This window comes from Neophocaena asiaeorientalis, unplaced genomic scaffold (assembly GCF_003031525.2).
Source record: "Neophocaena asiaeorientalis asiaeorientalis breed wild unplaced genomic scaffold, Neophocaena_asiaeorientalis_V1.1 scaffold376, whole genome shotgun sequence".
Classification (NCBI taxonomy): domain Eukaryota; kingdom Metazoa; phylum Chordata; class Mammalia; order Artiodactyla; family Phocoenidae; genus Neophocaena; species Neophocaena asiaeorientalis.
In genome coordinates this window covers 1,532,501-1,604,589 of record NW_020174368.1, presented here as the reverse complement: position 1 = coordinate 1,604,589, position 72,089 = coordinate 1,532,501, and the positions used below count along the sequence as shown (strand labels likewise).

General features: G+C 39.1%; 2 protein-coding genes across 2 annotated transcripts; both read left to right on the top strand.

The window, feature by feature from the left end:
• The first annotated feature begins 15,272 nt into the window (after window positions 1-15,272).
• On the top strand, window positions 15,273-46,202 carry SLC30A5 (solute carrier family 30 member 5). Its single transcript, XM_024756193.1, has 16 exons — window positions 15,273-15,782; window positions 25,931-26,053; window positions 27,784-27,850; window positions 29,041-29,126; window positions 31,870-31,957; window positions 34,522-34,609; window positions 35,812-35,888; window positions 36,131-36,301; window positions 36,750-37,038; window positions 37,223-37,431; window positions 38,149-38,306; window positions 39,180-39,309; window positions 41,645-41,846; window positions 42,630-42,856; window positions 44,611-44,739; window positions 45,350-46,202. The coding sequence occupies exons 1-16, from the start codon at window positions 15,697-15,699 to the stop codon at window positions 45,518-45,520; spliced, it is 2,301 nt and encodes a 766-aa protein (XP_024611961.1). The 5' UTR covers window positions 15,273-15,696; the 3' UTR covers window positions 45,521-46,202.
• A 13,726-nt stretch (window positions 46,203-59,928) lies between these two features.
• On the top strand, window positions 59,929-67,815 carry CCNB1 (cyclin B1). The gene is made up of 9 exons (XM_024756178.1): window positions 59,929-60,174; window positions 60,783-60,953; window positions 61,047-61,217; window positions 63,741-63,923; window positions 65,316-65,474; window positions 65,691-65,927; window positions 66,202-66,342; window positions 67,031-67,141; window positions 67,590-67,815. The coding sequence occupies exons 1-9, from the start codon at window positions 60,154-60,156 to the stop codon at window positions 67,695-67,697; spliced, it is 1,302 nt and encodes a 433-aa protein (XP_024611946.1). The 5' UTR covers window positions 59,929-60,153; the 3' UTR covers window positions 67,698-67,815.
• The last annotated feature ends 4,274 nt before the right edge of the window (window positions 67,816-72,089 follow it).

The following is a 72,089-nucleotide window of genomic DNA, read 5'->3' as shown; positions in this document are numbered from 1 at the left end:
CTTACATTACTCATGGCTTCTGCTAGTTCATGGTTCTACGTCCTCTTGGCATCTACGTACTGCCCTCCATGGTTGGGGGAACCCAGATCTGCTTCTGTTACCAATTGCTTGTCTCTTTCCCTTTATTGCCAGCACAAATTCTTGAGAGAGAAAACTTGCTTGATTTAGTTAGCAACTATAGGCCACCTTATAGGCCTCTAGCCCAGTGGTTCTCAAATGTGGGTATGAAATTACCAAGAAGGTTTATTAAAACACAGATTGCTCAACACCACCCCCAGAGTTTTCTGATTCGGTAGATCTCTAAATCTCTAGTGGGATCCAATAATTTGCATTTCTAACAGATCCCCAGGTGATTCTGATGCTTCTGATCTAGAGATAACACTTCGAAAGTCCCTGCTGTAGCTATAGATTGATGGTCCTGGAAAAAGATGCCCTTCAGCTGTAGGTAGGGGGATAAGTGATATGATTTAGAACATGGCCACCTATAAATAAGGACCTTACCACTGCCAGTTTCCTCAGCAATAGACTTTGGACAGAAGACTTTTAATATGGCCTGTGGATAGGCAGGCATACTCTGACATTTTCCCTGTCCACTACTTTTTCTTTTTTTCTTTTTTTCTGACAAAGCAAGAGACGTTATTGGGAAAGGGCACACGGGCGGAGGGTCCACTCTTTTTCTAAGTGAGGTTCTACCGCATTCATTGAATGCCTCCTATGTGCCACACCTTCAATGTATTACCCTGAAGATACAAAACCAGGTCATTTTAACTTATAATAACCAAGGACTCAGCTAAATCATTTTAATAACGTAAAAATCAAGATAAATGTTTGGGTTCCCTTTTGAATATAAAGACACATCAAAAGAAAACTACAATAGCACAAGGAACTCTACCGGGTACTCTGTAATGGCCTATATCGGAAAAGAATCTAAAAAAGAGTGGAGATGTGTAAGTGTATAAGTGATTCACTTTGCTGTACACCTGAAACTAACACAACATTGTAAATCGACTATACTCCAATAAAAATTAATAATAAAAAAGAAAACTACAGAAATTCTAGCGTTTCCATTCCAATCATACTATTGATAGAGACAAAAGACTAAAAGGTGCAAAAGCAAGAAAAGCACATTCAAAAAAATAATTAAGTTGAAAGAATTAGTTACAAATGACTCACAGTAAAACCAAAGTATATTATGATAAAAACAAACTAGGCTCTGTGCTCTCAAAACCCAGCTGCACGCGGAGTCAGGTGAGCACATCTGAAGAGGAGGAGGTGTCCAGCAGATCTGCTAGAGGCAGGAAAAAGCCAGATATATACAAGTTTTAGAAAAGGTCACATTTAACCAACCTGTAAAGCGGGTACTGTGAAGAATAGTTTGTACTGTTTTTCCTTGACAGGAGAACCCCAGAAAATCAGGCCACAAACCTACCTCTTTCCCTAGTCATTCCAGGTTGCAGGGACCTCCCTTCCCTTTTCTAGCTATTTTTGCAGCACTCACTGCCTAAATCCACCGTGGATTGTGTTGTGTTATATCGCCCTCTAGCGGTTTCAAAAATTTCTCATCACCCTTTTTTAAGGGTAGTATTTATCACAGGGCCACACAAACACATGGTGCTTAACAAATGTCTATTAAATGGACTAAAATGAGTGACAGAGAGCCTACAAAACAATTGCAACCAGATAAGATGACCTACCTCAGCTCCCCTGGGAGAATGAGTACTCTCCCAGGCAGAAGTATTTCAGGCTCAGGTTACTTATGCCATCACTGACTTTCCTTTAAAATAGATGATACAGGACTTTTCTGGTGGTGCAGTGGTTAAGGCGCGGCTCTCCCAATGCAGGGGGCTGGGGTTTAATCCCTGGTCAGGGAACTAGATCTCACACGCATGCCGCAACTAAGAGTTCACGTGCCACAGCTAAGGAGACTGCCTGCTGCAACTAAGACCCAGCACAACCAAAATAAATAAAACTATGTTTTTAAAAAATAAATAAATAATAAAGGAGATAATGCAGTACAGTTTGCCACTGCCTCTTGTACAGTTTCAAGAAAATCCAATGTAACTTTGGGAAGTACGATAGCCTGAGAGCGCAAAAATTCCAAAAATGATAACTACAAGTTTTCTATTGATAAGAACAAATACAGTGTCTTCCCTGGTGGCGCAGTGGTTAAGCATCTGCCTGCCAATGCAGGGGACACGGGTTTGAGCCCTGGTCAGGGAAGATCCCACATGCCGCGGAGCAACTAGGCCCGTGCGCCACAACTACTGAGCCCGCGTGCCACAGCTACTGAAGCCTGTGCGCCTAGAGTCCATGCTCTGCAACAAGAGAAGCCACCGCAATGAGAAGCCCGCGCACCTCAAAGAGAAGCCCGCGCACCTCAAAGAAGAGTAGCCCCCACTCGCCACAACTGGAGAAAGCCTGCGCACAGCAGAGAAGACCCAACACAGCCATAAATAAAAAATAAAGTTTAAAATAAAAAGAACAACTACAAGTGGTTGAAGCTGGTCTCTATTGCAGAATATTGTGACCAAAAGGCACTTCGGAGTGAGCCTTCACCTCCCAGTCGTGTTCGAATAACACCTCACTGAATAAGGAAACTATGTAAGTTTATAGCTCATTAATATTTTTTTTTTTTACCCGGCAAAATGAATTTGTTTGGAAATAGCAGAGGAATTGCAATTTGTGACGTGCAAACCATAGGCAAGTCCCTCCTTAATCTTTCTTTTGTGTCAGCTTGATATATTGTGTGTTTGGGTTTTGATTTTTCTATTTATTTATTTATTTATTTATTTATGGCTGTGTTGGGTCTTTGTTGCTGAGCGGGGGCTACTCTTCATTGTAGTGCTCGGGCTACTCGTTGCCGTGGCTTCTCTTGCTGTGGAGCACTGGCTCTAGGTGTGTGGGCTCAGTAGTTGTGGCATGCTGCTCTAGAGCACAGGCTCAGTAGTTGTGGCTCGTGGGCTTAGTTGCTCTGTGGCATGTGGGATCTTCCCAGACCAGGGCTCAAACCCATGTCCCCTGAATTGGCAGGTGGATTCTTAACCACTGCATCACCAGGGAAGTCTGGTTTTGATTTTTCTTTTTTCTTTATGTATCTATTCACCATTCAGTAGGTGTTTATTGTTCTGCTATGTGCAAGGCACCCTGATGTCAGTTTGGGGAGGAGCTGGAGATGCAAATGAGATACACCCTTGCTTTCAAACTGCTTACCCTGTAGAGAGAAAGCAAAATACACATAGAAAGTGAGAGAAAGGGAGTTCAAGGAGTTCAAGAAAGGACAAGTCTCCTCTGAAATAATTCTTTTTAAATGTATGGCACCTGTCTTTCACTCCTGATTGAAGACCGCTCAACAGCAAACAAACCACAGCAAATTGATAATGACCAAGAGCTGATATCATCGTCTATATTGAAACTGTGACTAAGGACAAAAGATCCCATTCCTGTTCTTCAGATAACAAAAACACCACTGGATTTCAACCCACGAAAAAATATTCACTCAGAAATTTCTGGCTTTAAATTACCTTACCAGGTACCAATGGAAAAAAATTTTTTTAAATAGCTAAGATATTGACTCTGCCCTGAGAGAATTTATCACATAGTGGGGAAACCTGCTTAGGATTAGCAATCACGCGAGGTATCAGAGCTGAGATCCTCTGAATAACTCTCCACTTAAAGCTCAGCTATTTTTTTGTTTTTCTATCAAAATAATTTATAAACATCCAGGTGTTAGTATTGGGATTGGGTTTTTTTCTTTTTTTTTAGGTCTTATCTTTTTCCCTGGAAGAAAATACTGCAAAACATTTGTTGTCAAAGGAATGGTATGTACAGAATAAAACAAATCCTACAACTCAGTTTAAAAATACAAATCGCCCAATCAAAAATTGGGTGAGGTCTTCCCTGGTGGCGCAGTGGTTTAGAGTCCGCCTGCCGATGCAGGGGACACGGGTTCGTGCCCCGGTCCGGGAGGATCCCACATGCCACGGAGCGGCTGGGCCCGTGAGCCATGGCCGCTGAGCCTGTGCGTCCGGAACCTGTGCTCCGCAATGGGAGAGGCCGCAACAGTGAGACACCCTCGTACCGCCAAAAAAAAAATTTTTTAATTTAAAAATTGGGTGAAATACTCAAATAGACACTTCTCAAAAGAAGACAGAGAAATGGCCAATAAGCATATGAAAAAGTGCTCAACTTCTTATTAGTCTTCAGGGAAATGTAAATTAAATGAGATATCACTATACACCTATGAGAAAGGCTTAAAATTGAATGATTAATACCACCAAACACGGTGAGGATGTGGAGCAACCAGAACTCATACATTGCTGGTAGGCCTGTAAAACGATACAGCTACTTTGGAATAAAGTGTGGAATGTTCTTAATAAACCGGAACATACACCTACTCTGTGACTCTGCAATTCTTCTCCCGAGAAAAAAGACACCTGTCTACACAAAGACTTGTACAAGAATGTTCCAAGCAGTTTTATTCATAATGTCCCAATACTGGAACAACTCAGATATCCATCAATAAGAGAATGAATAAACTTTGTTAATTAATACTCTGAAAAGTACCAAAACACACAACAAGAAAAAATAATAAGCTACTGATATATGCAGCAACCATGATGAATCTTAAAAACATGCTGAGTGAAGAAGCCTTACTCAAAAGAGAACACGTTGCAGGATTCCATTTATGTGAAGTTCTAGAATAGAACTACTAATCTACTCTATGGTGGAAGAAAAAAGAAAGTAGTTGTTTCCTCTGTCAGGTGGTGGTGCAGACTGTTTGAGAAGGGACATGAAGGAACTTTGTGGGGTGATGGTAATAGGCCGTATCTTGATAGTGGTTTGGGTTACAAATACATACATATTTGTCAAAACTCAGCAAATGTACAGTTAATATGTGTGCATTTCATTGTTCATAACTTTTACATCAAAAGACAAATTTCGTAAGCAAATACTGAACTTTAGTTAATAATATACATGCTGAAGTATTTAGGAGAAGTGTGTTGGTGTCTGCAATTGACCTTGAAATGCAGCTAAAAATATAATAGAGCAAATGGGTAGGTGAACAAACACGTGACAAAACAAGCATAGTGTAAGTTAATAGCAGAACCTAGGTCCAGGCATATGGGTATTCGTTGTAAAATTCTTTCAACTTTGCTGTCTGTATGTAAATTTTTATAATAAAAAGTTGGAAAGGACAAAAATAATTTTAAATACTTTTTAGAAGTAGAACACTATGGTATAAACATTGATTATAATAAACACATGAAATAAGTATATCTATGTAAATATTTTTTAAATAAATTTATTTATTTATTTTTGGCTGCATTGGGTTTTTGTTGTTGGGTCTTAGTTGCTGCACGCGGGCTTTCTCTAGTTGCAGCAAGCAGGGGCTACTCTTCGTTGCAGTGTGCAGGCTTCTCATTGCGGTGGCTTCTCTTGTCACAGAGCTTGGGCTCTAGGTGCGCGGGTTTCAGAAGTTGTGGCACATGGGCTCAGTAGTTGTGGCTCGCGGGCTCTAGAGCGCAGGCTCAATAGTTGTGGCACACAGGCTTAGTTGCTCTGCGGTATGTGGGATCTTCCCGGACCAGGGCTCAAACCTGTGTCCCCTGCATTGGCAAGCAGATTCTCAACCACTGTGTCACCAGGGAAGTCCCTATGTAAATATTTTTTAAAGATAATTGTAGTCAGGATTGGTATCATCATAGTCTACCTTTAAAAAACCTGTCATTATTTCATACTAGTCCATATTTCTTCACTGTCTGCATATTTCTCTTTTTAAATGACTGTGTAATAATGCACCAAAATTACTACACCAAGATCAACTTAACTGTTCTCTTATGATAGGCATTCACAATAGAAGAGGCCATAGGAAAAGATCCTAGAATGAAGGCCAGTCATGCCAATCCTTCTCTTCCCATCTCTGCTGGTTACTTTTTTGTGTGTGTGTATAGAATTTTTTTTTTAATTCATTTATTTATTTATTTATGGCTGTGTTGGGTCTTCATTTCTGTGCGAGGGCTTTCTCTAGTTGTGGCAAGCGGGGTCCACTCTTCATCGTGGTGCACGGACCTCTCACTATCGTGGCCTCTCTTGCTGTGGAGCACAGGCTCCAGATGCGCAGGCTCAGTAATTGTGGCTCACGGGCCCAGTTGCTCCGTGGCACGTGGGATCTTCCCAGACCAGGGCTCGAACCCGTGTCCCCTGCATTGGCAGGCAGATTCTCAACCACTGCGCCACCAGAGAAGCCTTAGAATTTTATTTTTTTATTGAAATATAGTTGATTTACGATGTTGTGTTAGTTTCAGGTGTACAGCAAAGTGATTCAGTTATATACATATACATACATATACATACATACACATACATACATATATATATATATTCTTTTTCAGATTCTTTTCCCTTATAGGTTATTACAAAATATTGAGTATAGTTCCCTGTGCTATACAGTAGGTCCTGTTGGTTATCTATTTTATATATAGTAGTGTATATATGTTAATCCCAAACTCCTAATTTATCCCTCCCCCACTCTCCCCTTTGGTAACCATAACTTTGTTTTCTGCGTCTGTGGGTCTATTTCTGTTTTGTATATAAGTTCATTGGTATCTTTTTTTTTAATTCCACATATAAGCGATATCATGATTTTTGTCTTTGTCTGGCTTACTTCACTTAGTATGATAATCTCTAGGTCCATCCATGTTGCTGCAAATAGCGTTATTTTTATTCTGCCGGTTACTCTTTATATGACCCTGTCTGGGCAGGTTACCTATCTCACGTGTCCTCAATCTTCTCATGTGTTAACTGAGGTACTGAGACTAAAAGAACTCAACAGCCCCTGCCTGCTGTGCACTTTGTGCTTTGATAAGAGTGGTATCTAGTTTTTCATTTACTATGAATTAATACCATTATGAATATAATTTTAGAGTACTACTTTTCAAGTTATAAAAGTAATTAATACTGAACAAATGAAATGCAATTCATTATGAAAAATTAAGAAAATGTTTAAAAGTTCAAACAAAAAAATTAAAATCAAATTCCTTCTGCCCAAACATTATTGTCAACATTCCAGTGTGTCTCCTTCTAAATGAGATTTGTCCATTTTTTTAATGTTTAATGATTTGAACATTTTAAAAAGGATCTGATGCAGGTTGGGTTCTCCAGGCGCAGACACTGATTTGGAATTTGCATGCAAGATACTGATGAGGAATCAACACCTACGGGAGGGGGAGGGAAGCAGAACTAGGCAGAGAGAAAAGTGGAACTTCAATCCAGGCTCCACGGAGCCTCAACCCCAGGATGTGCTCTGGGTTATATATGATCTATCAGAGTTGCAGAGCATTGAGACAAAATAGCCAGGCCCTGTAACCCCGCCTCGATCAGCCATCCGTTGCAGGCCACCCTAGGAAGCTGAGGCACGTCCAGAAGGACTTGAGAGCTGAGGACTGTGAGCTGACAGCTGGACAACAAGTCCCACCTTGAAGTGGGATCTGGGACACACACATCTGTGCCCACCACAGCATATTTTCTGTTTTAATTTGCATTTCTTTCACTATTAGTGAAGTTCTAAAAATGTATTAAAGTACAAATCTAACTGTGCTTTAACACATTTCCAATCTAATGTGCAACCCTGACTCCAAATAAGGAGCCACTGAAGGATTTGGCATCTTGAAGTGCCTTTAAGCCCAGATGCAGTGGTACAGAACAGACAGTGATGAGGCTGGATAGGAAAGGAAGGATAGAACCAAATTAAGGAGAGAGGAGAGAGGTCGAAACTTTACATAGTCTGGGAACACGGGAGTCACTGAAGGTCCCTGAATAGGGGGATGGTGTGACAAGATGGCGATCTATCACAGTGATTCTACCAGAATATGTCAGCACAACAATCCAGCCCTACCTGACAACAGATGACCCTTCTCCAGCCAATCTTGCGGGAGTTTGACCTTTCTGAATTCTTCCCTGTCTAGTTTTCACTGGCCAACCACCCAGCCATCATGAATAAGTTAAGGTGAAAGACTGATGTGGGCGGCAACAAGTGGTGGTTCAGAGAATACAGAGAACAGTATAGAAACTATACCTGAACATGATCCAGGCAAGGAACGCAAAGCTGGAATTAGAGTCAAAGGAATTTCCTTAATATCCTGTTTATAAATTTATTTTTTAATATCAGCAAAAGACAATTCCCTTAAGAGAAAAATTAGAAAGATCAAAAAACAATTTCCACACACTTGAAAATGAGGCAGAAAAGTCAAGAAATATGTCAACAGATATTCAAACTCAATGGTGAAAAAATTTTTTTGTTTTAATTAAAATAGCAGTGAGGGACTTCCCTGGTGGCACAGTGGATAAGACTCCATGCTCCCCATGCAGGGGGCCCGGGTTCCATCCCTGGTCAGGGAACTAGATCCCACATGCATGCCACAACTAAGAGCTCACATGCCACAACTAAGGAGCCCACATGCTGCAACTAAGGAGCCTGCCTACCACAACTAAGACCCAGTGCAACTAAACAAATAAATACTTTTTAAATAAATAAATTAATTAAATAGCAATGATATACAATTTTTAACTCATAAAGTTGTCTGAAATCTCTGTCCTTTTATTTTATTTTTCTTTGGGGGTATGCAAAAATGCAGGCAGCATGAACCTCAAGTTTGCACCACTTTGCCTTGCCTCTTACACCCCCAGATCCCATGGGGGTGAGGCATGGCAGCCTAGGTGGGTGCTAAGCATGCAGCTGAGGGTTTAGGAAACCCCAATCTTTTAAAGAAGTTGCTAGCAAACCTGCCCAACCTTTGTCCTAGAGGGAGGCATTATCTTTATTATCCTGCTCAGCAAACAAATCTTCCCTTGGTTCCAGAGGGAAGTATTATTTCTATCTTCCAAGGCTGTTTGCTATACAAACATCTTTGAAAACACAGTCTAGAGCAAAAGCCATCAATGCTTCTGCTCAGAAGACATGCAGAAACACAAGAGACACATAAAGAATTGTCTTCCAACAAGTTTCTTTTTTTAAGTTTGTTTTCCACAGTGTGTTGCTACCACTTAAATTTCTAATCAGTTTGAGAAAAAGGGTAACAACGTGTTTTCCTCCACTCTGGGATATAATTGGTAGTGGCACATAGTAGGCTTTCAGTGAATATTTCCTTTTTGATTACCGGGTATATGAATGGATGAATGGCAAGATAAATTCTTGAAAAACTTGGGGTGCAATTATAATGAAACTTCAAGATCCACTGCAAAATTCTGATCTGCCGGTTGAAAATGTCTATCAATTATTTCCCTCCATCTTCTCATTTGCATCCTCCTGACCGTCCTGTAGATAATTAGTGCTTTTCATTTTTAACTGCCCACATTTAATGTCTGCTAAAGAAATTACACACATTAGAGTCTCTAATGCTAAGAGCTCAAACCTTTAAAACTATTCAGCTCCCTTTATAGCTTTGCAGTTGTATTGTGAAGCCCAGTATCTCCCTGAGAATTCCAGGGTATACACACCTCCATTTTTCTTCCTACCTGGTCAGAATGGATAAGGAATTATTGAACATTGTCTCGTTTTCTTTTTCTACTTTCAAATAGAGGATAAGAATATGTTTGGCATCAAGTGAAGTCATCTGATGAGTTTGGGGTAGCTTTCTCCACTACGGTGCAACATTTTAAGAATTGATTTTCATGAGCATCATACTGCCCCTAGGTCTGAAAAAATATGCAATTACAAAATCTTTTAGCTGCTTATTACTACTGAAGGTTTGCTGCCATATCACCTGTACCATTCAGTGATTTAATTACAAACAGTAACCTCCACTCTGACTAGTTCAGGCAGGAATTTATTAAGGGGCATTGGGTACATCAGAGAATCTCTTAGAGGACCACAGAGCCAGGCTCTGGAGCTAGGCAGCCAAAAACAAGGTCCAACCACGCCATGAAGGCCACTCTGCCCAAAACACCACGGCCAGTGCCACTTATCACCAACGGCCCCCAGAAACGGACCACAGAAGCTCTGCCGCTGCTATTTCCAAAATACTAGATCCTTTTCCAGAGTAGAAAAATCAATGCCCCAACTTCCTGCTCCTCAGCTGAAGTCATGTCACACCTGGATATGTCTGACTAGTGAAACCCAGGTCACATGCCTCAGGCTGCATGCCCAGCTGCAAGGAAGTCTGGGAATGTGAGTTTTTTGGTTTCAACCTTGGGAAGGTAGAATGTATAATGTAGGAAATGATCAAAACATATGTAGTCTTGTAGTGGACATTATCATCAATAAGTCCTCTGCCCATATCCCCTTGACCCTTTTTGCATTTTTACACATGGCAGGAGCACTCCTAATAGTCAGCCAGCACTTTTATCTCTTTGTTGAAGAACTGCTCCCAAAATAGCCTTATACTATGGTCTGAATATTTGTGACTCCCTCAAAATTCACATGTTGAAATCCTAAACCCCAATGTGTTGGTATTAAGAGGCGGGCCTTAGGGAGATTATTAGGTCATGATTTTTTTGGATTAATACCCTTAAGAAAAAAGACCTCAGAGAGCTATTCACCCCTTCTACCACGTGAGGACACAGTGAAAAGGCACTGTCTAAAAACTAGGAAGTAAGCTCTCACCAGACACGAAATCTGCCAGCACTTGACCTTGGACTTCCCAGCCTCCAGAACTGTGAGAAATAAATATCTGTTGTTTATAAGCCACTGAGTTTACAGTATTTTTGTTGTAGCAGCCCAGATGAACTAAGACACCTTACCCCAGATCAGGACCCTCTGAGGTGGGACTTTCACAGAATCCAAGCTCCCCAGTGGGAGTGAACCTGATATCACATCCCTGCTCACCTGTCTTTCCTGTCCCACTTTCCCACACTCCTACCAGTTTGTCCTGGGAACACTTACTTTCACACAAATCCTCATCTCAGAGTTTGATTCTGGGAAGCCCAGCAATTACCTAGAATTGGACCTAGCTCATGGTAAGCACTCAACAAGTATTCATTAGAAGGAAGGAAGAAGGCACTAAGTTGCTACTCATGACAATTTCCACCATATTCTCTGATCCAGATTCCTGCAGGTGGCTTACAAAACAGGCCCTCCCCATCGGGTTCTCTTACATCATTGGAACAGGCATCACCCACGCAATCAGGAAGAGAGGAGCAGAACAGCTGACACTGAAGTGCACTTTGCCCAGTTAGTGGGGAGTCTTGCCTTACAAATTATATAATTTTGGACAATTTACCTAACCATTTTTGGGAGCCAGATGTTTCACCCCAGGGAAGAGAGATACAAACATAGAAAGGGCAAAGTCTAGGATAAAACATCTAAGATTGGATTGTACTTGAAGGTATAAGTATGAACTTTTGGTTTTGGATAGAAGATAAATAGAAAGATATACCTATACACACACACACACACACACACACACACACACACACACCTAGCTGAGCATATATAATTCCAAACTCTGTCCACTGAGAAGTCAAAGAAGCAATGAGTACACCAGCAGCAATGTGATACCCAACACCTAGATCTTGGTTTTTGTTTTTGTTTTATTGAGGTATAGTTGATTTACAGTGTTGTGTTAATTACTGCTGTACAGCAAAGTCACTTTGTTATACATGTATATATATATGCATTCTTTTTCATATTCTTTTCCATTATGGTTTATCACCGTAACAGTTTCCTGTGCTGTACAGTAGGACCTTGTTGTTTATCCATTCTATATATACCAGTTTGCATCTGCTAATCCTAAACTCCCAAACCATCCCTCTCCCTCCCCCCTCCCCCTTGGCAACTACCAGTCTATTCCCTATGTCTGTGATTCTGTTTCTATTTCATAGAGAAGTTCATTTGTATCATATTTTAGATTCCACATATAAGTGATATCATATGACATTGGTCATTCTCTTTCTGACTTACTTCACTTAGTATGATAATCTCTAGTTGCATCTATAGACCTTGGTTTCTAAATACCATTCTCCTCAAAAGGAACCAGAGCTCCTTGGATAAATGGCTAATTCCAGAGCTAAGGCAGGGAAAGTATATAATAAACCTGGAACATCTTATACCAGAAAGTATGGAAATTCTGAAAAAATGATAGGAATATGTCAAAATGGCACAGGAACCAGCCAAATGGTTCCCACTGGCTAAATTTGGGACAATTTTAGCATCAAAAGCGTGACAGCAGTTGATTATAATCTGTTTAATAAAATAGGAACCCATGAGCTCATACTAAGATAGATAGATAGATAGATAGATAGATAGATAGATAGATAAATGGTAGAGCTGGGGGGACAGGAAACTTTTACCTGACAGTAGAGGGTCAACTAATAAATGTAGAAGAGATGATGGAAGGGATGATTAGCATTTGGAAAACTTTATAGTAATAATTGTTTTGGTCAAGGAGCAAAAATGGATACTAATAAAAGTGAGTGAAAGTGTGATCAGAAACAGAATCTTGACATGGTCTCAAAGTATCTCCAGACAAAATACTTATTCATTAACATTACATTGAAAAATCTGGCAGATGTCTTCTTATCAAATGATAGAAGTTCACTTTACCAGTTAATGAGACCAGTCAGCATCATGTGCCTTCTGATGTGATGCACTGAGAGGAATATAGAATCACTTCTGTGTTATTCTTGCCAAAAATGCATACCTAAAATCCAATCATGAGAAAACATCAGACAAACACAAACTGACAGACATTCTGCAAAGTAATTGTCCCATTCACTTCAAAAACGTCAAGGTCATGAAAAAAGGAGAGACCAGGAACTGTTCCAGATAAAAGAAAACTAATGAGACATGACAATTAAATGCAACACATGATCTTGGATGAATCCTGGACCTATAAAAGACTGTATTAGGGGAAAAAAATGTAAGATATTTCTCAAGGACCATTTTAGCTCCCCAAGTCTCCATGAGGTTTACTGCGTCTTTTGTTGGACTGCACCATTTCTCAACTTCTCCTTCTGCCCAATTATGTTTCCTTTCCCTCCCTTTTACAGTTGTTAGTCCCAAAAGCACTCCTTGATAAATACCTTGCACATTAAACTCCATCTCAGAGTCTGCTTCCAAGAGAATTCAACCTGAAACAAAAAGAGTGAGTAGGATCTTAACAAGCAGAGGTTGAGGCGGTATGCATTCTACACATGAAAACTAGCCTGAGAAAAGTCTTGTATTGGAAGAGAAACAGCGTAATTGAAGGGGGGAAAGGATGACTGGAATCCAGAGATTAGAAGGCAGCTTGATATGAGATGAAGCTGAAAAGATAGGTTAGAGCAAGCCCATACAGGATGCTGTTGGCCATGTTAATGATTTGAGTTTGTTGTAAGAGTAATGGAAAGCTGCTGGAAGGCTGGAGAGTAGAGTGGGGGTGGGGCAGGCAGTGCATGATAAGATGGGCAACTGGAATAGATTACTGTTACTGTGGCAGAATGTGGAAAACAGATTTTAGAAAAGGGAAAGAGTGAACTTGGAAAGACTAGTAAGGAGGTTACTGTAGTTGTCTAAACAAAACACGATGGTCATCTAAACTAGACGGTAGAGATGAGGATGGAAAATTTTGGATTGATTCAAGAAATATTGAGAAGGTAAAAAATGACACAACTTGGTGATGGACTGGATATAGACCATAAGGAAGGGGAGGTGTTAAGGATGACACCTGCGTTTTGGTTTGCTAAACTGAATAAATGGTGTCATCCAATGAAGTAAGAAACATTAAAAGAGGATCAGGTTTAGCGGAAAGATCATGAGTTTTGGACATAAAGAACTTGAGCTTCCTCTGACAACCAAATGTGGGGTTCTGGAAACCAAGGAAAGAGAATGTTTCAAGAAGGAGGGAGAGATCAACTATGTTGAAAGCCATAGAGAGATAAGGTAATATGTAGCTCAAAAATATCCACGAGAGAGCTGCTTCAGAAGAATGATGAAAGTAGAAGCCAGGCTGGACTGGGTTGAGAAGTGAGTAGGAAGAAAGAAAACAGAGACACTTTTCCTTCCACTGCAAAAAATCAGGAAACATATTAGCCTAAAAGAAAAATGTCCTAATTCTAACCAAATCAAATATCAACTGAATTCAAGTTCCACTGGGGATAAAAATTAATCTCAATGTATACGTGTCATTTTACCTAGTTCTCTGAACTCCAAAGGAATGGAATTAGCTCTAGAAAAACACAATAGTTAGTTGTTACCAATGCCATTTGGGTTAGAAAATAGCAATTCTGCAAAGAAATTGCTACCAAAAAAAAATGCTACAAAAAAGTCACTTCAAGAAAGTGAAGCAAGAATGTCACTCTTTCTTAGGCTTTACCTGATCTACTCCACTCTAAGTCAATGATTATCACCTAATGCAGGCAAAAGATATGGACATTTCTGTACAAATTCAATAAGCAAACATCCTGAATTTAAAACCCCAACATACTGATGGCATATTGTATCTTTGCTCTCTTCTTTGCCTCGAACAGGATAATACGTATCTTTAGCTTTTAAAGTTCATGCCTTCCTCTGTGCTCTACACATAGGATACATCTTTCCACAATGCTTTTCTCCCATATCCAAAACCTTATCCAAGTTCCAGGTCAGCTTCTATCAGTGAGTCTTTTCTGGTTATACCCACATCACACCTTATTTGGGAAACCTTAGCATTTGTGCCTTTGCCAACTACGTCTTGCTCTCAAATTGCTAAGTATTTTCCACAATAGATTATGAAGTCCCAGCAGGCAGAGACTATGACTCCTCATTCTCTTATATGTTACCAAGAGTCTTTATGTACATTCGAATTAAGTGGAGTATTGTAAACTAATCATAATTTACACTGTCCAAAACTCCATTTTCATCTCCATATCCCAGTCCTCAAATTTACCTATAAATAATAGCTAACATTTATTACTATGTATCATTCACTGTTATAGACACTTTTCACATATTAACACATACAATCCTCCCAACAACCCTATGATATAGATATTACTATTCTTACTTTGCAGATAAGGAAACTGAGGTACAGAAAGGCCAAGTGACACAATTAGTAAGTGGCAGATTTGGGATTCAAACCAACACAGTTACAGGAACCCACCTTCTTAACTTTTTAGCAACAGAAAACTAACTCTAATAAAGCCTGGTCCTACCTGCCTAGGTTTACTGATGTGCAAGGATTAAGTAACACAGTTTAGGAGCCAGAATTTAAAAGAAATTCTATTCTATTTAATCGCAAGTTGTGCATTTTCTATGTCCCCTACCTGCGCTCCAGAAGAACCCGCTGTATTCATGACAGCCCATAGGTGGCGCTGCAGGGACAGGTATGTGCTCAGGCCTCGTCAGTGGGGGGAGCTGATACGGGGCGAGGATTCCGTCCGTAGCCCAGCGGTAGGAAGAGCCTTAGGAAGGGGAGGGGACGGCGAGTGTTGTACTGTGCGCAGGCGCAGGGCCGGGCACTCCCCCGAGAGTGAGGGCTGCTGGGCCCGATGACGTGGCTGGCCCCGTCCGATGCGGTGAGCCTCCGGGAAACCCGGCGGCGCCGGAACTGTCCGCGGCCTAGTCCCGACGCGCGTGTGCTTGTGAGTCGGAGCCGGGGACAGCGGCAGCAGCCCGGCCTACGGGGACCCGACGGGGCCGCTGGCATGGGGGAGTGACGCGTCTGCGCCCGGTGTTCCGCGGCAGCGGCGAGACATGAGGAGACCCCGCAGCGGGGGCAGCGGCGGCGGCTCCTGATCCCCAGGATGGAGGAGAAATACGGCGGGGACGTGCTAGCCGGCCCCGGCGGCGGCAGCGGCGGCCTCGGACCGGTGGACGTGCCCAGCGCTCGGTAAGGGACCGATCGGGCTCCCGCCTCCGGAGCCGCTCTCTCCCCACGCCTGCCCGACAGCTCCGGACACACGTTGCCCGGACCCTCCCGGGTGCGCGCGGGGCCCGGCGTCCCTCCAGTCCGGCTGACAGCCCGGAACGCCCTCCTCGGTTCCGTACTCCCTCCAGCGACAGCTTTCATTGGCTCCGCCATTCCCCGCTGCAGAATGAATGCTCTAAGATCCGGGAAGGTTCTGCTTGAGTTTCTGGTTTTCAGGGCAGACCGTTAACCTTAGAACTGCCAGCCAGTTCAAGTGAGAGGTTTTTCTGACCCATGAGAAGCATGTCTGTTAGCTCTTTCTACCTGAAATAGTAGTTTGGTGATACTTAACCTTTCTGATGTCTGCCTGTGTAAGTTAAAGGAAGGGTCACCATCATCTCTTCAGGCGAAGAAACCAAAAGTACAAACAGATGAACTTTGATGTTCAGGTTAACCTCGCAAAACAAGAATCCACCCCGCCATCTAGTTTTTCTTTTCCTTTCTTCGCTTATTTTGTTTTATTATTAAGACATGTGTGCTCATGGTCAAAAAATTCAAACAGTACAGAAATTCGTAGAATAAAAAGGAAACAGTCCCCATTACCCCCCTCCCCGCAGTGTTCCCACGAACCCCCAAGAGGTAAGTAATTACAGTGATCACTTTCCATTGTGTCCTTCTTGACCTGTCCTAATTTCTGAGGTAGTGTCGCAAGATGTGTAAAATATGGCCCAACAGTTTGGTTGGAACTGGTTTTCATTGCCTTTATATTTAATGGTTTTCATTGCCTTTATATTTAATAAGATTAATGAGATTAGTTCAGTGTTTTTTGTTCTTGGTCTTTTGAGACATGGTTGTTTCGGTAAATTCTTCGGAACTGTAGAAATAGCATTTCTAACATAACTATTTTTGTGTGGAATGCTGGGACAGAAATTAAATCAGCTGCGTTTTTTGTGGTTACAAGTTTAATTTTCTAGTCTATTTTGAGCAACTCATTTTGTAAAAAACAATGCCTATCAGGTATTATTTACTGAGACATGCTTGTTTCAGTAAATTCTTCGGAACTGTAGAAATAGCATTTCTAACATAACTATTTTTGTGTGAAATGCTGGAACAGAAGTTAAATCAGCTGCGTTTTTTGTAGTTACAAGTTTAATTTTCTAGTCTATTTTGAGCAACTCATTTTGTAAAAAACAATGCCTATCAGGTATTATTTACTGAGACATGACAACTAAATGCAATAGGTGATTCTGGTGTAGATTTAATAGTGAGGAAAATGCTGTAAAGGATAGTACTAGGTCAATTGACAAAACTGATATGTGGACCATAGATTAGATAAAAGTATATCCATGTTAAATTTCCTGTAGTTGATAACTCTACTGATTTCATAAAAGGATGTTCATGGGCTTAGGAATACAAGTAGTTAGGGGTAAAGGAGCATGATGTATGTAACTTACTCTTTAATAGTTCAGGAAAAAAAAAGTTTGTATTTAGAGAGAGATAATAAGGCAAATAAGGTAGTATGTAACAATCAGAGAATCTAGGTAAAGAGTGTACTATTCTTGCACCTTTTCTGTCACTTGAAATTATTTTTAAATAAGTAATATAAAATTTTTATTTACTCAAGAGCTCATTATCTTAGATGTGGTCAACAGTCCTTTAACGTCTTACTTTCATTATTTGCTTAGCAGAGCTGCCCTCCTATTGTAGTTCATTGCAGAATCAAATTCAAATCAGGACTGGTTGAATTTTGAATAGATTTCAGGTTGCAAGAGTTTTCCTTTATGTAGACTAAAACTCAAAGTATGGTTATAATCTGCAGCAAAAGCTAATTAACAGATCCTTTAATTGTGGATATTTTTATTCCTGAATTCACAAATATGAATTGTTTTAAATGTTTCTATGTTGGGCTTCCCTGGTGGTGCAGTGGTTGAGAGTCCGCCTGCTGATGCAGGGGACACGGGTTCGTGCCCCGGTCCGGGAGGATCCCACGTGCCGCGGAGCAGCTCGGCCTGTGAGCCATGGCCACTGAGCCTGCGTGTCCGGAACCTGTGCTCCGCAACGGGAGAGGCCACAGCAGTGAGAGGCCCACATACTGCAAAAAAAAAAAATGTTTCTATGTTGGCTTCAATAAGTCCTCTTTGCAGGAAAGGGCAGAGGGTGACAGCCAGCGTTTATTAAGTACCTCCTGTGTTCCAGGTACTTTGCGTGCAGCATCTCACTTAATCCTTACAACAGCACTACAGACTCATTAGTTGCATCCTTGTCTCAGATCAGGTAACTGGGACATAGAAAAGTAATTTTCCCAAGGTCACACACCTAGTAACTAATCTGGGAGTCAGTTACCTCAAACTTCATTTATAGCGCCTTCTACACAGTGGACACTTAAATATTTATTGAATGTATCAAGCTTGAATTACATACACTGAATTTGTTTTTTTAACTGGAGAACTGTGAGCTGCTACAGTGGGCAAATCCCAAGAAACAGGTTTGAACCCAAACTCAAATTTCAGTAATTTCAGATTTAAAGAACCAGAGATTTTTCTAACCCTTCACAGAAAATACCAGTGATACTTTTGATGAGACTAGTTAATGGCAGATAATGATATATAAGCCATCTCAGGTACTAAGGGGGAGTGGATTGGATCCCGCTAAGTTGCCCAAAGAGTCAGTGAGTGGCTCAGGGGCCACTGCCCCCATTTAAGAGCCTCCCTTCCTCACACCCCAGCTTTCCCCCTTAGTATGTTTTCCTCCACAACATGAACTAGGATTGTGTACTTATTAGTATATGGTTATTTGGCCTTAGCTAGTGTTTTGTCTTTAGCCCAACAGGAAGACTTCATTAATTGACACTTTAAAAATCAAAGTATTCACCTTTTAAATGTTAAAATAATTTTCCTAATTAATAATGATAAAAGATCTTCACTATATATTACATGAAAAGTCACATAACAATTTCAAAATATATGTACAATGGTGAATACGTGAGTGTATCTAAAATAAGTGCTTGTCCATACGTGCAGGTGCAAAGGAAAAGGTGTGGAAGGATGTCCCCAGTTGGTCACCTATGAGGAGGAAATTGGGAATGGTTTTCTTTAAAACTTTGATAACAACCAACTACTCAGGAATTACTTTTGTAATCTGTTTTTTAGAACTTAAAAGGGGAATAAAGTATCAGAAATTTCATAATAATAATATTGTCAAGAAATATATACTTAATGTTCCATATGACTGAATCTTGCCATTAAAGTGCCAAATTTTTAAGTTTTGTTAATACTTTTTTTTTTTTTTTTGCGGTACGCGGGCCTCTCACTGTTGTGGCTTCTCCCGTTGCGGAGCACAGGCTCCGGACGCGCAGGCTCAGCGGCCATGGCTCACGGGCCCAGCCGCTCCGCGGCATGTGGGATCTTCCCGGACCAGGGCACGAACCCGTGTCCCCTGCATCGGCAGGCGGACTCTCAACCACTGCGCCACCAGGGAAGACCAAGTTTTGTTAATACTTTAAACAAAAATTATTTAGAAATAATTTTATATATTGCCCCATCTTTTTTAAACAAGTATATTAAATATAGTTTACCTTTTTCTTGATGACTTCTGATCATTATCTGTAATCTGGTGAACCGAGCTTTTCTTCAAAGGTCCGTCCCAGTACTAGCGTTCTTCGTATGCTGCTCTCCGTACTTTGAAATTCCCCCTCCCTTTACTTGCTTCGTAATTCTATTTAGTCTTTTTCTTTTTTTTAACTTGAAGTATAGTTGGTTTACAATGTTGTGTTAGTTTCAGGTGTACAGCAAAGTGATTCAGTTATATGTATATATATTCTTTTCAGATTCTTTTCCATTATAGATTATTATAAGATATTGAATACAGTTCCCTGTGCTATACAGTAGGTCCCTGTTGATTATCTATTTTGTATATAGTAGCATGTATCTATTAATCCCAAACTCCTAATTTATCCCTCCCACCCCCCTTTCCCCTTTGGTAACCATAAGTTTGTTTTCTCTGTGAGTCTGTTTCTGCTTTGTAAATAAGTTCATTTGTATCTTTTTTTATATTCCATGTATAAGTGATATCATATGGTATTTGTCTTTGTCTGACTTACTTCACTTAGTACGATAATCTCTAGGTCCATCCATGTTGCTGCATCATCTTGCAAAGGTGATCTGTTGGGGAGAGATTTTTTATGGCTCAGTAATATTCCATTTTGTGTGTGTGTGTGTGTGTGTGTGTGTGTGTGTGTGTGTACCACATCGTCTTTATCCATTCATCTGTCAATGGACACAGCTTGCTTCCTTGTCTTGGCTATTGTAAATAGTGCTGCTGTGGACATTGGGGTGCACATATCTTTTCAATTAGAGTTTTCATCTTTTCTGGATATATACCCAGGAGTGGGATTGCTGGATCATATGGCAACTTTGTTTGATTTTTACATTTTAATTTATTTATTTACTTGGCCACACCATGTGGCCTGCAGGATCTTAGTTCCCTGACTAGGGATCGAACCTGGTCCCCCAGCAGTGAAAGCCTGGAATCTTAACCAATGGACCACCAGGGAATTCCCCAGCAACTCTAGTTTTTTAAGGAACCTCCCTACTGTTCTCTGTAGTGGCTGCACCAATTTACATCCCCACCATACCCTCTCTAGCATTTATTATTTGTAGACTTTTTATTTTTTTTTTGTGGTACGCGGGCCTCTCACTGTTGTGGCCTCTCCCACTGCGGAGTGCAGGCTCCGGACGCGCAGGCTCAGCGGCCACGGCTCATGGGCCTAGCCGCTCTGCGGCATGTGAGAACTTCCCAGACCAGGGCACAAACCCGTGTCCCCTGCATTAGCAGGCGGACTCTCAACCACTGCACCACCAGGGAAGCCCTATTTGTAGACATTTTGATGATGGCCATTCTGACTGGTGCTTCGTAATTCTATTTAGTCTTTTTCTTTTTTTTAACTTGAAGTATAGTTGGTTTACAATGTTGTGTTAGTTTCAGGTGTACAGCAAAGTGATTCAGTTATATGTATATATATTCTTTTCAGATTCTTTTCCATTATAGATTATTATAAGATATTGAATACAGTTCCCTGTGCTATACAGTAGGTCCCTGTTGATTATCTATTTTGTATATAGTAGCATGTATCTATTAATCCCAAACTCCTAATTTATCCCTCCCACCCCCCTTTCCCCTTTGGTAACCATAAGTTTGTTTTCTCTGTGAGTCTGTTTCTGCTTTGTAAATAAGTTCATTTGTATCTTTTTTTATATTCCATGTATAAGTGATATCATATGGTATTTGTCTTTGTCTGACTTACTTCACTTAGTACGATAATCTCTAGGTCCATCCATGTTGCTGCATCATCTTGCAAAGGTGATCTGTTGGGGAGAGATTTTTTATGGCTCAGTAATATTCCATTTTGTGTGTGTGTGTGTGTGTGTGTGTGTGTGTGTGTGTGTGTGTACCACATCGTCTTTATCCATTCATCTGTCAATGGACACAGCTTGCTTCCTTGTCTTGGCTATTGTAAATAGTGCTGCTGTGGACATTGGGGTGCACATATCTTTTCAATTAGAGTTTTCATCTTTTCTGGATATATACCCAGGAGTGGGATTGCTGGATCATATGGCAACTTTGTTTGATTTTTACATTTTAATTTATTTATTTACTTGGCCACACCATGTGGCCTGCAGGATCTTAGTTCCCTGACTAGGGATCGAACCTGGTCCCCCAGCAGTGAAAGCCTGGAATCTTAACCAATGGACCACCAGGGAATTCCCCAGCAACTCTAGTTTTTTAAGGAACCTCCCTACTGTTCTCTGTAGTGGCTGCACCAATTTACATCCCCACCATACCCTCTCTAGCATTTATTATTTGTAGACTTTTTATTTTTTTTTTGTGGTACGCGGGCCTCTCACTGTTGTGGCCTCTCCCACTGCGGAGTGCAGGCTCCGGACGCGCAGGCTCAGCGGCCACGGCTCATGGGCCTAGCCGCTCTGCGGCATGTGAGAACTTCCCAGACCAGGGCACAAACCCGTGTCCCCTGCATTAGCAGGCGGACTCTCAACCACTGCACCACCAGGGAAGCCCTATTTGTAGACATTTTGATGATGGCCATTCTGACTGGTGTGAGGTGATACCTCATGTAGTTTTGATTTGCATTTCTCTGATAATTAGCAATAACACGTGCCTCTTGGCCATCTGTATGTCTTCTTTGGAGAAATGTCTATTTAGGTCTTCTGCCCGTTTTTTGATTGGGTTGTTTGTTTTTTCTACTTAGTCTTTAATACACACTTAGACATCTCAGACTCTGAAGATGACTTTTACTTCCCTAGTTACAGTTAGTTACTTCCACATCTATTCCTTTAGATCTCTGCTACTAACTTGGGTCACATAAATACTTGTTTCTTGCCTGTCTTCCTTAGGCCTCAAACTCCTTGAGGGCAGGGCCTCTGTTACACATTTAGTTTCTTGGATAACACCTAGAAATGCATTTCGTTGTGAGCAACCAAACTAAGAGAGCTTTAATCACATACGGATATATTCTTCTCACATAAAAGAAACCAGAGGTTGCTGGTATTTGTTCAGCCCCTCAGCAGTACCATCTGGGACCAGATTCTTGGTCTTTGCTCTCTGCCATCCCAAGTGTGGCTCTCATATTCAGGCTTATTATAAAATGGATGACATTTTCTAGAGAATGTTAACATGTTGATAATATTTTTAAGATAAATTTTAGATAAAAGTCCTCCTTTGAAGTCAGAAAGAATGCAGAACTAGTTCCACCTGCCTCAGGCCCTTTTATCAGGAAGAGGGAAGGCCGTAGTACCTGAAACCACCCTGACAGACAGGTCTCATTAGCCCCAGATGACATCTGGCACTTAGTAAGTGAGCAGGGAATATTTGAAGAATGGCTTAGTAGCCCCATGAGGGTATACAAGGCTCTTTGCTGACCTCAAGAATCCCCAGATTGCTGTGATTTTTAATGTACCTTTGTCAGTTTTTCCTGGTCTTTGTTTTCTCCCTCCCTGTCTTGTTGACAGTGTTGTTTTTTGTGTCCTTGCTTCTATCCTGCTGCTTAATTTTATACCTAGTTAAGAACTTAAGGAGTGAAGCACTTGAGGTTTTGAGCTTTCCTCTCTCTACTTGATGTGTGTTTTTCATTCTGAATCCATAACTGGGTTGATGACAGTTTAAATTGCCAGGAGCTTGACTGCCAGCTCTGTACTGTACTACTGCACTATCTACATTATTGTGCTAGATAGTACTGTATCACACAAGTGTAATTGTAGAACTCGCATTCTTTCATTTAGTAAACATTTGCTGAGCACTTATTATATGCAAGTCCCTGGGTTAAGAACTGAATAAACAAAAGATTTCTAGCTCAAGAGTAGTGTTTTTATTTGCTAATTATAAATTGCTACCATGACTGGAGTATTTAATTAACATTAATGTAGTTAATTTACTTAAGTTTATCTGACTTTTTTCTCTAGCTTAAATGGGCCAAAATCGACATTAATCTTAGGTTTTAATATGCATTTTGTTTTTCATATTTAAAGATTATTTTACCCTATATGTGGGCCACTGTGAATGTATAATTGGGAACAGTTTAGAAGATGGGAATCCTCAAAGCCTTTTGGATGAACTTTGGTTTTCTGTGTGACATAATTAAAAGAGCATACTTAAGAGACATGGACTTGACCCTAGCTAACTCTGTGGACTTCAACTTCCCAATCTGTGACATGAGAGGAATTGGACTAGAGAATCTCTAAGGTGTTTTGCAGCTTTTAAATATTAGTGTTCTGTTTCTTCTAGCATATATACATTTACTTTCTAGTAAATACCTAGACAATTACTAGAAATTTGGTAGATTTTTCATGTTGTACTGTGTGTTTTCAGCCAGTCTGCAAGCAATCCAGAAACAAAATATACTCGATTTTTATCATAGCCATAATTTTAATTTTATTTATTTTTTCCAATACTCCTTTTTTCATTGAGATAAAATTACCTACCATAAAATGCATAGATTTTAAAGGTACCAGTTTTCATTTTTCACAAATGCATACCCATGTAACTTTCAACATAATCAAGCTATAGGACGTTTTTATCACCCCAGAAAATCTGCTTGATCTTTTAAACAGAAATTTCAGTGTCTATACTATTCTCCAGGTAAATTAAGTAGGAACTTATGTGCTTTAGGATTTGACTTACTTTATTCCACAATAACATTTTTATTAACTTCTTGGTGATTAATTTTCACATTGTTAAAACTCCCAGATTGCACTATTAAAAAGCCCCCCAGATTATGTTCATGAAAAGAAAAACCACTTTGTTCCAAATCTGAGTTTCTTTAATATACTATGATATTATTTGGACTAAAACAGAAAATGAGCCATCAGACAGTGAAGATGTTGGAATTGCTGAGATTCATTCTTTCAAGGACTGAAATTTATTTTCGTAGTTGCATCAAAATCTTCCAAAAATATATATATTTTCATGCCTTCTTAAGCAGATTGCTGTTTGTTGATTCAGTGCCATGGGACTTAATGATTCACACTCATTGATTTTTATACCATCCTACATACATTGATATCATTGCATATCAAATTGTTTTAACTGCTATTTGAATGACTTAGGTTTCCCTTAAACTCCTGTGTTTGCTTTTTTGTACTTTTCTCCCATTGGTAGAGACTTCTCATTCCTGCTGGTGTGCTGGCTTTGGACATCCCTTTTATCTCCTTTTTAAGGTATTAACACCTGTTAGATATAAACTTAGAAAGTAGTCTCCTGAATGACTTGCAAAGATGATCTGTTGGGGGGAGATATTAGAAGTTCTCACCTTTTTATCTCATTCTTTTTCATTTCTAATTTGTGTATGTTTTATAACATATCAGGAGAGTAGTACATGTTTGTAATGTACAAATAATCGGTTTCAGGTGCAAAATTTTTTTTTACTACTAGAGGTATATGACCAAAGAAGACTACTAAGCTAGAAAACTGAGATAATTTCTTCACTGTTTTCTGATTGCTCTTTCAGGAGCTTCTTTTTCGTTTCTTTTTATGGCAGCCTAATTTTTTCATGGATGAACTTTTCTTTCTTATCCAAGAATATTATTTCTAGTTCTTCGTTGTTTTCTGCTATTCCCTGTGATCTCTGTATCTTTTAAATTTCTTTGCTGTTTTAGTTTGTTTGGTGTCTCATTATAGGCTTATCGTAAAGGATTGATTATCCATATTTGGCCATTCTTATTTGAGTGAGGCCCAAAAAGCTAGTTAGAAGACCTGTATGGGGCTTGTCCCCTGGTGGGCTTCTCCAGAGAAGGGTTGTCCTGCTGGGAGATTGAAGCCTGGCAGTTAGGATGTTAGAGTTAAATGAGGGAAGGCAGGTTGGGTGGGGTTAAGAAGGGAAACTTCCTTTTAATCTCCATGATTTTAGTCCAACACTTCATCCCTCTTTTCCCCTTTGCCTTATGTCTAGACTTCTCCAAAGGCGAAGCTCTTGTCCTGTCATGATTTAGGAGGGATGGTTGCCTGGCTGTGCTGGGTGGGATTCTGGGAACCTAACTACCTGGCAGACTTCCTAATGATCCTCCTCTTTGCAGCTCTCCACACCCTTTCTGAGGTGCTTCAGATTCCTGAGCTTTCTCAGGACTCTGTAGGTCAGGTCACTTCAACTGTGACTCACTGCAGTCAGTTAGCGAAGCAGAGGAAAGGTAAACCTAAGGCATTCACCATTCCCCCCTCCCTTCCTATATTATAGTCTCGTTTCATGACAGATGGTTTGGTTTCTGGTTTTATTTCCTTTATTTGTTTGGAGTAATTGTTTAAAAAGCACATTAGAAAATAGTTGAGGCAACTCAATCAAGAACATTTTTATTTTTAGTTTGGTCTTTTTTTCTTTAATAGACTGTATCTATGCATACATTATACGTCCATGTATATTGCAAAATATCTGAAATTATATATACCAAAGTGTTAATAGTAGTTATCACGTGGAGGGGTGAGTTGAGTTTTTGTTTGTTTCATTTTTTGTTTATATTTATGGTTTTCATAAAGACCCCTATTACTTGTATAATAAGAAAAAAAGGATTACAGAGTTCTTTGTGATTTCAATGATACTGAAACTTGTTTCTGTTTTTATTTTTCAGGTTAACGAAATATATTGTATTACTGTGTGTCACTAAAGTTTTGAAGGCTGTGGGGCTTTTTGAATCATATGACCTCCTGAAAGTAGTTCACATTGTTCAGTTTATTTTTATATTAAAACTTGGGTGAGTGTGTATGGTTCTTTTTTTCCTTAGTGTTTTTTAATTTGTTTGAAAATCCTGTTTTAACTGAGTATCTTTAGGATGTTTTACATAGAATATTTTGTGCATTTTATTCCTCCTGACAAGTACTTGATAATTTTCTTTTAAAGACAGAATACCTAAGGTTAGAGGTACCAAGAGACTGGATTTTAAAAAAAAAAAAAAAAAGGATTGTCATATTCTGTTAGCTTGCCAAAACATCAGCTTTTGCTTTAGTTTGTGTTAATGAGGTTTTTGCAAATTTAATGTCTGGCTTAATAGAATACAGCTGGATCCCCATATCTGAGTCAGTATTCAGTCTGTTGCAGTATCTCACATGAACTAGCCTCTGAAAAGCTCTAATATACACCCCTGAGAGAATAAGAGTGAAAAGGGCAAATAATATCCTAATACTTCTGTAAAAATAGTTTGATCTCAGGACTTCCTTGGTGGTACAGTGGTTAAGACTCCGAGCTCCCGATGCAGGGCGCCCGGGTTCAATCCCTGGTCAGGGAACTAGATCCCACATGCATGCCACAACTAAGAGTATGCATGCCACAACTAAGGAGCCCATGAGCCACAACTAAGATACAGTGCAACCAAATAAAAAATAAATATTTTTAAAATAATTTTTTTTAATGTTTAAGAAAAAAATAGTTTGATCTCACAGCTCCCTAAAAGGGCCTCAGGGACCCTAGGGATTCCCAGACCATCCTACTGGCATAGTCTAACCTTCCAGCAGGCATAGAATGTCACCTGAGACTTGTCTTGGCACAGATGTCCCTTATTTTCCAAGTTAAACCATGCTGGGCTGTGTTCACTACATGTCCCTTCATGGTATAGGGTCCCCTTACAGTATAAATTTTACACTATTCTGCATCTAGTAAGAAATTCTCTCTAAGTAAAGATTCTCTGGACCTTGAGATTGATAGTGACCAACCTCTGTATTAATAGGTATCTGTTAGGGATTTCCCTGGTGGCACAGTGGTTAAGAATCCGCCTGCCAATGCAGGGGACACAGGTTCAATCCCTGGTCCATGGAAGATCCCACATGCTGTGAGCAACTAAGCCCATGCGCCACAACTACTTAGCCTGCACTCTAGAGCCTGCACACCACAACTGCTGAAGCGCACTTGCTGCAACAAGAGAAGCCACCGCAATGAGAACCTGCGCACCTCAATGAAGAGTAGCCCCCGCTCGCTGCAGCTAGAGAAAGCCCGTGCGCAGCAACAAAGACCCAACTCAGACAAAAAAAAAAAAAGAAAAGAATCTGTTAGACTTCTGGCAATTTTAGTAATTATGGAAAGTGATTCTTGACTAGAAAATTTTTAGCACCACTTGAATATATTTTTATATAACTATTTTGGGGCTATGAAAAGTAGGGATATATGATTAGTACTTTCTTCATTTCTATTTCAAGATTTGTTATTACTGTTTTAGAGAAGATAGGAATTATTTTCTTTAGTAAAGTATAAAAAATATTGAGACTTCTTTTATGGCTTGTAAACTGGTTCTGAAGGCAGATACAAAAGAAAGAAGAGTTCCCAAAATATTGTAGTGGAAGCCTTATTAAAATAAATATTGTTCTCTAGTATATTTTCTTTAGAGGTTAACATACCCTTCAAATTCTAGTATATTTGTTTAAGTGTCTTTACTTAAAACCACACCTTGTATATAAGATTAATATTAATATATTAATGTTTCAATATTCACAGGACTGCATTTTTTATGGTTTTGTTTCAAAAGCCTTTTTCTTCTGGGAAAAGTATTACCAAACGCCAGGTAAGTCTTTTGCAGAATCCTTTTGTCCTAGCAGTGGACCAGGAGGCAGTGTTCTTTCCTTGATCAGGGTACTTACTGAATGATTTTAAGTGCTCAGCAGAACATTTCCAGAGTTAACTTGCCCTTGACTTAGCATTTCAGAACTGAGGCTTTAAGAGTAAATGCTAAAGTGCTAAGATAATGAAGTGTTTAAAAATGTAGACGAGGGTAGAAAATGTTTCAAGCGTGCATATAATTATTTTTTTAATACAGGATCCATATGCTGAAAAGATTTACAAATCAGACATGTAGACATGCCCACAAGCCTAGGATAAATGTCACTGGGAAGCAGATAAAGCATAAGGGTTACGAACAAGGCCTCTGGAGTCAGACAAATTCATGGCTGTTCTAATTACAAACCTTACTTTAAGCAAGTTACTTAATTTCTCTACCTTCATTTTCTGACCTGTAAAATGGAGATAATAATGCCTTCCTAATGGAGCTATAAGGAATAAATGAATTAATACATGTAAAGTTCTTAAAATAGTGCGTGGCATACGGTGTGTATGCAGTACATATCAGCTGTCACCCTCTTCATCGCTATTATTCCCTTTAAGCATCTGAGGTTCAGGATGCATACCAGAAATGTCCTTCATTCTGCATCATCTCATATTATCACCTCTTTGGACAGTAGTTACACCCTACTACATATTTGCTTTATGCCACAACTTAGAAACCTGTGCCATGATTTCTTATTAGACGAATTTAAGTACCTCTGTTTTAGAGACCAAGAACATTTTTTAAAACAGGATTAATATTTTAAACCCCATCTTAACTTTTTTCCCTCTCTTTTCAAATAATTTAAGGACTGAATATCCCTGCTGGAGAAGAATTTAAAAACTAAAACATTAAGTGTTCCTAGCAAACTAGTGAGAACTACTGTAAAAAACAGAAGATTGTACGCTATAGAAAAAGATTTCAGGATCTAGCAACAGACAAGAATATGGAAAATGAAAAACAGAATACTATCTTGCAAATCTAGATTTAGTCAAGGGATCTTAATAATTTCTATTTAATTTTAAAATATGTAACTATTTGGCCATTAAAGTATTTGTGTTACCATTATCTTTCCCTATGTATTTTATTTAAGATTTTGAGATATTTGGCAAAACATATGACTGAAATTTTTAATTTTTTGTTTCCATTTTTAGTGGATCAAAATATTTAAACATGCAGTTGCTGGGTGTATCATTTCACTTTTGTGGTTTTTTGGCCTCACTCTTTGTGGACCACTAAGGTAAATAGAAATGCATATTTTGAATGTTTATGTTTCTTCATTTTGAATATTAGTTTTATGCCATTATGTTTTATGTCAAATGTTTGTCAGTTATGTACAAATGCTTCTTTCACTTCTATAGCATTGGGTACAACTCATTGAGTATATATATATATTGAGGACCTGTTTAGCTTGTGGACTAGTTCTTTGGTGAATACCATTAATGTATTGTTCATGATCTGTCATAGATATTTTACTAGTTAGAGTCCAAACAGTTTCAGAAAAATTTAGGATACGTGACTTTTTATTCATTGGTGATCCCTTTTAGCAGCTGATTTTAGAAATGAAAAGTCTGAAATGGTAAATAAAATCAACCAATAAGGAGGAAAGGAAAATCTTTTAAAAATGCTTCCCCTTCCCCCCCAACTCTGAAAGTCCTCTACTGCCCACAGAAGATGCTTGAAAGATATGGTTATAAACAGATGTCTTGGGAATAGTGAGCCAATCATCAAAGATAAGTTTAACTCTCATTTCATATTCCCTTAAGTCTCTATAGATCTTTTTATGTAAATTGGTCAGTTCGGGGTGGGGGGGGAAATGTTTTAGGGCCGCTTAATTTAATAGGAATTATAACAGGTGCAGCTGTGCATAAGTCTTCTTTTAATATTTCTCTATCTCAAAATTATAAGCAAAAGTGCCTTGCCATTGATGGGGGGGCGGAGTATGGGACAAGAAGTAAGGAATAAGATGAAGGGTGTTCTGAAGAATCTCACTGAGGATGATGGAGTGGACAGTAGAAAGTGATCAGTGGGAAATGCTTTGTGAAAAGTCTTTTCTCCTCTCCCAGGCAATAGAATAGCTCTGGGTTTGGCTCCCTTTGGCTTGTTTACTCTGTGCTTTGTCAAAGGAAGGGTGTATATAATTCCAATGTCATATCCCTGTCCATGACAGCAGCAGCTTCCTGGTGTGGTGGGAAAGCTGGCTGGGATTTCTCAGCTTGGGGAAAACCTTTTCAGTTTATGCTTGAATATGATTGAGCGGTAATTTCTTATTCATGAAGTGATCTTTTGGTCTGTTTGTTACTAAATCACTGTCCCTGTGTGTTAGGCTAGGGAAGGAAGGGGGAAAGTTGTTAAATTCTTCCTTGGCTCCTTATTTAGTCATCTACTTCTGCCCTTACAACACTCACTACCACCAGCTCCTCTGCCAGCACTGCCCCTCTCATTCTTTTACTAAAATTGTCATTCAGTTTCTTGATTAGAAAGACTCCTTTGGTGTTTCATAGCCTGTCTTATTTTAAGTTAGTATCATTCTGCTGATATATTTTTTTTATTGTAATCTCCCAAATATTAACAGAACTAAAATAATCACTACTGTGTTCTCATTACAGATTTTTGAATAAGGAGGAAAAATGAAAATTTTTCTAATGAGCAGCTGAAAATCTGTTCCCATGTAGATCCTATAAGCTCCCTTTAGCTGGCAATAATGTTTTTATTTTTTTAATATTCATACATATAAAAGAATAAATATAAATAAATATGAACATTCATGTATCCCCCCAAATAAAACCTTACCAGTTCCTTTGTTGCCCTGTGTATCCCCCTCTCCCCCTACCATTGGATGTAACCAGCATCTTAAATTTTGCTTTTCATTCCCTTGGTTTTCTTTACAGTTTTACCATATATGAACACATTTCTTTTTTGTAAGTTTTCTACTTCATATGAATAGAATTACATTGCATGTATTTTTGTGCAGCATACATTTTCCATTCAGTGTTGTGTTTGAGATTTGCCCATTTTGATGCATGTAGAGTATGTGTGTGTGAGTGTGTGTAAGTGTGTGTGTGTGTGTATATGTATATATACACACACACATATATATAGTTCATTCACTTTTGTGTTAGTTTTTTGAAATGTAATTCACATACCATAAAATTCACTCTTTTTGTCTTAGTACATTGGGACTGCTATAATAAAAATACCATGGGCTGGGTGACTCTTAAAAAATACAGATTTGTTTCTCATGGTTCTGGAGGCTCGGAAGGCCAAGATTAAGGCAAAGCAAATTCAATGTGTGGTGAGAGACTGCTTCCTGGTTCATAGACAGCCGTCTTGTCTCTTCACTGTAACCTCACATAGCAGAAGGGCGAGGGAGCTCTCTGTGGTCTCTTTTATAAAGGCAATAATCCCATTCATGAGGGTTTCACCCTCATAACCTAAGCACCTCTCAAAGGTGTTCATTACCTCCTAATACCGTCACGTTGGTGATTGAGTTTAACGTATGAATGGGGGAGAGAAGGAGACACATACATTCAGTTTGTAGCATTTTTAAAGTATACAATTCTGTATTTCTTAATATATTCATAGAATTTCATTCATTTTTACCACTGTATAATAGTCCTTTGAATGAATATCCTCTAAATTATATTATCCATTCTCTCATCAGTGGGTATTTAGGTTGTTTCTAGTTTTGGGCTATTGCAGACAATGCTGGTATCTTATAAGTGTTTCCTGGTACATATATACAAGAAACCTGTATGATACAATCCTACAAGTGGTATTATTAGATATTTGTAGCTTCAACCTTCCTAAGACAGATAATGCCATAATATTTTCCAAAACAGCTGTACATGTTTATTTTTCCCATAATGTTTTATGAAAATCAAGGGGAAAGATTTATTTTCTTCTCCCTTACTCTAGTTGAATTCATGCTTCCTGATAAATATCGGATATATTTCATGAATGATAATGTTTTATTTTTGTAGGACTTTGCTGCTATTCGAGCACAGTGATATTGTTGTCATCTCGCTGCTCAGTGTTTTGTTCACTAGTTCTGGAGGAGGACCAGCAAAGGTAGAATTTTACATTATTCGTTACTTGCAAATTGAAAGTGTACATGTAAAATACTATCTAGGGCAGTAAAATAGGATCCTTTACCATTTAACAGAATGCAGAGGCTTTTTCTGCTAATTATAAATTTTTCTCACAAACATTTTGTGTTTTACTTTTTATTTTGAAATCATTATATATTCCTAGGAAGCTGCAAATATAGTACAGAGATCCTTGTGCCCTTCACTCAGTTTCAATAGTAACTTCTTACCCAGCTCTTATACTATCAAGACCAGGAAATTGACATTGGTACAATCCATGGACCTTATTCAGATTTCACCAGTTTTACATACACTTGTGTGTATATGTGTGTGTGTGTAGATTTGTGTAACCATCACCACAGTCAAGGTGCAGGACTGATTGATCACCACAGACATCTCCTTCGTGCTATACCTGATCCCTCCCCTCTCTCATTCTTAACTCCTATACATCATTTTTGGAAAATACATCCCTAAGAACTTGTTATATTTAAAGTCTGATGAATGTTTTGCCAACTAGGTGACCCTATTCATCTTCCATAATTTAAGTATTAATCTCTTTTCAGTAAATGCATCACCAATGTGCAATTATAACTTACACCTACAATACTTTTATTTACCAAATTAAATGCTTCCTACGCATGACGCATTGTGCTCGTTACAGAGGAAAGGAGAAATAAAGGCAAATAAGGTTTAATAGTTTCTGTTCTGAAAGGGGCTTTCAGGCTAAATAATGGAGGCAGATGAATAAAATAAAGTGAACAAAGTAACATGCCAAGTAGAGCAGAGTCTACCCAGCCTGTAGATTTCAAATTGGATCCTTGGGTATTAAAGCATGTGCCACTATTTAATCTTTTCCCCTCACTCACAGAGTACTCCAAAATAAATGTCAAGTGGATTGAAGATTTTTGTGGTTAAAAAAAAAGATATTTGTAAAAGCATAGAATAAAATATAGATGGATAATTAATCTGTGGACAGAGAAGAACTTTCTGAGCATAAAACCAGTAGAAAAAAATCACAAAGGGGAAACCACGTATGTTTGACTGCATAATGATTACAAGCATCTGTGTAACAGAAATCATTGTGCAGACAACCAACTAACAACAATAACAAATTGCCACAGATAAAAGTTTTCTGTTTTTTTTTTTGCGGTACGCGGGCCTCTCACTGCCGCGGCCTCTCCCATTGCGGAGCACAGGCTCCGGACGCGCAGGCTCAGTGGCCATGGCTCACGGGCCCAGCTGCTCCGTGGCATGTGGGATCCTCCCGGACCGGGGCACGAACCCATGTCCCCTGCATCGGCAGGCGGACTCTCAGCCACTGCGCCACCAGGGAAGCCCCTACTTTTTTTTTTTTAAATATAATCACTCAAATAGTTTAAAAAAATGCTGAAGATCCTCAATAGAAATGAGCAAAGGCAAGAAAAGACAACTCACAAAAGAAATACAAATGACTTTAAAACATTAAACAAACATTTTACTGCACTAATCAGAAATGAGAGTATGGATCTTAATATCCTGTCATTAGTGTCAATAATGAATCTGGGCATCTTGCCAGGACTGTGACTTTTTTTTCCTTAGTCTGACTCTGAAGCATCACAAAATTCTCAGTTGCCCTCTTTGCTAAGAAAAGATTAAGTTATATTCTCCATATTTGGGTATTGTTAATGTTACCGTGTCCTGATTCAATGAAAATTATGAAATTTTAAATTATGTGGTTTATGTATACTAACTTTTGTCAAAATACCTACCACACTAAGAGAGAATTTATCAAATGTAGTGGTAGTCATATAATGAATAAAATAGGATCCTCATTTTTACTTAAAATTTTAATTTTATCCAAGTATCTGGTATTACACCTATAAATTTGTAAATAGAGAGTGTATAATAATGCTATTTAGATTGCTTCTGTACCAAAAATTCTGAAGTATTTGCATAAACGTGGATAGTATGCCCTTTCTATAATTTTCTCTTGTCAAAATCCTCTCCCTGGAATGAGAACATAAGAAGTGTATTCAGCTTTTAATACCTTTACTAGCTATTAGAGATGACTTTGCTAATTTTCTTAACATGCCCTCTTAGTTCTTTTTCCCTAGAAGAGTGGTAACTAGGTTACTGACATTATTGTAAATCAGCTGTCTTCTCTATTACTTGCATGTTGTAGAATAAATTAGGTCACTACTAATTATTCCTTAGTTACTTGGGCTTTTCAAACAGAAGCAAAGTAACATTTAGGAAGATTAGTTCTGTGAACATTTAATGGTTTGTTCATGGTAACATGCTGATCAGTACTAGCAAAGAGACAACTGAAGTTGTCAGATTGTCAAGTGCCCTAAAAATACCCTACAGAATTTGTTGGAGCTCTTTACTTTTGTATCTTACTGTTAATACTGTAAATTTATATTGTACAGTATAAGGACTTTAATGTCAGATGTTATATTTTACTTAAATATTTGTCTGAAAAAATTTTTCTTTAGCATTTGTATAGTCATGGTCTTAAAAATTGACACTTGAAAAAGCTATTCTTGCTGTTATTCTCTTCATTTTCAGACAAGAGGGGCTGCTTTTTTCATTATTGCTGTGATCTGCCTATTGCTTTTCGACAATGATGATCTCATGGCTAAAATGGCTGAACACCGTATCCTTTTGCAAAAGATCAGAGTTTTTTAGTCTGGCACAATGGGAAATGAAGGAGTGACTGAATTATACTGATCAATCATGAATGAAACTTTATAGGTTGATGTAGGTATTCTAAATCAGTGTTCAAATAATGAATAAATTCATTCTAAATTAAATATTTTATAGCATCTCAATATCTTTTACAGCACCCTAAGTTTTCAGAAATTTAGGGACAATGAAAGAATATTTTGGAATGTCCTGATGCTATTTAAAAAAATAGGTGATTTACCACTCAACAAAATTAATCTATTTGCTCTCTTGTAATTTAACAATTTAAATGCTCCTTTTAGAAGTCAGTGGCAATTATTAAATAGAAACTTTTTTGAGATTAAATGAAAAACCTTTGGCATCTTGCCTGAAAGAAGAAGTTCAAATTCCTTAACCTGGTATTCGCCCTCTTGCTCTAAATTATTATTTCCAACTCATCCTCCACTTATCTCTTATATAAACCCAACTTTCCAATCAAATATATCTACTCATTTTCGTCTACAGTCATGCACTGTTCTTTCCTATCTACATACCCTTGCCCACTCCATTTAGCAGGACTCAGAACACCAGTTTTGATCCTTGTGGTTACTGATACTGCTGTAAAACCTATTAGTTAACTAATGTCAGTTTACTTTGTTACAGTGAAAGAGGACAGCATGACTTTGCAGAACTCCAGGTTGATTGTTAGACATTTGTTGCCCACTGTACCCTCTTTTGCTTGTTTGTTGCTTGCTTTGCTGAGGCTTATGTGGTCAATGGCTTAGAAACAGATTTAGGACTGATTTTTACATGGCATATCCAATTCCATTGGATAGGAGTGATCTAAGGAGGTTCCTTGCTCTTGTCCCTTTGTCCTCTTTAGAGTATGCATGCATATGTCTTGGAGGTTAAGTACTAAAATTTAACAACTGTGCCTTAAGCACTATTATAATTGTTTTGGAGACAACAAAAGAAATATATATAGGCCATTCTAATTTATAAATCATGTCCCAAAATTAAATTTTTAATTATTTTCTTTTGTTTTTAAGGGAAACATATTGTTGAGGATAGTCAGGTTTGCCTTCAGATTAGTGTATAGTCAACCCAAAATAATGTAGCTAAAATTCCAGGAGGACTTCAGGATTCAAAGAGTTAATATTTGGAATTTTTTTTCCTTCACTCCAACTCACTTAGCTGAAGGACATCATGACAGTGCTCTAACTCACATGCTTTACACAGCCATTGCCTTCTTAGGTGTGGCAGATCACAAGGTATGTTCTTTTCTTTGTTCCTAAGGTGATCAAGAGATTCTGAAAAGTTACAGCAACTGTAGCTTTAAAAGTACATTTAAAATAAGTTATCAGTAATTTACAGTACTGCCAGCCATTTAAGTAGTTCAGTAATTTGGGTTATGGAAAAAACATGCTAGCTCCATTTCTTTAAATATTATGTATTTAAGACTTGAGTGTTGAACTGTGTGTTTCTAATGAGACTTATCTACTTTTACTCATAGGGTGGAGTATTATTGCTAGTACTGGCTTTGTGTTGTAAAGTTGGTTTTCATACAGCTTCCAGAAAACTCTCTATAGATGTTGGTGGAACCAAACGTCTTCAAGCTTTATCCCATATTGTTTCTGTGCTTCTCTTATGCCCATGGGTCATTGTTCTTTCTGTGACAACTGAGGTAAGAGCAGGAATTTATTGGTAATAAGTAAAATAAATTGCTGTTATTTATAGATTTTAGTTCAGTACATTGTATTTTATTTCAATTTGATGTTGCAAGTGGCTTTAAATTATCAAGTACTATTACATTTATATATCCCTCCCATTCCTGTGGCCCATAGGAATCAGTTAAATAATAATATTAATAATAGTTTAATACCTACCCACAAACCCAAGGATTATATATCACCAAGTATTTATAAAATTATTAAACAATAATGCTTCTTTTTTTAATACTTTGGGGAATACTAGGAAAATGTGCCAATATCTTATAACTCTTATATTTTGGCATTTTACAAATCATATTGAATCATGGGAATATTTGTTTATACATAAAGGGATTAACTAAAATATAGGATGTGAACTTTATACCCATATGGTATTAACAAATTTTTTTTTTTAATTTCTAGAGTAAAGTCGAGTCTTGGTTTTCTCTCATTATGCCTTTTACAACGGTTATGTTTTTTGTCATGATCCTGGATTTCTATGTCGATTCCATTTGTTCAGTCAAAATGGAAGTTTCCAAATGTGCCCGATATGGATCCTTTCCCATTTTTATTAGTGCTCTACTTTTTGGAAATTTTTGGACACATCCAATAACAGACCAGCTTCGGGCCATAAACAAAGCAGCACACCAGGAGAGCACAGAACACGTCCTTTCTGGAGGAGTGGTAGTGAGCGCTATATTCTTCATTTTGTGTAAGCATTTTTCCCCTTAGCAAATTTCATCTTATGGATTCTGATGTTCAGTCATTTACTAAATTTGGGAATTTGTTCAATGCTTCATATATTTAGTGCTGAGAGATACTGTGTTGGGTTTTGGTGGCTTAAATTTTTTAAACTTTTATAATATCCCTCTTTTTTTTTTTTCTTCCGTTTTTAGCTGCCAACATCTTATCATCTCCTTCTAAGAGAGGACAGAAAGGTACCCTAATTGGATATTCTCCTGAAGGAACACCTCTTTATAACTTCATGGGTGATGCTTTTCAGCATAGCTCCCAGTCAATCCCTAGGTTTATTAAGGAATCACTAAAACAAATTCTTGAGGAGAATGACTCTAGGCAGATCTTTTACTTCTTGTGCTTGAATCTGGTAAGAGTTTTAAATATTAGTGGCATGTCTTAAAAGCTTAATCTTTTAATTTTGACAGTTCTGGTATAATTTTAGTAATTCCCAAATAATTTTAGTAATTAGAAATGGGCTAAAATTATATTTTCTCTAAGTATTAGAAAGATTACAGGATCATATTCATACTACTTAAACAGACAATTTTTTGAAGTATTTTAAAAACGTTGGTTTAGTGTGCTATTTCAAATTAGTAGATATAGTAGTTTATAAAGATTTTTATCAGGAATTCCCTGGTGGTCCAGTGGTTAGGACTCCTTGCTCTCACTGCCAGGGGCCCAGGTTCAATCCCTGGTCGGGGAACTAAGATCCCACAAGCCACACGGCACAGCCAAAAAGAAAAAAAGATTTTTATCTACTCCTTATAAGATCTCACTGCCGACCAGTTTGCTAACATTTTATAGTCTAGTTTATTTAGTTCTACAGACATATAAATAAAACTATCCCCTTTTAAATAGTTTATAAGATAGACATATCTGATTTAGCTTGATTTCTTATAGTTTATATGAATGAGGTTTCTTGTATGAGAATCAGTTAAATAACGAAAGAGACAGTTATATAATATCTTCAAGTAAGGTTTGGGTAACTAAAGGTTAAAATCCTTATGATTAAATTCTGATAAATCTCTCTTGAAACAGTATTTCCCAACATACTCCTCTCCTATTTTTTTTAAACGTGTTTTAGCTTTTTACCTTTGTGGAATTATTCTATGGCGTGTTGACCAATAGTCTGGGTCTGATCTCAGATGGATTTCACATGCTCTTTGACTGCTCTGCTTTGGTCATGGGACTTTTTGCAGCCCTGATGAGTAGATGGAAAGCAACTCGGATTTTCTCCTATGGGTAGGTACCCTGACTGTCAAGGCTTGTAGCAAATTCCATCTTATAGAATAAAATTTTACTACTTTTAATACATATTTAATTTTTCAGAGCTTCATTTTTCTTTAAAGTAGATAAGAGAAACTAAACCAAGCATTTGATAAATACTGAATGGCAGTAAGCTTAAGACTATATACTCCCTGACAAATCCCTCTCATAGGTAGATAGCAAAAAATCAGTTAAATAGTGAGCTATTTGGCCAACAGTGTTTCTTTGAGGTAATGGAATGTTCATGGTCATTCACATCTTTGCGGTTAGGAAGAGAATTCAAAATTTAAAGTGGCTCTGCATGCAGTAGCCTTTCACTAAGTCATCATTAGTGAAATGATGCAGTATCCTTTCACTAAGTCATCATTCAGTTCAGCGAATATTAGAATCCCTGATTTGTGCAAGATATTTTGATAAGAACTATTGTAAATAGGTTAATAAATTCAGCTCTTACTTTCAGCTGTTTATATTTTGAAAGATGGATGACCCCAAATTACAAAAAATTTTGATACAAAGCCCAATCTATGTGCTGTGACGGAGATACAGAGAACGCCAAAGGATTAGAGAGAGAAATAACTTCTTGCTAAGAAATTAGGACAGGCTTTGTGTAAGAAGGGACGTTGACGAAGGACTTTGATAAATATATAAGATTTCAACAAACATATATGTATGGAAAGAACCTTCCAGCATTAGTATGATATTTATAATCTTGGTAATTTTCTAGTCTTACTATTTGTGTCATTGAAAATCTGTCATTGAAAATCATTTCCTCATTTGTAACATAATAATGTTTATACTTTAAAAATATTTGTCATTTTCCTTTTCTAAAAATATGTTCTACATTTTTAGGTATGGCCGAATAGAAATTCTCTCTGGATTTATTAATGGGCTTTTTCTAGTGGTAATAGCTTTTTTCGTGTTTATGGAATCAGTGGCTAGATTAATTGATCCTCCGGAATTAGACACACACATGTTAACAGTAAGTCTTTTCATTTTCCTATTTGAATTTCTGCTCAAACTCATACAGCTTTTTCCCTGCTAAAGTTTAACTACTTGTAGTTATTGACCTAGGAAGGTTTTATTTACTTATTTTTTAATTTAAATTAACATAACTTCCTATCTTGCTATTTACATTTACACTGCTGACTCTTTGAAATTAATACACTTTTCTCTAATACACTAGTAGTCAAATATTAGATAATATCCTAAAACAGTTTCTTTTCTGCCTTATTAAACGTTTTTGTTTGAAGATGTGTTTTTGAATACCTGAGGAAATATTCAAAGGCTTTACTCTAGATTAAATTACTGCTATGGCAACTTTTAGTGTTTTCCCTGTACCTCCAAATCTTTACATGCGCTGTTCCTTATAGTTCTCATGCCCTTCCCTCACTTCTGCCCTTTTCGGCTTTGCTTCTAAAGTTGCCTTTGGTGGGATACTTTCCCTTAGTCCCTCTCTTCCCACCTTAAAGTGTGTTAGATTTCCCTTTCTGAATATTCCCATTGTATCTTGTGCAATCTTCTTTTAGCAACATTGACTTATAACTGTTGTTTAGTTTTTCATTCTTCCACAATTAAGATATGTGTCGCTCAATATCAAAAAAACAAACAACCCAATCCAAAAATGGGCAGAAGACCTAAATAGACATTTCTCCAAAGAAGACATACAGATTGCCAACAAACACATGAAAGGATGCTCAACATCACTAATCATTAGAGAAATGCAAATCAGAACTACAATGAGGTATCACCTCACACCGGTCAGAATGGCCATCATCAAAAAATCTACAAACAATAAATGCTGGAGAGGGTGTGGAGAAAAGGGAGCCCTCTTGCACTGTTGGTGGGAATGTAAATTGATATAACCACTATGGAGAGCAGTATGGAGGTTCCTTAAAAAACTACAAATAGAACTACCATACGAGCCAGCAATCCCACTACTGGGCGTATACCCTGAGAAAACCATAATTCAAAAAGACACATGCACCACAATGTTCATTGCAGCTCTATTTACAACAGCCAGGACATCGAAGCAACCTAAGTGTCCATCAACAGATGAATGGATAAAGATGTGGCACATATATACAATGGAATATTACTCAGCCATAAAAAGAAACGAAATTGAGTTATTTGTAGTGAGGTGGATGGACCTAGAGTCTGTCATACAGAGTGAAGTAAGTCAGAAAGAGAAAAACAAATACCATATGCTAACACATGTATATGGAATCTTAAAAACAAACAAACAAAATGGTTCTGATGAACCTAGGGGCAGGACAGGAATAAAGATGCAGATGTAGAGAATGGACTTGAGGACATGGGGAGGGGGAAGGGTAAGCTGGGACGAAGTGAGGGAGTGGCATGGTCATATATACACTATCAAATGTAAAAGAGATAGCTAGTGGGAAGCAGCCACAGAGCACAGGGAAATCAGCTTGGTGCTTTGTGACCACCTAGAGAGGTGGCATAGGGAGGGTGGGAGGGAGACGCAAGAGGGAGGGGATATGGGTATATATGTATATGTATAGCTGATTCACTTTGTTATACAGCAGAAACTAACACACCATTGTAAAGCAATTATACTCCAGTAAAGATGTTAAAATTTTTTTCTAATTTAAAAAATTAAAAATAAAACAAATGGATTTCTCTAAAGGAGAAATTGTAGATGTATGTAAATTAAATGGTGCCCTGAGCTAGAGCTGCTATTCAAAATCATTTTGTAAGAGGGGATAATCAAGGGTAAGTATCCTTTGGGGTGTTATTGTGGCACCATTAAATCAAGGTAATCTCATTTACTTTGCTTTTTAAAAAATGCTTTTCCATTGTACTTTTTTTACTTTGGGAAATTTTACTATAGTTAAGAAACAGTAAGACTGTGTTTATTTGTAATCCACTCATTAGTAAATTACAATCATTGCCTTTTAAAGTATTGATATTTACCTAGTAATATAAATGAGATTTCAGGTACAGTGTATACTTGCTCTAGTAAGCAGTACTTTCAAACTCTTTATTTAAATAAAATAAAACTTTAGCATCATTTATTTATTCATACACCCTGAATCAAGTACATTTTTATTCTTAATCATTTAGTTAAAGCAAATCTAAATCCTTTTACTTGTGAGCACTTTGGTATTTGAAACTTAAACGCTTCTTCTAAAATTCACACTTTTAAAATTTTCTTATTGAATTTAATGAGGTTTTACTATGAATATTTTCAAAACTATAAACCAAAAAACATATATAGCAACATAATAACTTTTAAATAACAAGTTTATTTTTTTAATTACAAATTTAAAGGTTTTCTTTTTTCTTTTTTCTAGCCAGTCTCAGTTGGAGGGCTGATAGTAAACCTTATTGGTATCTGTGCCTTTAGCCATGCCCATAACCATACCCATGGAGCTTCTCAAGGAAGCTGTCACTCATCTGATCACAGTCATTCACACCATGTGCATGGACACAGTGACCATGGGCACGGTCACAGCCACGGATCTGCAGGCAGAGGCATGAATGCTAACATGAGGGGTGAGTCCTTGCCAGATACTGTCCTACCTTTCAACTGTGTTCTGAATTGGCATTGTTTATTTGTATTAAGTATTGAGCTCTTGGTACAATTTTATTTTAAAAAACCAACCTGTAACTAAAAAGAGATCTAAAGTCATCTGTTACAGAAAATACTCACAACTGTTCATAAATGTCAATTTTTAAAAATAAATTATTGTAATTATAGAGTCCTTTTCATAGTGACATTTGAGTAAATATTAGTTGCAAGGGAAACTGTGCATTACGCACTTTCACTATAAAAGAACTAAGAAATTTTTATTGTACTGAAAAAAATATGGGGGAAGTATCATTTATGTTGAGATATTTATTCTGATGTTTTATTTATTTATTTGGCCACACCGCATGGCTTGTGGGATCTTAGTTCCCCAACAAGGGATTGAACCCTCACCCTCAGCAGTGAAAGTGCGGAGTCCTAACCTCTGGACCGCCAGAGAATTCCCTATTCTGATATTTTAGTAGAAATAATTTAGGTAATGTCAAAACTTGGCTCATGTATGATTTCTAGGAAGCTTTCCCACACACCATCATAAAACTCACCACACTGGTAATAGTTGCCCACATCCTTACTTTCACCACTGTGCCATGAATTCCTTGATGGAAGTGACCATGTTTAGTCATTTTGAAGTACCAGCCCCTAGCAGAGTGCCTGGTGAATAATAGGTACCTCGTAATATTTGTAGAATGAATAAAAGAACTAAATTAAATGTGCTTTAATTTTTAATATTTTATGTATCTTACTTGTAGGTGTATTTCTACATGTTTTGGCAGACACACTTGGCAGTATTGGTGTGATCGTATCCACCATTCTTATAGAGCAGTTTGGATGGTTCATTGCTGATCCCCTCTGTTCTCTTTTTATCGCTATATTAATATTTCTCAGTGTTGTCCCACTGATTAAAGATGCCTGTCAGGTTCTCCTTCTGAGACTGCCACCAGAATATGAAAAAGAACTACATATTGCCTTAGAAAAGGTACTGTGTATAATTTGTTTACTAGTCTTCTTCCTTTTAAAATAGTATTTGAAATTAAATAAGTTGACCTAATGAGAAATGAAAATGACAGTCTTGTAGGAAAATGGACTGATAATATAAACAGGCAATTCATAGAAAAACCAAACACAAAATAGAATGTATTTCAGCTTGTGGTTTGCCATATCTTATTATTTATTTGTTTGTTTATTTATTTGTTTATTTGTTTATTGGCTGCATTGGGTCTTCGTTGCTGTGCGCGGGCTTTCTCTAGTTGCGGTGAGTGGGGGCTACTCTTCGTTACGGTGCGCGGGCTTCTCATTACGGTGGCTTCTCTGGTTGCGGAGCACGGGCTCTAGGCACACGGGCTTCAGTAGTTGTGGCACATGGGCTCAGTAGTTGTGGCACATGGGCTTAGTTGCTCCACAGCATGTAGGATCTTCCCGGACCAGGACTCGAATCTGTGTCCCCTGCATTGGCAGGCGGATTCTTAACCACTGCGCCACCAGGGAAGTCCCTGACATATCATATTAAAGTAATTAGGATCTGCTGATGAACAGTTGGCATCTTGAATACTTAAGGTATAGCATCTTAACCCACTGGTTTCACAAATAAAATTAGTAAAGTTTTCTCACTTTCTCATAATTGGCGACTAATACATCCTACTAAAAAAGAAAGTTTTTTATTTCAAAAATAATACATATCCATTACAGAAAGCTTCAAAGTAGAAAAAAGAAAAAAATAATAATCACATATAATTTCACCACCTGGAAAGAAACACTTTTTTTTTTAATTTATCTATTTATTTATTTATTGGTTTTTTTGTTTGTTTTTTTGGCTGCATTGGGTCTTTGTTGCTGTGCATGGGCTTTCTCTAGTTGTGGTGAGCAGGGACTTCTCATTGCGGTGTGTGGGCTTCTCATTGTGGTGGCTTCTCTTGTTGCAGAGCACAGGCTCTAGGCACATGGGCCTCAGTAGTTGTGGCATGTGGGCTCAGTAGTTGTGGCTCACAGGCTCTAGAGCGCAGGCTCAGTAGTTGTGGCGCACGAGCCCAGTTGCTCCATGGCATGTGAGATCTTCCCGGACCAGGACTTGAACCCATGTCCCCTGCATTGGCAGGCGGATTCCTAACCACTGCCCCACCAGGGAAGCCCAGAAACACTTTTGGGTCGTTTTTCTGTATAAAACTATTTTTAAAATAAAAATGGCCAAAAAAATGTTTTGTACTGCTTTGTAAATTTTTCCCCACTTAATTATATCATGTTGATAAATATTCTAATACATTTTTAATGACAGGGTAGTGTTACTTTGTGTGGATAGTCTATAATTTATTTAACTAGCCCTCCGTTGTTGAACATGAAGGATATCTTTTGCATGTGTTATCTCAAATATAACAAATAATACTGGAATGTTTGTATCAATATAAAGGAAACAACATGGTTTATTGAATGTATCCAATGTTTAGACTAGGCAAAGTACATCTTACATCTGTGAAAATGGGTGTAAAGTCACCTGTGTAACCCTGTTCACTTCCTATTCCAGACTTCTTTCCCTGGCATCACTGCCAGGTCAAAATATTTTAGACACCTTTACTTGAAGTTAGTTGTCCCTCCCATTCCTTTCTCATTCTGGGCTCTCCTTATTACTTTTGTTTTTTTTAATCAGCCTAATAATGGTTTCTGGACTAGAAAGACTGCTTTGTGTTCAGTAAATTAGCCTTCAAATCCATTTATATCACCTCTCCTTTTATTTGACAGCTACAGAAAATTGAAGGATTAATATCATACCGAGACCCACATTTTTGGCGTCATTCTGCCAATATTGTGGCAGGAACAATTCATATACAGGTGACATCTGATGTGCTGGAACAAAGAATAGTACAGCAGGTAATAATCTTAAGTTTTTAAAATAATTGCAGTTGAGGTAATTGCACACATTGTAAGTTATACAGCTCAGTAGTCATTTAATTGTTTAAAAATATCATTCTTACAGCTGTCCAAGGAGAAGTTGTTTTTTTACATCTAGATTTGTTTTATATCCAAAAATGGTAAAAAATAAAGTCAAGTTTTAGTATGTGGAGGACAAGCTTAAGTTAATGTAAAAAAAAATTCATTTGTAGTCCACCTTGGTTCCCAATAGATGGTCAAGAAATAAGTTATTATAAATATAGTCCTAAGTTAATAATAATAATAAAGTTGGCAGGTATGTGTCATGGTTGGAGATAAGGATCAAAACAGTTCCTGTATCCCTATTCTAGACCTACCAAATTGGAAACAGTAGCTGTTTTCCTTTTCTACTTTGAATGTCAGGTCAGTGATTTACTGGCCTTCTAAAAGATCCTATGTAATATTTGACCAGCTAAATAATAAACATTATTTTAAGGACTTATCATTGACTGTCTGTGGCTATTTTAAAAAATGTGATATCTATTATTTAATCCAAGTGCACTAAATGCATTAATCTGAATGCTTTTAAATGTATGGATTTTTGTAACAGGTTACAGGAATACTTAAAGATGCTGGAGTAAACAATTTAACAATTCAAGTGGAAAAAGAAGCATACTTTCAACATATGTCTGGCCTAAGTACTGGATTTCATGATGTTCTGGCTATGACAAAACAAATGGAGTCCATGAAATACTACAAAGATGGTACTTACATCATGTGAGATAACTTGGGAATTACCCCTGGGGTATGAACAATGAAGATGAAATGACCGGGTATTTATAATATCGCCAGAAGGAAGAAAATTGCACATAATTGTACAGAAACATTTTGTGGTATTTGAAAAAAATTTTAAAGCTGCCTACAGTTGGATCAAGGAATCTTTCTTAAAGGAAATTTAAATACAGAATGAAGCGTTAATTGTACAAGTAAAATAATTGTTTAAATTACATGTAAAACAGGAAACTTAAAATTTAAGTGAACATGATGTATCATATCATCTTCAAAAGTGAACATATAATGATGGATTCTAGTGAAGACCAAAATAACTTCTGTGTGTTTACTTTCTGTAAGAAAGCATCTCCATTGTAAATAATGTATTTACATGTTTATTACAAAGACCCAAATGAAAAATTTTTAGTCAATTTTTTGCATAGCCCTAGGATAAAATAGGAATAAAAGTTCTATATTTATGGATTTTCTGTATATAAAACTGGTTTCTAATTATAACTTAAATCCATTAAGTAAAACCTGTATTGCCACTTTAAATGTAAACTAAATTATTTGGGAGAAACTTCAACCACTGATATGAGGCAGCAGTGAGAATAGTGAAGGATAACATGACAGTTTTTGATGTATTACAAAAGCCAACCACTCTGTAAAATAAATTTTTTTACTTTTGGTAATATTTGCAAATGAATAATTACTTTATTAGGGTAAAGAACTTAGACTAAGTTGTGTTCATGTTATTCACTCTGTCTTCTTCCTCTAAAGTAGAATATTCCATTTCTTGTTATGCATCTGGCATTCCAAGTTGCTTATTAAGCTGGTATCCAAGCAATGCTAGGCTTTTCATCTTTTCTTATGTTGTGGAACAGCCAGTGGAGAGAGTCATAAATAATTGTCAACTCAGAGTTAATTTTCTGCCTATAGATGTAACTTTTTAAAAAATTTCTGGAACATGTAGATGTAGAAGAAATATCGAAGAATTCGGTGGTTATTTTAAAGTTTAATAAGTAAATCTTGTTCATAAACCCTTGGGCACTATGAAATCAAAATACTTACTCTATAACTACTTTCTATAATAATATCTATATTTTTTTATTTCCAATTTAAACTGAATGTATAGTCTGAAAAGACTGTATGATAAATAGATACATAATAATATATGCAGTTTTATGAACACCAAAGAATGTTGACCAAGAGAAACTTTTGAATACCTATTTGTAAGCATCTGAGTATTTTCACTCTTATACTAGGAATTTTGATAAGTAGGATGAATTAATTTTAGTATGGATACTATTTTCTTATCTATACCATAATGGCAAACATGTATTTAAATCATATTTTTGTCTTACAAATTTAAAATGTGAGAGGTTTTAGAAATTTGTTATAAGTTATTTTGATATTTCTTGTCTTCTCTTTACACATTTTCTGGTCCAGAATCTTCAATACATATTAAAATTTTTGAGTGGTGGGAAAATAATTGCATATTGATGTTTTAATGTAATTTTTATACATTAAAAAATTTTAAGTAGATAGGTACAATAAATATTACATCATTTTTTAAATTGTCATTTCCCTTGGAAGGCATAAAAATAGCAAGAAAATTAAACTAATGTGATGGACGACTATCAAGATGAGAGAGAATGCAACACTGAAGGGTGAGGGAGTGCAGATGGAAAGTAGGGAAACTCCAGTATGGAGAGCACCAGGGTCCTGGTTCTGGCTCATACAAACCATATGACTTTAGGCAAATCAGCCTCTCTGGGTATCTTTTTTTTCCTCATACATAAAATGAGAATACAATCTGCTGAAATTCACGGATACGGAGCAACTGGAACCCACAAACTGCCAGTAGGAATTTGAAATGACGCAGCCACTTTGGAGAACCGTTTGGCCATTTCTTTTAACGTTAAGCATACAGCTCTCCTGTGACCCAGCAGTTCTACTCCTGGGTATTTACCCAAGAGAAATGGAAACATGTCTGCAGAAAGAGTGGTACAAGAATGTACATCTTGAGACCCCAAAACCGGAAAGAATCCAAATGTCCATCATCGAGAGAATGGATAAGTAAGTTATGGTGTATTTACAATGGACTACTTACTCAGCAGTTTTTTTAAAATTACTGTTACAAACAATATAAGTGAATCTCAAAAACATTATAAGTGAGGGGCTTCCCTGACAGTCCAGTGGTTAAGACTCTTCGCTCCCAATGCAGGGGGCACGGATTCAATCCCTGGTCGGGGAACTAAGATCCTACATGCCGCAGGGTGCGACAAAAATATATATATATATATGGGTGTGTGTGTGTGTATATATGCCAGCCACAAAAGAGGTCTACTATATGGTTCCATGTATATAAAGTACAAAAACAGAGAAGACTACTCTATAGTGTTAGAGCATAGAAATTTTCAATAGAGCATTAATTTTCAATTGTTGTCATAACAAATTACCATAAACTTAGGGCTTAACACAAACTTATTATCTTACAATTCTGTAGCTCAGAAGTCCAGTATGGGACTCACTGGGCTAAAATCAAGTTGCCACCGGGCTGCATTTCTTTCTGGAGGCTCTCATAATCCATTTCCTTGCTCATTCAAGTTGTTAGCTGAATTCAGTCCTAATGATTGTGACTGAGGTCCCTGTTCCTTTGCTGGTGTTCCCAGCTTCTAGAGACCACCTGCATTTTTTGGCTTGTGGCCCCTTTCCTCCATCCTCACTTGTGGCCCCTCTCCTCCATCCTCAAAGCCAGCAAGAGTAGGTCATGTGCTTCTTATACTTCAAATCTCTCCTGCCTCTCCTTCCACTGTAGCACCTTTCTCTGACTCACTCTTCTGTCTTCCTCTTCTACTTTTAAGGACTCTTGTGGTTACATTGGGCCCACCCAGGTACCAGATAATCCCCTATCTCAAAGTCCCTTTTGCCGTGTAACATAGTCACAGGTATGTTCATATTCACAGGTTCTGGGCATTAGGACAAGGACATCTTTCTGGGGGTCGTTATTTTGCCTGCCACGTGTTTGCCTTCCAAAGACTGGGAGTTTGTTAGAAAAAAAAGGCAGGGAGATCTTTTTGGAGTGATGGAAGTGTTCTATATCTAGAGCACAGTGGTGGTTACACAGATGTATACAATTGTCAAAATCTTAAGTATAACTTCTGCATTTTCTTTTTCAAGTGCTTTTATAATTTGCTAGTAATTATTCGAAGCTACTGTGTGGTAAGCACACAATTATCCATTTTTTCTCCTAGTACTCTGGTATTATCACATAATAAGTTAGCTATAACTGATCTAGTTCAATAACACAGTATAGTGGACTAGATTTTTTTCAGATACATTGTTCCTCTTTGTGGCTATTTTCCACTTGAATTTAGAGGCCAAGGAGGTTTCCTCTGCAACAAAGTACAATACATAGATCTGTCAATATTAATATTCACACAGTTATGGAAAGCCTATTTAAGAAAATAATACAATTCAGTAGTTTTTTTTTTTTTAAACATTGAATAAATCCATTCATACTCAACAAAATGCATTGAAGTTCTTTATAGCAAGACACTGCTCTAGGAGCTAGGGATAAAATCACCAATAAAACAGTCCTGCCCTAAAGGAGCTTACTTTCAAGTGTAGGACACAGACTAATATGTAAAAATGTCAGACTGTGATGAGCACTATGAGGAAAAGCAATAACTTATTGAACCCTTGCTGTGTACCAGGCAGACAGTGTTCTAAGCAATCAATATGTGTAATTATTATCCCCATTTTACTGATGAGGAAACTGAGGAAGAAAAAGGTTAACTTGCCCCCAGATCATACACCCAGTAAGTGGTAAAGCCAACTGTCCAAACCAGGCACTCTGGTTTCACCCTTAACAGGGGTGCTAGAGAATGGCCAAAAAGGATCTCTATGGGGGAAGACAACCTGATTTGAGTAAGGAAGCAAATGGTACCTAGTATCTTAGACCGTATTCTATTTTTTTAATAAATTTATTATTCATTCATTTATTTATTTTTGGCTCATTGGGCCTTTGTTGCTGCACACGGGCTTTCTCTAGTTGTGGCGAGTCGGGGCTACTCTTCGTTGCGGTGCGTGGGCTTCTCATGCGGTGGCTTCTCGTTGTGGGCTTCAGTAGTGGTGGCACGTGGGCTCTAGAGCTCAAGCTCAGTAGTTGTGGTGCACGAGCTTAGTTGCTCTGCGGCAAGTGGGATCTTCCCAGACCAGGGCTCGAACTTGTGTCTCCTGCGTTGGCAGGAGGATTCTTAACCACTGCGCCACCAGGGAAGTCCCGTATTCTATTAATAGCCACTATTCTATCCTGAAGGAACATCAAATGTAAGGCATTTGAGAAAGGAGGTGGTTAGCATGATAGAAGGAAAGCAAGAAGGCCAGTGTGATAGCAGCAAAATTAGTCAAGTAGCGTAGTGAGGACATGGAAAGTCTGTGAAGGACTTTGAGTAAGGAACTGACTCGAGCTGATGTGTTTCCAAAGGATCATGATAGAAGAGCCTAGTAGAATCCAAGGAAGAGTTAGAAGGCTTTTGCCCAAGCCTAAATGAGAGAGGATAGGGACTTGGGTAGACTAAGCAGCATGTTCATTGCCTCTTACCCATAAGCTCGCTGTTTAAGGTAAAAAATCAGACACAAACGCTGCCTTCACTATGCTTATTACAGTAGGGAAGATAAGATGTATGTAACTATAATTCAAGATTTAGAGAGTGCCGTAAGGGAGTGGCAAAGTTCAGAAAGTGGAGAAGTTACTTTTAGCTGAAGAGAAGAGGGTGAGGCTTCACAAAGGAGGTGGCATTTGATAGATCAAAGAGACCAGTGGGGTTGGAAATAGAAGGCAAGGGGATTAATTTCCTCTGGAATAAAGTGTGTATACCCATCAGTAGTTCAGTTTTGCACAATCATGGCTTTCGGGTGTGGGTGTGGAGTTAGTAGGCTTATGATTACGAAGGTTAGGCGCAGGGCATTGAGGATATTTGAATACCAGGTTACAGGTTAACCACATGGGGCTTCCCTGGTGGCGCAGTGCTTAAGACTCCGCGCTCCCAATGCAGGGGGCCCAGGTTCCATCCCTGGTCCGGGAACTAGATCCCACATGCGTGCCTCAACTAAGAGTTTGCATGCCACAACAAAGGAGCCCTGGAGCCTCAACTAAGGAGCCTGCCTGTCATACTAAGACCCGGCACAACCAAAATAAAGAGAGGGAGGGAAGGAGGAAGGAAGGAAGGAAGGGAGGGGGGAAGGAAGGAAGGGAGGGGGGAAGGAAGGAAAAGTTAACCACAGACCTGTTAGGTAATCATATGGGGGCTCATTGTCTAGCTCTGTAAAAATCATCAGGTAAGTTACAGTGACTTATACTCTTCAAATGCCTTATTTCAAGTAGGGTTTCCTATTGTTGGTTGCCTTCATTTTCCATAGGAGCAGGATAGGAATGCCTAACATGAAAGACTAAAATTGATATAGTGGGCTGGACACTGGCTGGCCTAGGAGTCAGACTCTCCCCCATAGCTGTGGTCTAAGGGCCAGTTGCTTATTCTCTGACTTAAAATGATAGGGTTTAGATCCAGTGAATATAAGGTGATCAAGCCCTTGCAGTCCTATGCAATCAAGGCTATAGTCCTTTTTTTTTTTTGGCCACAACGCACAGCATGTGGGATCTTAGTTCTGCGCCCCCTGCAGTGAAAGCGCAGAGTGTTAATCACCGTCCCAAGGCAACAGTCCTAAATTAATCTGTGGGAACCATTTTTGTTAAAGGCAACAGATGCATTAAATGCCTAAAGTGTACAAAGCACGGGTGGATGATACAAAGAGGTCTGATATGGTCTCTGCCCTCACAAGAAGGCAATAATTACTGAGCATATAAAAATATGTAAAAGCAGGGCTTCCCTGGTGGCGCAGTGGTTGAGAGTCCGCCTGCCGATGCAGGGGACACAGGTTCGTGCCCCGGTCCGGAGGATCCCACATGCCGCGCAGCGGCTGGGCCCGTGAGCCACAGCCGCTGAGTCTGTGTGTCCGGAGCCTGTGCTCCGCAACGGGAGAGGCCACAATGGTGAGAGGCAATCTATGTACTCTTATATGGGAAGTCCCTGGCGGTCCAGTGGTTAGGACTCCGTGCTTCCACTTCAGGGGGCACGGGTTCGGTCCCTGATCAGGGAACTAATATACCACATGCCACGTGGTATGGCCAAACAAAAAAGTATGTACTCTTATATGTGCATAGAATATTTTTGAAAGAAACCCAAGAACCTTTTAGTATATTTTCCTTTGTGGAGGTGGACTAACTCTTTATTGTATAACCTCCTTGACTATTAAATATAGCATCTAAAACCTAAAACCTAAAAAAAAATTAAAATTTTTAAAAAAGGCAAATCTCCCCCAGTGCTATCAACAATTTAAGGGACAGTAGAAAGGGGTTAAAATATACATCAGCTCTACAAATGTATAGAGTCAATGTACGCAACTGAGGAAGTTATTTTATGGTGTTTTTATGTATACTGTCATCTTTTTCAACTCCTGTTTCTATCAACATTTTAGTGTGAATGTGCCTGATTTTCAGTCAATACAATCAACCACTCTCAGTCTTTTAAACTTAATTTTTTTTTCAGTTACACACGTGTATTGTTTTAAAAAGTCAAATAGGACTTCCCTGGTAGCGCAGTGGTTGAAAGTCCGCCTGCCGATGCAGGGGAACGTGGGTTCGTGCCCCGGTCCGGGAGGATCCTGCGTGCTGCAGAGCGGCTGGGCCCGTGAGCCATGGCCGCTGGGCCTGCGCGTCCGGAGCCTGTGCTCCACAACGGGAGAGGCCACAGCAGTGAGAGGCCCGCGTACCGCAAAAAAAAAAAAAAGTCAAATAGTTCTTTTAAACTTATAACAAAATCAACACACCCCTGTCTCCCATTCCTGCTCTCTAAAAAGAATCATTTTCTATTCTTTTAACTGTGTGATTTGCTGTTTACAGTCATAATTCTCAATAAATTTCTTCTATTGCTATTTTTTTGGTAGCTGTTATACAGTTTTAAACATTACCCACTAACTTCTAACAATGGAAGATGAGGGTTTTTTGCTGTTTTATACCATCAGCACATATGCACATTCAAACACAACCCCCCCCTCCCCACCTTTCCAATATAATTGAACCCTAATTTGGGGTTAAATCACTATTCAGTGTTTTAATTATTTTATGACCATATGATTTACCAAAGTGCCCTAAGTACCGTATTATAATTAGATTTCCAATTTTTCTTTTAACAGCTAGTTTGTTCCAGATTTAATAGTGCCTTGCTTATTTTGATTTGCCTAGTTTTTCTGTACCTATCGCTCATTAATCTCCACCAGAAGTGTAAATCTCTTCTCAGTACATTCAAATACCTCAAGTAAGTTATCAATTTCATTTTTTTGCTTGGAGATGTCCCACCTAGAACCCACCTTCCTTATCATTCTATTCCAACGTGCACTGACTGCTCCTCAGGCCAACTAAAAAGTGTCAGCCTAGGATCACCTAAAGTCTTGGGAATTCCTTTTGCCTTTCTCCTGTGTTGGAATTACTGTTTTTTTGATCCCACATCTTCCTTTTTTTTTTTTTTTTTTTCGGCTGCACAGCACAGCATGCAGTATCTTAGTTCCCCAACCAAGGATCTAGGGATCGAATCTATGCCCCCTGCAGTGGAAGCACAGAGTCCTAATCACTGGACACTAGGGAATTCCCCTTCCTCTTTTTAAATTTCCGTCTTTGTTAGGAGAATACACACTCCAATAACTTCCTAAGAAAGGGTACATGGGAGATAATTTTAGAATTGCAAATCTAAAAATGCCTTTATTCTACCTCATGACTGTTTCATGGTTTGGCTGGGTACAGAACTATGGATTGAAAATCATTTTCCCACAGAATCTTGTAGCTTTCGACATTGCTGTTGAAGGTCTCGTTCCATTCTGATTCTAGATCCTTTGTATGCTATCTGATTTTGTTTCCTTTTAGGGTCTTCCCTTTATTCTAAATGTTATACACCAGCACAGTGTGCCATGAGATGAGTCTTTGGTTCACTTATTGTGCAAGGCACTCAGACATGGATTTATAAAACTCATGTTCTTTAGTCCTGGGAAGTTTTCTTGTATTATTTCTTTAATAATTTCCTCTTTGCATTTTCTCTTGTCTTTTTCTCTAGAACTCTGCTATTTGTTGTATGTCAGATCTTGTGGAATAATCCTCTAAATTTCTTATCTTTTCTATAGTTCATCTCTTTGTCTTCATGCCCTTTTTTCTGGGAAATTTTCTTGATTTTCTTTTACAAACCTGCTATTGCATATTTAATGTTTGTTATCATATTTTTAATTTCCAAGAGCTCTTTCTAAAACTTGCTTTTGGATCCATTATTACCTTTTCTTTCTCTGATGATATAAATAACTTTTATGTTTATTTCTTAGCTTTCTTCTCCTTGAATTGTCTGTTCTTCGTTGCTGCGTGAGGGCTTTCTCTACCTGCAGCGAGCAGGGGCTAATCTTCGTTGTGGTACACAGGCTTCTCATTGCGGTGTCTTCTCTTGTTGAGGAGCGTGGGCTTAGTTGCTCCGAACCATGTGGGATCTTTCCGGACCAGGGCTCAAAACCGTGTCTCCTGCATTGACAGGCAGATTCTTAACCACTGTGCCACCAAGGAAGTCCCCTGGAGTTTCTTTTTATATTTGTTTGTTAGGTCTCTTTCTTTTAAGTTGGAGGATTTCCTCAAATGTCCAGTGCTCCTTGGCTGGCTGTTAATACTTAAGAGTAAGAAATTAAAAACATTGATTAGAAGCTCTTTGTCAGTGTACAAGTATGTCAAATGGTGAGTGTCACTTTATTTTTTTTATTAGTTATCTGTCTTATACATATTAGTGTATATATGTCAATCCCAATCTCCAATTCATCCCACCCCCCCTTTCCCCCCTTGGTGTCCATACATTTGTTCTCTACATCTGTGTCTCTATTTCTGCCTTGCAAATCAGTTCATCTGTACCAAATCAGTTCAAATGTCCATACATTTGTTCTCTACATCTGTGTCTCTATTTCTGCCTTACAAATCAGTTCATCTGTACCATTTTTCTAGATTCCACATATATGTGCTTGTATACAATATTTGTTTTTCTCTTTCTGACTTACTTCAGTCTGTATGACAGTATATAGGTCCACATCTCTACAAATGACCCAATTTCGTCCCTTTTTTATGGCTGACTAATATTCCATTACTCAGATATGTACCACATCTTCTTCTTTTTTTTTATTTTATTTTTTAAAAATTTATTTTATTGAAGTAGAGTTAATTTACAATGTGTTAATTTCTGCTGTACAGCAAAGTGATTCAGGTATATATATATATATTTATGCTCACATGTATTCATATCTATCTGTAGTTTTGATTTGCATTTCTCTAATAATTAGTGATGTTGAGCAGCTTTTCATGTGCCTCTTGGCCATCTGTATGTTTTCTTTGGAGAAATATCTATTTAGGTCTTCTGCCCATTTTTTGATTGGGTTATTTGTTTTTTTAATATTGAGCTGCATGAGCTCTTTATATATTTTGGAGATTAATCCTTTGTCCGTTGCTTCCTTGCAAATATTTTCTCCCATTCTGAGGGTTGTCTTTTCATCTTGTTTATGATTTACTTTGCTGTGCAAAAGCTTTTAAATTTCATTAGGTCCTGTTTGTTTATTTTTGTTTTTATTTCCATTCCTCTAGGAGGTGGGTCAAAAAAGATCTTGTGATTTTTGTCAAAGAGTGTTCTTCCTATGTTTTCCTCTAAGAGTTTTATAGTGTCCAGTCTTACATTTAGGTCTTTAATCCATTTTGAGTTTATTTTTGTGTATGGTGTTAGGGAGTGTTCTAATTTCATTCTTTTACATGTAGCTGCCCAGTTTCCCCAGCACCACTTATTGAAGAGACAGTCTTCTCCATTGTATATCCTTGCCTCCTTTGTCATAGATTAGTTGACCATAGGTGCATCGGTTTATCTCTGTGATTTCTATCCTGTACCATTGATCTATATTTCTGTTTTTGTGCCAGTACCGTATTGTCTTGATTACTGTAGCTTTGTCGTATAGTCTGAAGTCAGCGAGTCTGATTCTTCCAGTTCCGTTTTTTTCCCTCAAGATTGTTTTGGCGGTGAGTGTCACTTTAAACATGATCCATCCATTTCATTGGTAACCCTTCCTAACCGTCTGTATTTTTAAGACTTTTCTCTTGGGCTGGTCCATTTCTCAGAGAGGCATGCTTTTATCTCACTTAGGAGGTTATAAGTCCAGCTGCCTGCATTTTAGGGGACTGAGTGGAAGAGGGAACTGGGTCTCACCATTGGGATGAAGAATTTCACTTCATCCCCGCTCAGCTTGCCTGGTGTCTGAAATCCAGAGTTCCATTAGTTCAGCCTCTCCCAAACATAAAGCTCTAATCATCTGCCAGGACCAAGAAGATGCTGCACTCTCACTGCACTCCTAAGTGCAGGAGGAAATCAAGCAATCCTGTTTTCAGCTCTACCTACACCACCAGTTTCACAGACTCCTGGTGCCTCCAGTACCCAAGACTGCTGGTGTCTACAGCATGAATCAGTTTGCTTCTTTACTTTCCATTGCCAGCTTAGCTTCCAACTTTCTTGGTCTGGTATTTCCATTAATACTCTTCAATGTGTTTCCTACTTCTAAAATGGTGTCATTATTGTCTCCTCACCCATCTTTGGGAGTTTATGCATTAAAAAAAAATCCCTTTACTGCCTTCCGGAAGAAACAAAGATAAATATGTATATTTAATCTGCCATGTTAAACCACTACTCCCTCTGAGAAACACTGCCTTCTCTTTTCTGAGACACCACTATTTGGTCTCCTACCTCTTTGGTGTTCTTGTCCAATTTTCCTAACTTCCTAACAGAGAGGGCCTCTCCCTCTCTGTTCAGTCTTTAAAGTGGAGGGCCCTGGGGCTTGCTCCTGGGCATCTACTCTTCTTTACATTCCTTCTTTAGATGACCTCATCTGCATCAGAGTTTAAATACTATCTCAGCAAAGGAGGCTTTAGCTCCCACCCTGGCCTCAGCCTAGTAGACCTCTCCCCTTGTATATCTCTAGGCATTTTCAAATGTCCTGCTACTCCCTAAAAGCTGTTCATCTGTTAGTGTTCTGTTTCATTTACTCAAGTCAAAACCTGAGTCATCCTTGACCCCTTTTCTCTCACTCCAAGCATGTAAACCATTAAGACCCAGCAAGTCTACCTCCAAAATATATCCAGAATCTATCCCATTCTGTCTACCATTACTAATACCATCAAAGCCATCATCTTTTGCCTGGCCTGCTACAGTAGCCTCTTAATGGCTCCCCTGCTTCTCTTCTCCTCCTGCTTCCCCCTCTGTCTCCTCCCCACCTATGTGTATTCTCTCCACAGTGACTACAGTAATCTTTCAGAAAAATAGATTATGCCACACCTTGACTTAAAACCCTCCAAAGCCTTCCACTGCACTTATCATAGCTTGGTTTACAAGGCCTTGTGTAATTTTACCCTTTCCAATTTCTTTAATCTCATCTCTACTCCCCTCCTCCCCCCATACTCTAGCCACACCAGCTTTTCTGAACATGACAAGCTCATTCCTATTACAAAAATTAATAAACAGAAAGCTCAATTAAAATAGAATGGGAGGTCAGAAAGGGGAGCTTTCTTGCCCTGTGACTTTGGCAGAGCCCAACAAGAAAAAGAGAGACTTCCTCCTCTTACCTGGCAAGAGCTCAGCCAATAAAAAGCCACTATATTTCAAATTCTCAATTCCTCCAAAGGACTCTGTTTACTATAGTCCTCCCAACTGCTTTTCCCCTCTCTATAAGAGTCCTCTCCTTGTGGCATGGGACTTGCATGGCTTGCCAAGGGTACAGATCCCAAATCGCAATTCTTTGTTGATCCTGAATAAACCCATTTTTGCTGGAGAAATAACTGGAAGTCTATTTATTTTAGGTCAACACTATCATTGGGTTGTCACAGACTATTTCCTTTATCTGGAATGTTTTTCTTCTTGTCATTTAAACCTCAGCTTAAATGTCAACTTCTCAGACCATCCCTGACCACCAAGTCTAAGTCAGCTACCAAATCACTCTATTTGCATCACTTTCTTTTTATTCTCTGCCTAGCACTTAGTACTATCTGATATTTTTCCTACTTTACTTACTTATTTAGTCTCTGTCCTATTGTAATATATGCTTAATGAGAGCAGGGATCTCATCTGTTTTGTTCAGGGCTGTATTCCTAGCACCTAGAACATCACCTGGTATGCAGTTGGCACTACTAACTGGGCCATGGTTGAGAACATTGAGTAGTTCACCGAGAAGAAAAGTCAAGTTTCTAAGTGTTATAAAGAAAGGAGATGATCCATGAAACTTGTGTTAATTATGCATCAAAGGTTAACATTCTGAATAGAAATCATAGGGGGAAAGTCATAGGGGGACTTCCCTGGTGGTCCAGTGGCTAAGACTCCATGCTCCCAATGCAGGGGGCGCAGGTTCAATCTCTGGTCAGGAAACTAAATCCCACACGCCACAACTAAGACCTGGAACAGCCAAATAAATAAATATTTTTAAAAAAGAAGAAGAAATGAGTTATAGGTATGTACATAGCTGAAAAGATTTCTCAAGCTTAGCACTACCAGACTACTGACATTCGGGGCTGGATAATTGTGTGTGTGTGTGTGTGTGTGTGTGTGTGTGTGTTTAGAGGGTGTAGGGGCTGTCTTGTGCACTGTAGTATGTTTAGAAACATCTCTGGTTTCTACCCACTAGATGCCAGTAGCACCTTCCCAGTCATGACAACCAGAAATGCCAAATGCCTCTCCACCCTTGGGACAAAATGTTCCCCAGTTGAGAACTACTATGTTAAAAGAAGTTCCACTGAGCAATGGTCAGGAAGTGGTCTTCACTTAGGTCTGCTAAAGGCCTGGCATCTTAGGGTCATTCAAAGTGTATGGCTTTTTATCAGCTTCAGCTAGTTCGAGAGAGCCCATGGCATTGGGACAATAGTGTCAACAGTTCCTAAGCAAGTGCTGCTGTGAGGGGAGGTGAAATCTAGGGGGAAATTTGATGAGAAGCACAGTCTTAAAGTGTCTCCCCACGGACACTTTATTCGTTGTCAGAAACAAACAACTAAATGTTCACTGGAGAAAGCAGGTAGCAGCTTGGCCAAGTGATCAAAATTAATCTCACTTATGGGGAACAGGTGAACACAATGTGTCTGCAGAGTTGATCCCCTAAGAAGAATATGATGTCACCTACGTGGCATAACAGCCAAGAGTACATAACCTTGATGTAAATCACAAGGAACAATTAGACAAACGCAAAAATAAGAAAGTTCTATTTTCTAAAAAGTGGCATGGAGTACAGTATTCTTCAAAACCATCAGTGTTATAAAAGACAAAGAAAAGCAGCAGGATCTGTTCCAGACTAAAGGAGGCTACATGCAACATTGACCCTAGCTGGATCCTGTACTGGAGAAAAGAAAATGCTAAGAAGGACATTATTAGGTCAACTGACAAAACTGGAATACAAACTAGGTTGAATACAATGTTGTGATAAAGTAAATTTATGAAGTTGATAACTGTAGTGTGATTATGTTAAAAGAACATCCCTTTTACTTAGGAAATACACACTGAAGAATTGAGGGATAAGGGGCCATGATAACATAACTTACCCTCAAATTTTTCAGGAAGAAAATGTTTATATACAGTTATACATGGATAGATCTATATATGAGAAAGAGATTAAGTAAATGATAAAGCAAAAGGGGTAAAAGGGTAAGGATATTTGAATCTGGGTAAAGGGTATACGTGTGTTCCTTGTAATATTTTTGTTTGCAACTTTTCTAAGTTTGAAATTATTTTCAAATTAAAAGTAAAACAAAAAGATTGGCTTTGGGAAAAAATTTGATTGAAGTAATCTGGCACGTTAAGAGGCTGGCAATATTCTTAAGAGACAATTACAGTTGTGGAAACGTCATGGATCTAAAGAAATCTAAGTTTAGTCCCCTGTTACTAATTTGTTATCCTGAGAAAATCACCCAAAGCCTCTCTGAGCTTCAGTTTCTCCAACCCAGAGTGCTGCCAGAATGATCAAATGAAAGAATGTATATACAAAAGCTTTCCCTGCTACATGTCACTGCAGAAGAGGAAAGTGTGTTTAACAATAAGTAGGACTAAAGCCATAACTTCCTCTCACGTCAAACCAGCGGCTCCACTCTCTTTTCCAAGGCACCGCTGCTAACCATGGCGGCGCACAGCTTCGCCTCTCCAGGTGGGCGGTGATCACCCCTCTCCAGGTGACAACAGTAGCTGCTTGAGGGCGCAGGCGCCGAGCCAGACCACGTGATGGTATGGCCCCACCCCCGCCCGAACTTTTTCGCGGGATCGCCCTGGAAACGCATTCTAGGAGGAACCGGCCGCCGCCAATGGGAAGCGAGCGAGTGCCACGAACAAGCCAATAGGGAGGGAGCGGTGCGGGGTTTAAACCTCAAGCGGGGCCAGATTCCTCCCGGCGTGCTGCGGAGGAACGGCTGTTGGCCTGCGGTGGGTTCAAGGTCCCCGGCTGGTCTGGGGCTCCCGTGCTCTGCTTCTCCCCACTGAGCTGCTGCCTGGTGCAGAGGAAGCCATGGCGCTCCGGATCACCAGGGTGAGCTGCTAGGGACGGTGAACAAACGCGGCTCTCCCGGCTCGCTGCGTCTCCTCTCCCTATCTCGCCTGCAGGAGTTCCCCTGGCAGGAGTTGACCGGGACAGATTTGGGGGGAGGATGGCGGTCGGTGGGCCCCTAAAATGGTGGGAGAGTTTGGGGTGCGGACAGACGGAGAGAGGAAGGTGAGAAAGAAGTGGATGGGGCTTGGATAAAGTGGGGGGGGAGGGGACAGATGGAGGGTAGACGCGAAACCTTTTGTAAATGGTGACGGAGGACCCCTGGGCGAGCTCCCACCAACTGCATACCCCCCTCCCCACAGGAAAGCTTCCTGCAATTAAGGCTTTTTCGATTTCCTTTCAAATGTAAATTCATGGTATTTTAGGTCAGGCGGGGACTGAGCAGGCAATCCCTCAATAGGTGAAAGAACAGGTTCGGGGAGGAATCTGGCTTGTTACAGCTTTAGCGTAGACCCTGGAACGCAGGTTTCCCCTGGGAACCCATTTACAGTCGGCATTCCTCCTGAGAGCCTCTGTTTTGCCCCCGCTTTAACCGTTGATTTACTCTAACTTGGCCGAGCCAGCTCTCAAAGTGGTCTTGCTTCTTACAGAACACGAAAATTAACGCTGAAAATAAGGCGAAGGTCAGTATGGCAGGCGCAAAGCGCGTGCCTGTGGCCACTGTTGCAGCCTCTAAGCCCGGGCTGAGGCCAAGAACAGCCCTTGGAGACATCGGTAACAAAGTCAGTGAACAGCCACAGGCCAAATTGCCCCTGAAAAAGGTAACTCTTCCTGATTCAACTACTCTGTAAGAGTCTGCCTTCCAACTGTAACCTGTGATGGAGAAAATTCCATTCTCTCCTTTTCATCCACAGGAAGCAAAAACTTTAGCTGCTGGAAAAGTTATTGCTAAAAAACTACCAAAACCTCTGGAAAAGGCTCCTGTACCTGTGCCGGAGCCCCAGCCGGAGCTGGATCTGGAGCCAGAGCCAGAGCCGGAAACCGAGCCTGTTAAAGAAGAGAAACTTCCCCCTGAGCCTATTTTGGTAAACTTAACTGTAATATTTTAGAGCCTGTTGATTGTTTCTTTTCCCTTCATTTTACTAATGCATGGCATAGCATTTGACTAAATAGGAAAAATAGTAACATGTATAGAGTGCTTAGCAGGAGGTAGGCTCTGCTAAGCACTTTACATGCATTAGCTCACGTAATCTTACACTCTCTTAGTGCACTGGTATTATTACCTCTACTTTTAGATAACGGCATAGAGAAGTATTAAGTATCTTTTCTAGAGTCGTATCTCATTAGTGGCACATAATTGGATTCAAACCCAGGCTATCTGGCTTCAGAATCTATGCTTTTAATTGCTTTGTTATACTACCCCTCCTTTGTTTACCGTACTGAGTAGTAGCTGCCTGGACTAAAGATTTTGCTGTCTTTGGGTACAAGCCATCTCTGGCCAGAATTTATTGACTGAAACACAGATTGTTCTCTTGAGTCCTTTTTTTTTACTCCATAATGTGGTCACCAAATAATTAATAATAAATCTGTAACATTGGAATTTATATAAGGATGTAAAGCAGAAAATGGAGCTATTCAGAGAAGGTAAGAAGATGAGTTAACAGCCTCAAAAACCAAGAACATTTTATTAAATATCAGGTATGTAAATGTATCTACTCCTGTGAAGAAAATATACACCATCTAGAAGAGGCTGCTTTCCTGACACTTCAATGAACTGCATTTTTTTTTCTTCAATATTTATTTATTTGGTTGTGGCTTGCTGGCTCCTTAGTTGCGGTACTTGGGCTCCTTAGTTGTGGCATGCGAACTCTTAGTTGCAGCATGCATGTGGGATCTAGTTCCCTGACCAGCAATGAACTGCATTCTTAAGTTCTAATTTTTAAAACTTCATTAAAGCTGGTTGGGAAAATGATCGGTTAAAGTTATTCAGCCTAGCTGTCTATATCCAAGGGAAAGGGATGTGAGGCTATGGCTTTAGTATTGTCCTTCTGGACATATCACAGAAACCTGTAGCATGCGCAGTCTTTAACTGGCCATACCAAAAGACCTGAGCTTTCCGTCAAAGTCCCATACTGATTCTTGCCTTCACTTTCCCACCCTCTTTCTGTTTGTTTTGTTTTGTTTTTGCAGTGCGCAGGCTCAGCGGCCATGGCTCACGGGCCCAGCTGCTCCGCAGCACGTGGGATCCTCCCAGACCGGGGCACGAACCCATGTCCCCTGCATCCCCGTGTCCCCTGCATCGGCAGGTGGACTCTGAATAACTGCGCCACCAGGAAAGTCCTCCCACCCCCTTTCTTTTAACTGATAACCTTCTCATCCTTCAAAACAGCTCAATCATCGACACCTAAAGCTTTCCCTAACTTTCCCAACCCTACCCTAACTTCCTGCACCTCTAGGATTTGTTCCGAGAATCAATCTCTTTACTTCATTTACTTATTTCTTCTAAATTCAAAGCCCCTTGAGGACACCATAAAGCTAGTGCCTAGCATAGAGCTTAAGAAAGTGCTCAATAGGGCTTACCTGGTGGCACAGTGGTTCACAGTCCGCCTGCCGATGCAGGGGACACGGGTTCGTGCCCCGGTCCGGGAAGATCCCACATGCCGCGGAGCGGCTGGGCCCGTGAGCCATGGCCGCTGAGGCTGGGCGTCCGGAACCTGTGCTCCACAACGGGAGAGGCCACAACAGTGAGAGGCCCGCGTACTGCAAAAAAAAAAAAAAGGACATGCTCAATAAATGTTTGGACAATGGGGTAACTGGAGCTTGAAGAAAATGGTTCATTATAACAAAGTCAGTTAATCCTTTGTAGTTTCGGGGCTTCCCTGGTGGCGCAGTGGTTAAGAATCCGCCTGCCAATGCAGGGGACCCGGGTTCAAGCCCTGGTCTGGGAAGATCCCACATGCCACAGAGCAACTAGCCCCGTGTGCCACAACTACTGAGCCTGCGCTCTAGAACCCGCGAGCCACAACTATTGAACATGCTTGCCACACTACTGATGCACGTGTGCCTAGAGCCGATGCTCTGCAACAAGAGAAGCCACCGCAATGAGAAGCCTGCGCAACTCAATGAAGAGGAGACCCCACTCCCGCAACTAGAGAAAGCCCGCTTGCAGCAACAAAGACCCAACACAGCCAAAAATAAATAAATAAAATCCTTAGTAGTCGGGACAGGACATGTGTTCTCCTGTGCCGTGGGAAGCAGGCCATGTTACTAAAGACTAACTTGTCATTCACTTGGATTAACTTTACATGACATTGCTAAGCAAATGCGTTACTTATCCGTTTCCTTTGGAGGAAAGTCTAGATGTGAACTTGCTTCCTCTCTGTTTTACCTGTTAGCATTCTGACTCTAAACTGATTCAGTCTTAAGTTGGCATTTCATCTTTCATATTACTCACTTCCTGAAGACAAATTGAATAAATTTGTAAAGGTAAATGAATTGTATTTCTGTTCAGCAGATAGTCTCTTGAATTGGTACCAATAATCTGACCTTCATTCCCAGATTGTATGCTCCTCTTTGCTATTATCTCAAAAAGTCCATTCTGTTTCAAGGTTGATACTCCCTCTCCAAGCCCCATGGAAACATCTGGCTGTGCCCCTGCAGAAGAGTATCTGTGCCAGGCTTTCTCTGATGTAATTCTTGCAGTGAATGATGTGGATGCAGAAGACGGAGCAGATCCAAACCTTTGTAGTGAATATGTAAAAGATATCTATGCTTATCTGAGACAACTTGAGGTCAGTAATATGAAACCTTTGTTTTTTCTAAACTGCATCTAGCTTTATTAAAGAGATTTTCCATTAACAGTTCACAACAATTTAAGCAAGATATGAGCAGCATTTCTTAACAGTAGGTTCCGCTTTGAAATTCTTCATGGAAAAATAAAAAATAAGCCAATGTAATTTTTTTTTTTTTTTGGTGGGGGCGAGGGTTGCATGCATGGCTTGTGGGATCTTAGTTCCCTGACCAGGGATTGAACCCCGGGCCTGGCAGTGAAAGTCCTAACCAGTGGACGGCCAGGAAATTCCCAATGAAGTCTCTATTTGCCATTTTGAACAGGGAAAATTCAAAGTGAGAGTGGATACTACCGTGGCTCTTCCTAAAGGAAAGTCCACAGATTGAAAGGTATTTTATATCTATCACAGTTAGGAGTGAGTGAGTCCCAAATTCTGGGTTTAAGGAGCATAACAGGCAGGAGGTACATGGTAATGGAGAAGATGCTGAAAAACTATAGCCAAAAAAAGGCATTTTGGGTCAGTGTTGCTTATGAGCATGTGATATCAGGGAAATTGTTCTTTGTGTACAAGAGGAGTATACTCAAAAGCTAAAGGTTTTGGTTTTCTTCCATTTCATCCTATTTCTGAAACTTTCTATTAGTGTTCTTTGCCCTTTTCCCCCCCAGACAAGGAAGCATTCTGTATGTTAACAGCATAAGCTGTACAGTTACCAAATTTACCCAGTTGCTTGTTTATAATGCGTTGTGTTCTAGTGGCATCATTAACATCTTCAGGTTCTTGCCTGGTTCTTTTGGGCATCTCCATTTTCTACAGGATTGTCCTGGTTCCTTGCCAGGACCGGCCTTCTGCTGTGGATTTCTTTTCTCCCTTGTCTTTAAAGTTTGTGTTCTAACTTTGGAGGAGTGGGTTTAGCAGATGTGTGTGCTGGATTTTGATGGTTGACTTTTGTTACCTATGGTGTTTGGGGGGTTTAAACCCTGGAGTAGGAGTGGTAGCATATTGGTTCCAGCTGATCTGGAAGCTGCTGCTATATTTTCTACTTCATAAAGCTCAGGCTGTGGGTTTTAGAGTCTTAAGTGAAAAGATCTGAGGTGATAGGTAGTATGGTATCCTTATTTGGGAAGAAGCGAGGAAAGGGTGTGGGCCAGTAGTAGTGATGGTGAATTGGACATAGTAAGATTTGCCAATATGAAAACCTGTCACACTGTCCTGTTTAATGTTTGCTTTCTTTGTTTCTCAGTGGTAGAGCTGTTTGCAGCGACCAAATGAATAACTGAGTTAAGAACATTTTAGAGATTCTAAATGTTCCAGAGCTATTTTGAGGTGACTATTTCTGGTCAGAAATGTCATGTGGAGTCTTGCTTCTTAGGATAATCAGCATTTCTTTTGCAGGAAGAGCAAGCAGTCAGACCAAAATACCTACTGGGTCGTGAAGTCACTGGAAACATGAGAGCCATCCTAATTGACTGGCTAGTGCAGGTTCAAATGAAATTCAGGTTACTCCAGGAGACCATGTACATGACTGTTTCCATTATTGATCGGTTCATGCAGGTGAGCATAAGTCACCACCTGAGGGTTCTCCCTTCCAGGGTCCTAGCTGAGTCATAAGAAACAGACTTTTTCAGCTAAAATCTGTTTTGAGGCATGGGGTGTCATTAATTGAGATTCCGTTGTGAGAGTGTGTCTTTCCCACCACTCCTTCACAATTCTGTGTCTCCTTTTTCAAATATGTATTACTTGTTGATCCAGCTGAAATTCCCATTGCAGGATAACTGTGTGCCCAAGAAGATGCTGCAGCTGGTTGGCGTCACTGCCATGTTTATTGCAAGCAAATACGAGGAAATGTACCCTCCAGAAATTGGTGACTTTGCCTTTGTGACTGACAACACCTACACTAAGTACCAAATCAGACAGATGGAAATGAAGATTCTAAGAGCTTTAAATTTTAGTCTGGGTCGCCCTCTACCCCTGCATTTCCTTCGGAGAGCATCTAAGATTGGAGAGGTACAGATTTCTTGAAACCTTTGGTATGGTACATTAGGGAATACTGCTGGCCAATGAGATCTAATTCAAGTGCCTTGTATTTATACCTAACTACATGAGGAAGGGATAAAGATGGTATTTATTTCCAATCAGGCTGTATGTTAATATTATTATTAAAGCGTTTCACGGGCAATTGCATTTGAGAGTTTGTAGGCACACATCTGTAGTTAGTTATGGGCATACCAGTTACTGCCAATGCAGAATTCTCTGACAGAACCTGTGGGTTTTATTCCAGGTTGATGTTGAGCTACATACTTTGGCCAAATATCTGATGGAACTAACTATGTTGGACTACGATATGGTGCACTTTCCTCCTTCTCAGATTGCAGCGGGAGCTTTTTGCTTAGCACTGAAAATTCTTGATAATGGTGGATGGGTAAGCTCTGTCTTACCAGGGTAACTGAGGTTACCCTGGTCCCCTGCATCGGCAGGCGGGCTCGCAACCACTGCGCCACCAGGGAAGCCCCACCCTGAGCTTTTAAATTGTAATATTTACAGCATACAGAACTGTTGTCATTAAAGGACAGTTCAAATGGTTCTTAAATATGGCATCTACTGAGGGAATAATTTAAAATATCTTGTTTGTGATATCTCCATAGAATGCTTCCGTTTCATTGCCTAATCTCATCTATCTATACCCCTTTGAGAAAGGCAGAGCAGCTGCTACTCCTTACAGATGGAAAAGCTCAAGCAGGTCAAATGACATACTAGAAGTTCATTCGTATTCGTTGATTCAACAAGTATTTCTCCTATATGCCATGTGATACTCTAGGCCCTAGAAATAGAATTTATGCATGAGAAAGTCAGCTCCAAAGAACTTGGAGTCTAGCTTTGGGGTGGGCAAGTCAGCAATTTAAAAAGTGTAATTAGGTTGGAGCACAGGATCCTAGAGAAGCCATGAAAGAAGGGTATTTGGGGAAGAAGGGGTCTTAAGCTTGTCTTAAATTTTGATTATAATCAGCCATACAGTATCTACTTCCCTACCCTAGTTTTAAATAACATCTAGAAATTTTATGAAAATCATTGGTGATGAGCATTTTCAACATTAACTTTTGTTGTCTTAGACACCAACTCTACAGCATTACCTGTCATACACTGAAGAATCCCTTCTTCTTGTTATGCAACACCTGGCTAAGAATATAATCATAGTGAATCGTGGGCTTACAAAGCATATGGTGAGTCAGTGGTACTGTATGGTGTTGGGAAAAGTGGAAAATCATTAAGGTTTTTTGTTTTTTGTTTTTTGTTTTTTTAGTAAATTTATTTATTTATTTATGGCTGCGTTGGGTCTTCGTTGCTGTGCTCAGGCTTTCTCTTGTTGCACTGAGCGGGGGCTACTCTTCGTTGCGGTGCGCAGGCTTCTTATCGCGGTGGCTTCTTTGGGCCTAGTTGCTCCGCGGCATGTGGGATCTTCCCAGATCAGGGCTCGAACCCATGTCCCCTGCATTGGCAGGCAGATTCTCAACCACTGCGCCACCAGGGAAGCCCCAGTCATTAAGATTTTATGCCTGTAAATTCACAGCTTGCTTTTAAGGAGTTGATTTTTAAGTGTATATGTGTATAGTTGGTTCTTAAGATGTTTTCCTCTTTTCCTTCATTAATTACTATGCTTTTCTCTTCCAGACTATCAAGAACAAGTATGCTACGTCTAAGCATGCTAAGATCAGCATTCTAGCACAGCTGAATTCTGCACTAGTTCAAGATTTAGCCAAGGCTGTGGCAAAGGTGTAACTTGTGAACTTTGGAATACTATAAAATCTGCAAATAAAATTGGCACCATGTGCCATCTGTACATACTATATGTTACATTTATTTACTTTTAATAAAGTTGTAGTCCTTTTTACTTAAACCTTAACTCATTTGAATGTGGCTGCTTCCCACAGGTTATTTTAAAGGTTCAGTGGGGGTATAGTTAAAAAAAAAACTGCTTTCAATTACCTGGGGACCCAATTAATATACACAATTAGTTCTTGGCTCTTGTTTTTATGTACCTGGCTTTACTTCAGATAAATTACTAAGCTCTTGAGGGCATTTACAATCCTTACTTACTTTATATCATACTGTATGTAAGCCCAGTCATCTTAAGAGAATTGGCTGCCTAGTTCTATGTAAGGAAAAGTACCACCTCATTCCCAATTTCCCCGATTTCTATTTCCTCTGGTGGTTGCTGCTGTAATTCTAAGTAATCTACTCGTACCACTTTCTTACATTATCAACTTAAACTAGTATCAGCTTTTTCACTTGGAAAAATAAGAATTTTAATATATATTCAAAACCTAGTTTGCCTTTTCTTTATTGGTTAAGAAAATAAAACAATCCTCAAAACAAGTATCTAAAAACGTTTATTTACCCACCCCCTCTTACTCTCCTACGTCTCAATCCCATCCACCTGAAGGGTATCAGGAGTTTGGGATGTAGCCAGTCATGCCTTCTATGAATATAGACCTGCATGTAAATTATAGCGGGGGTATTAAAAAAATGAGATCATTCTATATACTTGGCAATTCTTTCAACATGGACAAGCCTTACCTGTATTTGGGCATTATAGTCCATAGTATGGATATACTATAATGTAATTAACCATTCCCCTGTTCAGATTGCTTTTTGTCTTTGCTCCTACAGACAATGCTGTTTAAATGTCATTATATCCCATGCCTTTCTTTATGTACACTGGGTTCTCCAAAGAGTGTGTTCTAAGTTCTGGCAGGTACAGCCAGCTGACTTTCTCAGTGTCATCAGCAATAAATGTACAAAAGTTCTGGTTTTCTCTGCATCCTTGCCAGAACTGAAGGTAATCATTCTCTTTAATTTCTGTGAGTTTGGCAAAAAATACCCTATTTTGTTTGCTGTTCTAATTTATACTTCTCATGAGTAGTTGAATCAATTTTTGTTGTCTGCTTATTTATCAATTTGTAAGGCTTTCTCAGTTTGTCGTTTGCCCTAAATCTGTTTATGCTATATCTTTTGCCATGCAGACACTTTAAATTTTTATATTATCAAAACTATTTTTTCTGTAGTTGCTTTTGGATTTTTGGTGTTATGGTCAACATCACCCCCAAACCATTACCATCTCTTAAATTTCTAAATTTTTCCTGCTTAGGTCTACAAGCCCTCAGTAAACTGTTTTTTGGTGTTTTTTTTTTTTTTTGCGGTACGCGCGCCTCTCACTGTTGTGGCCTCTCCCGTTGTGGAGCACAGGCTCCGGACGCGCAGGCTCAGCGGCCGTGGCTCACGGGCCCAGCCGCTCCACAGCATGTGGGATCTTCCCGGACCAGGGCACGAACCCGTGTCCCCTGCATCGGCAGGCGGACTCCCAACCACTGCGCCACCAGGGAAGCCCAGTAAACTTTTTGTATGTTGTATGAGATAGGATTCTTAACTTCCAGATGGATGCCATTTGTGCCAGCCAGTACTGTATGTTTAAAATCCTCCTTGTACAATTGAAACATCAGTTTTTATTGTTCCCGGATCTACTTGTTTCTTCCTGTGATTAATATAGTTTTTTTTGTTTTGTTTTGTTTTGTTTTGTTTTTTTGATTAATATAGTTTTACATTAAGTTTATCTGGTATGATGAGGCTACCACTGTTTCCCAAATATGTGGGGGCAATTTCAAACACATGAACCTTAAAATTCTGTCCAGTTACTGAAAAGCTCCTTTGAGATTTTGACTGTATATTATATACGTATATATAGAGTGTTATGTACTAGCTCTGGATAGACTGATAATTGTCTTCCCATCCAGAAGCATTTTTCTCCATCAAAGACTTGTTGCATGCCCATTGCAATATTAGAATTTAATTATGTAATTGCTGTACTTTTCTTGTCAAGTTTATTTTTGGGTTTATGCTTTTTTTGTCACTATTGTAAATAGGCCATATTTCCTACCTCTTTTTTTTTTTTTTTTCTTTTTGCGGTACGCGGGCCTCTCACCGCTGTGGCCTCTCTCATCGCGGAGCACAGGCTGTGGACGCGCAGGCCCAGCGGCCATGGCCCACGGGTCCAGCTGCTCCGCGGCATGCGGGATCCTGCCGGACCGGGGCACAAACCCACGTCCTCCACATTGGCAGGCGGACCCCCAACCACTGCACCACCAGGGAAGCCCCCATTTCTATTTTTTATTGCTAGTTGTATTTTTGCTACCCAGTTGACATCGATGTTCTTACTTGATTTTAGTGCTTTTCTAGGCCTTAAATCCCCAAATTTTATTTTTTCAACTGTATGATATATATCTATATATTTTTAATGCAGAGGGACTGCCTTTAATTTATTTATTTATTTTTGCTGTGTTGGGTCTTCGTTTCTGTGCGAGGGCTTTCTCTAGTTGTGGCAAGCGGGGGCCACTCACTATCGCAGCCTCTCGTTGCGGAGCACAGGCTCCACACGCGCAGGCTCAGTAGTTGTGGCTCATGGGCCTAGTTGCTCCGTGGCATGTGGGATCTTCCCAGACCAGGGCTCGAACCCGTGTCCCCTGCATTAGCAGGCAGATTCTCAACCACTGCACCACCAGGGAAGCCCCAACTATATGATTTTTAAGTTATTGTTTTAGAGTCTCCAAAACAACATTGATAATCGGTAGATCCCCGTCTTATTCCTGGGTTAGACATCTCTTCAATATTTTTACCATCTAATATTTATCTGTTAGTCTTTTTAAAAAAAAAACAGAAAAACTCCAATGATATCATAAGCTGAAAGAGTAAATAAAATTCCCCAGCCTTGACTATTAAAAACTCACAGCAGGAAGAGAAATTTAAAATCTATTCATTTATTGAAAGCTAGCTAAATTAATCTGTAAAGTCACCTGGCCTGTTGCTGCTTATAATGGTAGCTTTCCATGGTTTTTTGGTGTTTCTTAGGAATTCACCACCACCACCACCTTAGAAAATCATCCATTCTGGATTTTCTAAATTATAGCTGTAGAGGTATATGATATTATTCAATCTCTTTTGTATTATAACTTCTCATTCCTGATGTTGAATACTTGTGTTTTCTAATCAGGTTTGGCTAGGGGGTCTTTTACTGGTGTTTTGAAACAATGATACAAAGGTATCATTTCTACTACCTTTATTTTGTAGTTTTAGCTTTTATGTTAATTCTCACCATCTGCTTTTCTTTTGGTTATTTTCTAGTTTAGGTTAAATATTTAATATAATTTTAGTAATAAAAGCCTTTGTATATACATTTTCCTCTGTGATAGCTGGTTTCTAAAGTTCTCTTTCATCAATATCTGGTTATTTTGTGATCCTTTTTGATCTGGAGATTATTTTACTGCTTATTTTCTAAGTAGTTTATTTATTTTTGCTGCATTGGGTCTTCGTTGCTGAGCGCGGGCTTTCTCTAGTTGTGGCCAGTGGGGGCTTCTCATTGCGGTGGCTTCTCGTTGCAGAGCACGGGCTCTAGGTGCACGGGCTTCAGTAGTTGCAGCACGTGGGCTCAATAGTTGTGGCACACGGGCTCAGTTTCTCCACGGCATGTGGGATCTTCCTGGACCAGGGATTGAACCCGTGTCCCCTGCATTGGCAGACAGATTCTTAACCACTGCGCCACCAGGGAAGTCCCAGTTTATTTTTTTTGTCAGACATCTATATGTTGGTAATTTTTTATTTCATTGGAAATAAGGTCTGTAAAAAGCCTTTCAAAACTTTTCTATGTAGATAAGTACTTCATTGACTTATGTAAATATTCCATGGATTTTATTTCCTAATAGGAAACAAAGTTTCAGTGATTTACGTAGGCAAATATTAAGGCTACAGAGAAAAAAAAACTGTATGGCGGTCATATACACACGTGTGTGCAATTGTGTACATAAATTCCTATTTTTAAGAGCCATTTGAAAGTAAATCTCAGGTGTCAATATAATGTCCCCTTAAATACTTCCATCATGCATCTATGTCCTAAGAATTAAGACCGTTAATTTTGATTTCGACCATTTTTTAAATCTTTATTGGATTTGTTACAATATTGCTTCTGTTTTACGTTTTGGTTTTTTTGGCCATGAGGCATGTCGTATCTAGCTCCCTGACCAGGGATCGAACCTGCACCCACTGCATTGGAAGGTGAAGTCTTAACCACTGGACCACCAGGGAAGTCCCCACAATCTTTTTATCACACTAAGAAAGTTAACA

Coding starts and splice junctions, on each gene's coding strand:
- CCNB1 (XM_024756178.1), top strand. CDS start 60,154: ATGGCGCTCCGGATCACCAGG. Junction 63,924..65,315: donor CTTATCTGAGACAACTTGAG/GTCAGTAATATG, acceptor TTTCTTTTGCAG/GAAGAGCAAGCAGTCAGACC. Junction 67,142..67,589: donor GTGGGCTTACAAAGCATATG/GTGAGTCAGTGG, acceptor TTTCTCTTCCAG/ACTATCAAGAACAAGTATGC.
- SLC30A5 (XM_024756193.1), top strand. CDS start 15,697: ATGGAGGAGAAATACGGCGGGGACGTGCTAGCCGGCCCCGGCGGCGGC. Junction 36,302..36,749: donor TTCTTTCTGTGACAACTGAG/GTAAGAGCAGGA, acceptor TTTAATTTCTAG/AGTAAAGTCGAGTCTTGGTT. Junction 41,847..42,629: donor CATGAATGCTAACATGAGGG/GTGAGTCCTTGC, acceptor TCTTACTTGTAG/GTGTATTTCTACATGTTTTG.